Raw genomic sequence first — 69,217 nt, forward strand, 5'->3', positions numbered from 1 at the left:
GCTAAGGTCGTGGGCGCAGAGGACGGAGCTCCTGGCCCGAGGCTCGAGGCCCCAGTGCCGGCTCTCCCAGGCTGAAAGCTCCCAGGGGCAGCGCTGTGCTGAGAAGGGCCCTGAGCTCCACAGTGAGGTCCCGGGGCCTTTCCTGGAGCCCTGACAACAGGCCACTTCCTGGTCCCCGCCAGACCTTCGGGGGGCGGGCATTGCCCAACAGTAATGCCGAGTGAGGCCGGCGAGTGTTTGAGGACCCGGAGGCCAGCCTGTGAGCCCCGCACACCCGTCCCCAGCCCCACGGAGCTCCCAGGAGGACAGTGAACGCTCACTGCTGCCAAAGGAATACCAGGAGATCACAGGAGTCAAATCGCTGTTACCAGGAGCGAGGCACAGCCCCTGTTCCCTGCGTGCCAGCCGCGCTCACTGCTGACCTCTCAGGACCTCCTCCAGGCCTGACGTCTTCTCCACGGGGGCCCAGGCGCTGTTATACCGAGGGAGAAATGGAGGCTCCTGGGTGGAGGAAGGTGCCCAGGGTCAGCCTTGCCAGGTCCATGTCACTGGCAGCTTCCCCCGACGGTATGTGAGGACCCCAGGCTGAAGGATCCCTGCTCTGTCCCCAGGGGCTCAGGGCCCAGCTGAGGCTGGTGGGCTGGTGGGCTGGTGGAGGAAGATGCCCTCCTGTGGGGCTGACCCCAGCTGCAGCCATGGGTACAGCCCACGCCAGGCTCTCCCCGAAGTGAGGGGGAGCGAGCCCCTGGGTCTGCAGAGCTGCAGTCATACAGTCAGGGCCATCGTCTCTGGGCTTTGACTGTGCTGCCCACGCTGCCACTGCCAGCAGCAGATGCCCCGCCTGCCTCTGTGCCCTGCACACTCCACACAGGCTACGTGGTCGTGAGGAGCTGTAGGGGAGAAAGCCCCATTTTGCAGATGAGGAAACTGAGGCTCGGAAATGTTAGGATACCCAGATCTAGGTCCACGCGGAAGCAAGGGAGCCGGGCGCTGACATCAAGGCCTTGACAGGTCCCAAACCCTGGACGGCCCCGTTCTGTGCAGGGTCCCGCCAGCCTCTCAGGAGTTCAGGCTCTGCTCCGGGCCGGGAAAGGGGTGGGGTCATGGGACTGCGCTGGGCGGCTGCACAGCATGGTCCCTCACAGCGCCGGGAGCAGATCAGCAGGGACTGGACGCTGGAACTCCTGCCCCTGAGCTCGTCTGTGCAGTGCTGGGGCTTCCTGGAGGAGGTGACATGTGAACAGGTCTCGAAGGATGTACAGTTTAGCTGGCAGAGGAGACTGGATGGTCACCTTGGGCAAGGGACAGTGAGCCGGCAGACCCAGCCAGGAGCAGTGGCCCCGAGAAAGGTCCCTGCGGTCCTGTGGGTCTCAGCATGGGGCTCTCTGGCCCTATTCGCAGGGAACCTGGGGGGTGTTTGGGTTCCCAGCAGCGATGGAGCCCTGCGGTTGACCGGGGCTGACCTGTGTGGTCCCGCACGGCGTGGAAAGGCGAGGGGGGCATCTGCTCACTTCGGAGGCAGAACTGGAGCGTCGAGAACTCATTCGTTCACTCGCGAACTCACTCACGTGTTCTTTGTCTATTCCACCGTTCATTTGTTCCTGTGTGTTCACTCATTCACTTGCTCATTCATTTATTCATTCCCTCGTGGTGTCTCCTTCCTCACACTCCCTCCTTCATTCGTTCACTCACTCACTCTTGTCCTTGCCTTTCATTCCTGGGTTCTTTCACTGTTTGGGAGGCTTCAGCAGGTGCTGGTGTGGGGCCCACGAGGAGGGACCTTCCCACAAAGAAGGTGATCAGCAGTGGCGGCTGGCGGCTGTGAGCCCACATGAGGGTCTTAGAGCGCCCAGCGGGTGGGACCTGCCCAGAAGTGGCCAGGTGGTTCCCTGGCCCAGGGGTGGGGTTCCTGGCCCTGCACCCTCTGGATCCAGCCCCTGCTGTCCCGGGATCCCTCAGGCCTCCCAGAGCTCCCCTCCCCTTCGGGCACCCAGGACGGAAACCAGCCGGCCAATAGTCCAGCCTCAGGGAGCCTTTGTTTGGGGTTGAGCCCCTGGCTTTGGGCAGATGTGACCAGGAGAACGCAAGCTGTGGCCTGGGGTCAGCCAGCGCCATACCTAGGGGGCTCCAGGAGCCTCGAGTACAACTTCAGGGCTGGACTCGCTTTGCGGTTTTCAAATGCTTTTAGCACGAGAGCCCCTTTGTCAAACCAACCCTTTTGTGGGACCCCGACATGTAAAACCATCACAGTGGAGTGCCCTCTAAAGGGGTTCTGAGGGCCAGACCCTGTCTGAGCAGGCCCTGGTACCCGCCCTGGGCCCTAGACGGAATCAGATGTGCCCCAAAGCCCTCCCATACTCTGCACCCCGAAATGACATCTGGCTTCATGGCCTCTGGGTCAGCCATACCAGCCAGCCAGGCCCCAAGCCTCTCTCCCTCCCAGGGGCTCTGTAGCTCCTGCCGCCTGGCTGCCCCCCAGACCCCTCCCAGCGTGAGGACAGAGATGAACTCCTCTTGATCCACTGGGGCCATTGTCCTGTGTGATTTGGTTCAAAAAGTATTTGCTGAGCCCTGCTGTGTGCCAGGCTCCAGGGCATGCCAGAAAGATGCCCACCTTCTGTTCGTCTCTGGAAAGGTCTCCAGACCCTAAGGATGGGTGGATGGGTTGAGGGCACCATCAGGGTCCCCCAGCCCCAGAGCGTTCCTGGATCTGACACTCTCAGTACACTGTTCACAGGGAAGTCTTGACATTGGGCAGTGCTCAATAAATACATTCAGTGGACACCCTGAGCTCATGCTCTCTTAGCGACCTGAGCACAGCTGGGCTGGGAGGGACCAGGCCTGTGGTGGGAAGAGGGGGCGCCTCTGAGCATCCTGGTGCATCTGGCAGGCTCCTGCATCCTCTCTTTATTTTGATTTTTAATTTTTAAAATAGAGACGGGGGCCGGGCGCAGTGGCCCACGCCTGTAATCCCAGCACTTTGGGAGGCCGAAGCGGGCGGATCATGAGGTCATGAGTTCGAGACCCATCTGGCCAACATAGTAAAACTCCGTCTCTACTAAAAATACAAAAATTAGCCGGATGTGGTGGTGGGCACCTGTACCGAGACCAGCGCGGCAGTGGAGCCCCGCACCCAGGCGGCGCTGAAGGCGCTGAGAAGCAGACACCCAGATAGAGCAGCAAAGTGGGGCTGTCGGGGCCAACAGCCTTCCCAGCTGACGGCCTCAGGGGCTGACGCATTCCGGGCTGAGGGCCTCCAGCTGATTCTGACCCAGCTCATGAGTCTCACTGAACAGGTGATCATTATTAACCAACAGGTGTTCGGTGTCTTCTCACAGAACCAAGATGAACTAGGCGGGCAGCTGTCGCCCGCTTACCACTGATCACCGGCAAACCAGAAAGCATTCTCCACGAGGGAGCCACGGGGCAGGTCACATAGCCCTGCGGAAAGAATCGTTTTCACCTGCGTGTGATGTACGTACACCGTCTTGCTACTTTAGAACGCCCCCAGCTGTTTTCCACTTTGGGGGAGGCTAGGTTTTCCTTGACACGTTCTTAGCAAACAATATATTTTATCATACACTCAGTATTTCTCAACATGCCTGTAATCCCAGCTACTCAGGAGGCTGGGGCAGGAGAATCGGGTGACCCCAGGAGGTGGAAGTTACAGGGAGCTGAGACCATGCTATTGCACTCCAGCCCAGGTAACGGTGCAAGACTCCGTCTCAAAAAAAAAAAAAAAAAAAAAAAAAAATAGGGATGGGGTCTCACTGTGTTGAGACCAGGCTGGTCTCAAACTCCTGGATTCAAGGAATCCTCCTGCTTTGGCCTCCCAAGTTTCTGGGATTCTAGGCCTGAGCCACTGTGCCCAGCCAGGTTCCCGCATCCTCTGCCTGGCGTTTGGTTCTATACTTAGATATTCTTGTTTCCTGAGTGTGCAGTCTCCCTGGGCTTCCTCTGAGCTGGCGTCTTGGCATCTCATCGTTGAGCCAATATCTGGAAAATGCCCATCCACTGGTTCCACAAAAGACCGCTGTGTGCCTGCCATGCCCTGGGCTCCGTCACTGGCTACTGTGGTGACCAGCCGGCCTCCACCCCCAACCAGGGGCATACATGTCGGTCAGAACAAACCAGAGGCTTGGGGGCCGTGCTCAGTGGCCAGTGACTGAGTGGCATCTTTAGGTAGGGGCCTGGGGGTGAGGCCTGAGGATCCACGGGATGGTCACAGGGAGGTCTGTGGGGAGAAGCAGGGGCAGAAGGGCTGGGGGTGCCATGGTCCCAAGAGGGGGCTTGTTTAACAGAAGTTAGCGGACCGGGGCAGGCACAGGCCTGAGAGTGTCAGGACTAGGGCCATCCTTGGAGGTTTTGGACAGGCCGCTGGTGCAGTCTGATGTGTGTGTGACTAAGGTCACTCAAGTGGCAGCTGGAAAACCGTAGGAGGGGGGCGCAGAGTTGAAGGGACAGAAGATGGTGCTTGGGCAGAGGGGACAGGGTGGCGGGGTGCAAGTTGGGTCTTGGAAGGAGTGTTCAGGGGACAAGATTGGGGACCCATATTCTCACGGCCTCACCTGACCCACAGGCAGATGAGGGGATCCGGGGAGATTCCACAGCGAGACTGTGACCTCCTTGGAGCTCAGAGGGATCATGAGCCCTGGCAGAAGGCCTGGTGGGGCACGGGAATGGTAAGAGCCACTGGTCACTGGACGTCAGCTCTTCACCATGCCTCACTCCTGATGCCCACAGGAGCCCTTGAGCAGGGGTCACGATGACCGGAGCTGGGCTGAGGGCCAGGTGCTTTGCTGCACACAGGGGCCCCACATGTCAAAGGCGGCGCTCACCCAGGCCTGCCGCGCGCCGTCCCCCACCCGACCGGCAATCGTGCCTGCTGCGCTGTGATGCACCAGGACCTCGCTTTTCTCCCCAAACCCCAATTCCAGATGCCCAGCTGCAGTCGGCTCCGATGGACCCTCTTCTGTGCCCTGCTCCAAAGGAGCTGCCTCTGGGGTCTTCTCTGAGCCTCCCTACCCAGGTTGCCTGCAGGAGGCTGAATGGTGGCTCGCCAAGACGTCCAGCCCCTGATCCCTGGATTCTGGAGAGGTTGCCCTGCGACGCAGATAGGCTTGAGTCGAGGATTTTGAGTTGGGGGGATTATCCAGGACCATCCGGGTGCGCAATCACAGGCATCCTTTTAAGAGGGAGGCAGAGGGAGCGTCGGCCCCGAGGCCGTGGGAAGAGGACCCCAGGGAGATTTTGAAGATGCTGCCCTCTAAGACCACATGCGGCCACCGCAAGCCAAGGGCTCCTGCAGCCATCAAAGGCTAAAGGGGGCTGGGAGGGTCCTCCCCTGGAGCCTGGAGGGAGCTCAGCCCCACCCACCCTTGGATTTGGGCCTAGGGATACCGACTTCAGACTCTGGCTTCCAGAACTGTGAGACAATAAATGTTTCAAGACCCATTTATGTCACTCGTTCCAGCAGCCCCAGGAAACCGTGCCCTGGCACCCCAAGGGCCCCAGCATGGAAGCCTCTTTGCTGTCCCCACCAGCGGCTCAGCCACCCTTCCTGGGCCTCTCCAAGCCTGGGAGCTCCTGGGGCACATCTTACTTTCTTGGGGCACAGCTCAGGGGCCAAGAAGGGGCAATCAGAGCAGCACCCCCAGTAGGAGGACGCCCGCCCCCGCACGGCTCACTGAGGCCCCGCCAATGGCTGCAGGGAGTCCTGGGCAGGGAAGGGCATCCCCAGGGGAGCGGGGAGAGCTCCAGCCAACCTTAGCAGGCGGGGCATCGCTGCACAGCTCACCTGAGCGGAGGGCCGGAGCAAGGGCATGACGGTGAGGTTGCCCGGCGAGTCCAGGAAGGGCTGGGGCGCTCAGGGAGGGGCGCTCCGGGGTGGGAGGCTGTGCGGGGCGGGGCCTGTGGGGTGACTCAGCCAAGCGTGTGCTTCAGGCCCCAAACCCTCCATTCGAGCTCTTTTAAGAATAAAAACAAATATTTGTGTTGCATACGGTGCGTGTTGGGGTTGAGTTTTCTTCGTAAGGCTAAAAATAGGTGCATCTCCGCATCCCCGCAGGGATTCCTCCTGCCCCGCCCGGAGCTGCGCAAGGCCAGGTCTGCAGCGCCGGGTCTCGAGCCAAGTTTTGACTTCACCGCCAGCGACGGGTGTCGGAAAGGTGGCAGAAAACGATTATGGGATGGAGGTTGCCCATTGCAGCTGTGGAAGGCTTGGCAGGGCCGGGCGGGCCATGCCCAGGCAGGCCGCCTCAACCCTGTCCTGGAAGAAGCGTCGTGCCCGCTGAGCCCAGGAGCGTGCCCAGGTGAAGGGGCTGCATCTCCGCCTGAGGGAACTGCCAAGGCCAGGCAGGGACACTCCTGGACTGACCAGCCCCAGCTGGCTGGTGTGCAGACCGAGGGGCCTCGTGAGGGGCAGCCAGGGCCCACCGCAGGCTGGGAAGCCTGCAGGGCCTGTGCGGGGTCGGGGTGAGCGTGCAGGGTGGACGTGGGGAAACGGTGGTCAGCCACTTCACGGGATTTGGGAAGGATGGGGACGCTGCCGACCCGGGTGCCTGGATGGGCAGAACAGTGTGGGGTGGCAGCTTGGCATGAACATAGGGACCCTCCAGGAGAGGGGTCTGCAGGGTGCTGGGGGAGCCCAGGGCAAGTGGCCCCAGGTGATCGCCGGGTGAACGAGGGACAGGTGCCTCCCACCCCAGGTTCCCCAGTGAGCTTGCATCCCGGCTCCTTTCCCCACCCCTGGGAGGCCCGGTAGCAAATCCCTCCACACCCGAAGGATAGCTGGGGTGCCCAGCCGGGGCCAGGCACACCCTTGCCTCCTCTGGGCTTCCCCTCCCTGGGGTCACTGCCCAGGGCCTGCCGGACCTCTGCGCGGGGACGCCCCATCTGCCCGTGAAATGCCTCCAGAACCCCACGCTTCTCCGGTGCACCTCTTGCCCTGACCTGAAAGTGACCTCCTTGCCCCGCAGACTTTCCTCTGCACTGCAGCTTAGGGACCCTCTTAGAAATGAAGGCAGACCATGTTCTTGTCTGCCACCAGCCCTGCAGTGCCCTCATGGTGGCCCACAAGGATGCTGCCATCTGCCCAGCCACACCCCTGCACTCTTCCCACCTCACTGTCCCAGCCACCGGTCTCCGACAGCTCCTGGCCATCAGTGGCTCTCCCACCCCCAGCCGTGGCCCTGGAGCACGGTCCACACCCTCCACCCCTCACTCCCTCCGCTCCCAGGTGTCTGCACGGCCGTCTCCGCGTGGCCTGCTCTGCCTCTGGCTCTTCCTGAGCCACGATGACCTCCTTCCATGCTGAGTACTGATGATACAGCACACCTGCTCTCCCAGCCATTGGGACCCCACACCTTACCCAGTGAGGACCCCACGACTGGCCTCTGCCTGGGAGCGGCGGTGAGACCGGCCTGGTGCGGGAACCACCTGGGCCAATCAGAGGGGCAGGAGGGCCCCGGCGTGGGCAACACCAGCAGGGCAGGGCTGGCCAGGGCCGAGTACGTGGGGACCTCACTCCGTGCAGCGGTGAGCCACTGAGTGGGGACTTGAGGGGCTGGCCTGGAAGAAATGCTCCCAAAATATGAGCCTTAGAGGCGGAGCCTGGGGCTGGGGTCAGGTGGGCCTCCGGGCCAGCCAGCAGCATGGGCGAGGCCCCCAGCAGGCCCCCTGGGAGGATGGGCAGGGCAGCCCGAGGGGGCTGGGTGGGGGTTGAACCAGGGCCAAGAAATCAGTGCAGTCTGGGCGTCTCAGGGGCTTCCTCATTCCTGGGCCTGTGGGAGTAGCCGGACCCCAGGGTGCCGCTCCCACCGGCACTGCTGATTCGATTACTGTCTCACAGGAACCAGGGCCTCCTGCCAAGCTGCCCGGCCCAGGCCCCATGCACGCCAGCCCCGTGGGCCCCACCAACCACCAAGTCCTGGCCCCGGGCCACCCCCGATCTTAGATGGGGAGACTGAGGCCATACCTGCAGGAGGGTCTCCCCCAGAGGCTGCCCATGAGTCAGGAAGGAACAGGGCTGGGACGGAACCCAGTGCTTTTTTCTAGCTAATGCCCATTCTTTGCACCCCGTGGGGGGATCCATCCCCCTCGAGAAGCCCACCTGGAGGCCCCTCCACTGGGATCTGGGTCTCTGGCCAGATCCGTGGGGGCGCAGGCTGGGCACAGCAAGGATGGGGTCTGTTTGATCAGCAGTTCCACCCGATGCCAGGCTGCTGGGACAGCGGGCAGTGGCCAAACCGGCCCTGCCACATGCCTCCGGCCCTCGGGGGAGCGCTCCTCGTTGCCCTGTGCACAGCTCCCGCAGGCTGGAGGCCCTGCCGCAGGCCGGCTCTGGGGGGGAGCAGCAGAGCCTGTGGCTGTGAGCTTCAGGGGCCTGTGCTGCCTTCCCAGGCCTGGTGAGGGCATGGCAGGTCCCCGGGCCGTCGAGCCAAAATCCACCAGACCCAGCTGGATGGACCTACACAGACCCTGGGAGCCAGACCCCACCCTGGTCAGAGGGGAGCAGAGGCACAGGGGCTGGCGGGGCCTGCTGTCCCTGCTGTCCCTTCTTACAGCAGCTCTGGCCCATCCCCCAGTAACCCCTCAGGTGCCAGGCCCACAGCCCTCCTGCCTGCAGCCCCAGGCTGGTGCTATCCGGCAAGGCCTCAGGGTCTGTGCCCAGCACCCCAGTGCCCCTGGCTGGGTGAGGCCAGGCCAAAGGTGCCTGGAGGCAGGCAAGCGTGACTCGAGCTCCAGGGTGGGTTCTGGGCAAGGGTCTCCGGTGTGAGGATGGGAGGGACAGCCCACAGAGGAGGATGAGGAAGCCAGATGGCTGCGGACACATGAGGGCCTGGGGGCTCTTTCTGGGTGGGCAGAGCATGTGTGCCCCCTGGTGAGGCTCCAGCTACAGGCGGGTCACATGGGGACTCCACACACACTCACTTCTCCGATTCCAACTTTTATTGGGCTGAGCACTCCCCTCCAGAGGAGGCTGCCGTCAGAAGGGCAGGGATGCAGCACCTTGTCCACCACCACCCCTGTCTGGACCCCCCCGACGCCCATCTCACCCAGGCGAAGGGCCTGTTGCTGACAGACGCCAGGGGAGGGTACGGGCTCAGCGGGGTGCCCGGCAGCCAAGGGACAGTGCGAGTGGCTCGGTGGCATCAGGGGCCCCGAGAGTCTGTTCAAGCAGAAGGAGGAGCCTGGTTCGGAGGATGGGGCATGGGGGATTGGAGATGGGGGATGGGGGATGGGGATGAGGGTGAGGGATGGGGGATGGGGGGTGGAAGATGGGGAGTGGGGGATGGGATGGAGGATGGGATTGAGATAGGGGATGAGGAGTGGGATGGGGGATGAGGATGGGGATGGGATGTGGGTGGGGGATGGGATGGGGGATGGGATGGGGGATGGGGGCCGCAGCCATCCCCCTCTCCGGTACCCAGTGTAGGTCACAATAATTTAAAGACATTATAGACATTTCGACGCTATATAACATAAGTTAACCAGGTTCCTTGCAGAGAGTGCCGGGCCTACAGACTTGGGGGGGGGGGTGTTCTGGGACTTGGGGTAGGTGAGCGGATGGGGCCAGGCTGAGGGTGGGGCATTCACGGTGGCCCGGAGGCTTGGTTAGGGTCCAGGCGTGGTTAGGGGCACATGGGTAGGACCACAGGGCTGGGGCCCAGGAGGAAGTCACTTGCCCCAGGCTGAGTCCAGGCCGCTCGGCGTGTCAGCTGCTCAAGAACACATTTCCAAGGGCTTTCAGGAGAACCCGCCCTCAACTGGGGGCCAGGCCTCGGGCAGTGGAGGGCGCAGCAGCAGCCAGCCGCAGACCATCCTCTCTGGCCTCGGATGGGTTCCTCCCTCTGTCACTTAAGCTCCTCCGAAACATGGGTGGAAGCGTCTAGAAAGAACACGACCTTCCCTGGATCCAGATTTTCTCAGCATCAGGATCAGGGTAAAAGGACCGGGACGAGGCTATGCAAACCCTCAAAGGCACCGAGGGGAGTGCAGACCCCAGTGAGGCTGTCGGGGGCGAAGGGAGCAGCTGAGTGCCTCAAGGCATGGGAGTCACCTCCTGTCACCCTGGAGGTCCTGCTGTGCTCTCCCGGGTCAGAGCCCCGGGCTGGGCAGGAGCCAAGGTGCGAGCCTCTGCTCGAAGCTGCAGGGTCTCTGGCAGGTTCTTGTGCCACTCGGAGCCTCAGAGTCCCATCTGTCACATGGGACGCACATCCCCGACCACAGGTCCCTTGCCGGCCCACCCCGTGGCAGCACTGTCCCATGGGTCAGGCTGGCTCCAGGGGGATGGGGGGGCTCTGTAAACTGGAGGTACCAGGCTGGTAGGATGACAGGATGAGGGCAGGGTCGAGGTACTCCTGGAACCTGATGTGGGTGACATTTTGATTTGCTTGACATTATTTTCTCTCTCTCTCTCTCTTTTTTTTTTTTGCTCTGTCACCCAGGCTGGAGTGCAGTGTGGTGTGATCTTGGCTTGTTGCAACCTCTACCTCCCGGGTTCAAGCGATCTTCCTGCCTCAGCCTCCCGAGTAGCTGGGACTACAGGCATGTACCACCATGCCTGGCTAATTTTTGTATTTTCAGTAGAGACCGGGTTTCACTGTGTTGGCAAGTCTGGTCCGGAACTCCTGACCTCAGGTGATCTGCCTGCCTCGGTCTCCCAAAGTGCTGGGATGATAGGCGATCCCGGCCATCGATAGGATTTTCAAAAGAAGGGAAAACGGCCTGGAAGAGGCTGTCCATGACTGTCTTCCAAGGCCCGGTCAGGGCTGTGCGTTCCACCGAGCCCCTGCCCAGCTCACTCCTAGGACCCACAGGCACCATGTGGTCCCCACTAACCCCAGGTGGCCTCAGCTCTGCAGGGCAGAGGGCTGGCGGGCGGGGCGGCGAGGGGATGGGCTGACATGGAGGGCGGAGTTAGGATTGGCTACGAATTGGCGCTGAGAATCCTCTTCTGATACTAAGAAAACATAAATAACGCGTGTCAACATCTGTCCCCACTGCCCCCGGGCCCAGTGGCAGACCCGGCCTGCGAAATGGTCTGGAAGGGCCAGCCAGCCGTAGCTGTTCTGTGTCCGTGCCGCCAGGTGGGGCAGGGGACGCTCAGTCTCGTCGTCGTCACTTTGCTCTCTGGGATACACGTGTGTCCTGGAGGTTCACTTTCCCAGAGAGAAGGAAGGGAACCTGCTGGGCCCCGGCGGGGAGCCCCGGGACCCCCGGCCTCGCTCTCTCGGTGAGTCGCGGCGGCCGTTCTGCCGCAGGAGGTGGGAGGAGGGGGCAGGAGGGAGCCCCAGGGAGGCGGGCAGAGGACGTGGACCCTGGCCGGCGCCCTCCTGCACCTGGAGCTCCTGCTTGCACCCGCCCCTGCCTGCCGCTGGCAGCGCCAAGGCAGGGAAGGCGAGGACGCGCGCGACGCGGGGGTGGCCGGGCCGTCACTTGCAGGTGAAGACCTCGGTGCGCTCGCTGCAGCTGTTGCACTTGACGAAGCAGCACCAGTGGAACTTGCAGTTGCACTGCCACACCTTGGTGTACTGGTGGGTGTTGTAGCCGCGGCCGCAGCACATGGTGTCACAGCCGTCCGCGCCCAGCGAGGTGCGGTTGCAGACGCGGCCCTGCGTGCCCACGCTGCCCGTGGCCGCGTCCTCCTCGCAGTAGTTGGGCGACTTCTCGATGTACACCAGCTCCGTCTCCATGGGCTTCTGATAGCTGCGCAGCTGCTTGATGCGCAGGAAGGTGGGCTGCCGCAGGCGGCTGGCGCGGACCACCTCCACCTGCACCGCCGCGTTGTACTTCTCCTTCAGCAGGTGGCCCACCTCGCGGAACTTGGGCAGCGTGGTCCAGCAGGTCTTGGTGGTGCAGGAGCCGGACACGCCGTGGCACTTGCACTCCAGCTGCATCCGGTCCTCCAGGACCTGGGGGCGACAGGGAAGCTGCTCCGCACGGCCCGGCCTGAGCCGGACCCCTCCGAGTTCCCCCGCCCCCGCCTCCAGCCCCACCCGGGAGCCCGCTCCTCCGCTTCGGGCTGTGTGACCACGGGTAAGTGTCTCTCCCTCTCTGAGCCTCAGCCTCCTCGCCCATTCCATGGGGCTAACCCTAGGTCGCCACCGCATAGGAGGTCGCGAGGGTGCGGTGGGGCCACCCGGGCCGCGGCAGAGTCCGCTGGACGTTTATGGAGGCGTTCTGTTAGCCTCTCGCAGCCCTTCAAGGAGATGCTATGGCCTCGTCATGCATCGGTGAGGAACTGAGGCTTGGGGGCTGTGGGACCCGCTGCAGGTCACAGGCAGCAGGGCGGGTAGGCCCAGCAACAGTAGGTGCTTAATAAATGCGTGTTACCCACCCCTCCATCTCTCCTGCTCCCCATCCTCAGACTTGGCGTAGGGCCTGGCATGCAGCTGGTGCTGCATGTGGGAGCCTATCGTGCCCGTGGCCCTTGGCGCACGTTTTCCCGAGGCCGGGGGTGGGCAGGGGAGGTGGGTACAGGGGTCAGCGAGGCCTGGGCGTGCTGAGAAGCCGAGAAGCCGACAGCCCCGGGCCGCCCGCTGCTGTTCTTTCTCCCCAGCGCTACCAGGGCCTCCGCGGGTGCGGCCAAGGGTTTTCCTTGGGCCTCCCTCCACGGCCCCGGCAGGCTGATTCCCAGAGCCAGCCCTGACCCCAGGTACTCATTTACCCGGATCGAAAGGGCCCTGCCAGCCGGGCCTGATTGAAGATGGGGAATTATTAGCTGGCGCCCTGCGGCTGCAGACGAGCCATTTGTCAGCTGTCAGAGCTCTGCTGGCCTCCCTCGGCAGCCCAGCCCTGCCAGGGCTTGGCCGCCCTCTGTCCCCCGCACCAGAACTCACGGTCGTGGGGCACCTGCTGTCAGCCCCCAGCTCTGGCCCAGCGGAGAAGTCCCCCAGAAAATGAACAAACGAATGAGTGCCAGAAAAAGAGGGAGAGAAACAGCCCCTCCGAGGTGGCTACTGCCCCAGGCATCTTCCTTGGCCTGGCTGCATGAGGTCCTCTGGGGCTCGAGGTTCAGCATGGGAGATGGAGGGGAAGGTGCTGCAGGAGCCCAGGAGAGCCTAATCCTGCCAGTGATGGTGCTTGAGGTAGGGCTTCCTGGAGGAGGTGTGGGTATTGATGGATGAGTCGGAGCTCCTTAGACAGAGGGTAGTGACCCAGGAGGGGTTCAACATGAGCAAAGGTCTGGAGATCACTGAGCAGGAAGAAGACTGGGCCCGAAGGCTCATCAGGGGGGTGCTGGGTGGGCCCTAGGCTGGTAGCCTGGAGCTGGGGGTGTTCTCGGCTCTGCATCAATGATGCCCTCGGTCAAAGACTGAAGAGGCTGGGGAGGAGGTGGGAGAGGGAGGCTGATGCCCCTCCAAGGATGGCTGAGGGTGGGAAGAGCCCAAATGTCCTGAGAAGAGGACAGGGCAGCTCTGGGGAACTGCAGGGCTTGGAACTGCAGGGCTGGGAGGCTGAGCTGAGGTCGTGGGCCAGAGCCTGGACTGGGTGTCTGGGCGACCTGAGAGTATACTGGGAGCTCCTCCCTGCCTCCTGCTCCTCTCCCATCCTGTCCATCACCCCAGCTCCCTGTTCGTCTCTGCTGGGATCTGTACCCTCCTCGAAAAGCCCCTCCCTCCACTAACCTGCCCTTTAAGCCTGGAAGCTTCCCTGGCCCTGGCCACACAGCCTGCTGGGATGCTACCCAGGCCAGGTGCCACCCCAGGAGCTGCCCTGATGCGGCCCCTCACAGAGTTCCCAGCTGGGAGAAGTTCACCCCCGACCCCAGCTGCTCACCCTCCTCAGATGGGCCTAGATGTTTGGAAAGCTGGCAGGCCTGTCCAGATGAGAGAGTGTGCAGGCCACAGGGTCCAGCCCAAGCTGCCCTCTAGTGCCGCTGCTGTGGCCCAGGATGGCTGCTGCAACACTGTGTTCTGCATCCCTGCCCCTCCTCCCTCCCCTGCCCCTGTCTCCTGGTCTTCATCAAGGCCAGGGAGCCCAGTTGCATGCTACTGCCCGCCTGGGGACAATTGGCCCCACAGATAAAGCTGATTGAGCTGCTGTTTGCAGAGCGAGGGGCCACATCCTCGCTTGGCTGGGTCCCCTGGGCCACAGCCTCTCCCAGGAAGTGATCACAAGGTTCAAGAATGTGCCTTTTCCTTCTCCAGCGCCCTGGGCATTTGAGCGACAGCGCCGGTGGTGCCAGTGCTGAGACAGGCCCCCTGCCCCAGGAGATCACCTGGCAGGGCACAGAGTGAGCCCATCTTACTCAGAGGAGCTACAGGCGGCAGCAGGGGTCATTCCTCCAGGCCTTGGTTCCTCCTCAACCCTGGGGACTTGGTTTGGGGGGTGAACTGGGGAGCGGGGGGCGCTCCAGGAGACGGCTGATTCAATGTTCTTTCCAGAATAAAGGTGTAGCCTGAGCTCTGGAAACAGTGCTCAATTGCAGCCAAGCCGGGGAGTCCACCCACCCATCCCTCCATCCATCCAACCACTCATCCATCCATCCTTCCATCCCCCCATTCCATCCACCCATGCCTCCACTCATCCATCCACCTACCCATCCACCTGTCTTTTCACCCATCTTTCCATCCACCCATCCATGCACTCATCAATCTACTATCCACCCATCCTTCCATCAGTTCATATACTCATCCAGCCAGCCAGCCAGCCAGCCAGCCAGCCAGCCGGCCACCTACCCACCCACCCATCCTTCATCCATCCATTCCATCCACCCATGCATCCACTCATCCATCCTAAGTATTCATCCACCCATCCTTCTACCCATCTTTCCATCCAGCCATCCACTCATCCAGCCATCCCTTCATCATCTGTCCATCCACTCATCCATCCATCCACCCACTGACTCATCCTGTCATCCACCCTTCCATCCACCCATGCATCCACTCATCCATCTACCTACCCATCCTTTTACCCATCTTTTCATCCATCCATCCATCCAGGCATCCACTCAACCATCTACCCACCCATCTATCTACCCATCCATCTACCCTCCCATCCACTCATCTATCCATCCATCCACCCGCCCACCTACCCATACTTCTGTCCATCTTTCTACCCACCCACCCACCCATCCTTCCATCCATCCATCCACTCGTACATCCAGCCACCCATTCACCCATCTAGCCACTCATCCATCTACCCATCCATCTTTTTATCTACCCATGCATCCACTCAGCCATCTACCAACCCATCGATCCATCCATCCATTCACCCATTCACCCACCCCTCCACCCATCCATCAATCCTGCCATTCATCCATCCACCCATCCATTCATCCAACAATAACTTAATAATCACTTGCAAGTAACCTCCACATCTACAAGAGAAAGTCAAACCCCTGGGCTGGTGTTCAAGACCTGTTCCGTGCCAGGCCCTACCTGCTTCCCAAGCCCTGTGGCCTTCAAGGCTCCACTCTGACACTCTCCTAGACTCCCAGGCCCTCACCGTCCTGGGTGTGACCCCTGTGCCCCTCATATGGACCCAGTTCCCATAGCCAGGCCCCTGTGTGATTTCTCTCTGCCCTGTGCTCAGCCTAGCACCCGGCATAGAAAAGGGCAGTGGGTGACGGGTGGCCTCAGCTATGGTCCCTGGGGCCGAGGGATTCTTCAAGTCCTCTTTGCCTGGAAAGGCAAGTCTGTCCCACACGTGAGGAGCACCCTAGGCCCTGCTGCCCTTGGTAGAGCCCCCAGGCCTTGGAGCCAGAGTCGGTGGGGCGTTCCACTTGGCTGGCTGCCCTATCTCAGGCCATCTTGCCGCCTCCCAGCCTAGTATCTGGGGCCCTCATCTCCAGCGGGCGGGGCCCAGCTCGCTCTGACTTCTTCCCCAGTGCGTCCCTGCCTGGATTTCCTCCACTGCCACCTCCCCACACCCCGGGCCCCATGCAGGAGCTGCCTGCTCCCCCACAGTCCCCGGCTGACAGCGTCCACCTTCCTCAGGCGGCTCCTGCCTCCTGGGGGCATGTCTTCCTTGCTGAGTAAAAGCCGGCCTCTGCCAGAAAGTCCTTCCTGGTGTGCTGATGTGACCTCTGGGACCAGGAATGCCAAGGGCAGAGACATAGGCTGTGGCCTGCGACGTCCCCCCACCCGGGGTCCCCAGCTGAGCCCAGCTCACACCCTGCATGGAAACAGAGTCCCTGTCTCAGCTGGGGGCTGTGAGCATGACTTCAGCACCCAGAGCCCCGGCTCTCGCATCTCCGGATGGGACAGCCTCCTCCAGGTGTTGGGAGGCTCAGAGCCACACACGTGGAGGACCCAGACGGGCCCCGCCTGCCGCACAGGTGCCGGGACTCAACCACTTCCGCTGGAAGAGGAGCCCGAGGCTCCGAGCGGCCCGCAGGTGATGGCGGCTCCAGCCGATGCGCCCGCCGGCCGCGCCCACACCCACCTTCCTGCCCGCCTCGTTGTTGTGCAGGTTCATGAGGCGCCGCGCATTCTTCTTGATCTCCCGCGCGTCCACGAAGCGCCGGGAGAAGTCGATGCCGTAGCGCACGTCGGCCGAGCAGCCGCCCCACTTCCAGCCCTCCGCCTGGTTGTAGTAGCCCTGCTTCTCGCGGTCGCAGCCGCAGTTGCTCAGGTTGCCTTGGCTGCAGGCCGCGGTGACGGCGTGCGCCACGCCAGCCGCGGTGATGGCGTAGGTGAAGGCAGCCTCGCGGCTCCCTGCGGGGACAGGCAGGTGCAGAAGGTGAGGCCCCAGGGCCCCGGGCGGGGCGGGTTCGGGGGACGGGATGCCGGGCCTCGGTGCACCTGCTGTTGGCGGGCTGTGTGACCCTGAGCTCGTCGCTTGCCCGCTCTGAGCCTCGGACTCACCAAAGTGGGGCTGATGGGAACCACGTCTCGGGGCCGTGGCGGGGGCGGTGCACCCTGTGACCGGCCCCCCGCCCCCAGCATGCAGTGCCGCCTCCGGCTTCTCTTCCTGTTCCCAAGACTCTGGGCAGGAGAGGCCCAGTTTCTCCAGCCCTGGACCTTAGCAGTGGGGAACCGTGGAAGGGGACGGGACGCCATGGCTCTGCCCCTCCCCTCTGCCAGCCTCCCAGGAGCCCCTCCGCGTGGACGGGCATTTGCAATGACCCCCGTGGGGACCAGGTGTGCGTGGCCAATGGAAGCTGGAGCCACAGGGAGCATGGGGGTCCCCCACCCCCAGCCAGGACCCAGGCAGAAGTCACACCGCTCAGAAGCCCTTTGCTGCCATCCGCGTCTCTGTCCACCCACCTCCAGTCCATCTCCAGACCCTGGAACCCTTTTCCTCACCTCCTCCCAATACCCCTGCCTGGCCCAGGGACCCCGGCACTGCCTGGACTCGGACAGCAATCCTCCCTGCCTCCCGCATCTCCCCAGCCACCAGCGGGCTCACTCCAAGGCAGGCTGGGCAGGGCCCTTGCTGGCGCCTTCGCCGCTCCCCTCTGCCGGTAGAGCCAAGCCCACGGCTGGGCTGGGAGGGAAGGGTCCCAGGTCAACGTCTGCTGGCTGCCCCAGCCCTCTGTCCCCATCCTCTGGCCAGAACAATGATTCAGCTGGGCATGGCAGCTCACGCCTGTAGTCCCAGCACTTTGGGAAGCTGAGGCAGGCAGATGACCTGAGGTCAGGAGTTTGAGACCAGCCTGACCAACATGGTGAAACCCCATCTCTACTAAAAATACAGAAATTCCCGTGGTGTGGTGGCAGATGCCTGTAGTCCCAGTTACTTAGGAAGCTGAGGCAGGAGAATCACTTGAACCCGAAGGCAGAGGCTGCAGTGAGCTGAGATCATGCCACTGCACTCCAGCCTGGGCAACAGAGTGAGACTCTGTCTCAAGGAAAAAAAAGAGTACAGAAGGGCCCCCAGTGCAAGTGAGGGCAGCTGGTGGGGTGTTACCAGGAGGGTGGGCAGGATCAAGTGGGAGGAGTTGTCTCGGGTGGCCAGGGATGGCAGGAGGGAGGCGAGGGGCAGGTAGGAACCCGAGCCTGACACCAAGATGTCCCAGCCTTGCCCAGCCCCCACCTCCCAGGGCCAACTCGCTGTGGAACCGGGACTTGTGCTCCACGACCTGGCCAGCCCCTCACTCCTCAGGCCTCAGTGTCCCCGTTACCACGGGATGAGGCCCAGTGTCTCGGGTTCTTTAAAATCCCTCTAGCAGGGGAGTTTTTGCGTGATAGATTTGCCTAAGAATAGGTCAGAGGCGGGCTCCTGGGGCTGAGGCAGGGGAGGGAGGCAGAGTGGGGTGGGGTCCCTGAGGCCGGGACAGTGGGACACGGCTGGCTGGGGAGCCCCCGTCTGCCCCCTACCCCACCTGGTCCCCAGGCTCCTCACGGCCTAGAGCTGGATGGGGAAGTTCTGTGCCCCGTCCCCAGTTTACTGACATAGAGATGGGTGAGGCGACACCCCCGGGCCACACCCCCCGCAGCTCCTGGTGTTACCCGGCTCAGCTGGTGTGGTGTCCGGGCTGGGGGCCTTGGTCTAGACAGGCCTCGCAGTGGCCATTGGGCATGGGAGCTGGACTAGAAGCTCAGGGCCCAGGCGGGGCCCCACAGTGGTCCCCTGTGACTGTCCACACCCCAGCGTGCCCTTTGACCCCAGCCAGCACTGAGTCACGGGGGCAGCCCCCTGCCTGAGCTACACTGGCATCTGTGTCCCTGACACACACACACAGCTCAGGCTGGGGACATCGGGGTGGAGGCAGGGATCGTGGCACGGGCAGAGAGGCCTCCAGGCCACAGCTCGACCCCAGTCACTGCTTGTGCAGCTGAAGGATCAGAAGCCCAGAGCCCTAGTCTGCCTGCCCTGCTGCAGTCCTGGCCTGGACCTCTGAGGCCAAGCGGAGCTCTGCCCAGGGAGGGCTGGGCAGGCTGCCCCACACCCTGCACCTTCAACGAAGGTGATAGCAGCATGCATCTCACGGGGTCCTACGTGGGTGAGCTGAGGCAGCGGCAGGCTCAGGACCGGCAGGAACATGAAAGTGCTGGGTGCGTGTGGGCCGCTTTTATTCATGTTGCCCATCTCCCAGCAGGCCCGGTCCCTGGGCCCCACGGTCCTGGCCTGGTGCAGCCTGAGTGGGTGCTGACTGTGTGTGTGCATGTGTGTGTGCAGTGTGCATTTATGTGTGCATGTGTGCTTGTGCATGCATGCATGTGAGGGGGTGTGTGTGAGGGCATGTGTGTGTGTGTGTGTGTGCATGTGTGTGCATGTGTGAGGGCATGTGTGTGCGCATGTGTGCATGTGTGTGAGGGCATGTGTGTGAGGGCATGTGTGTGAGGGCATGTGTGTGAGGGCATGTGTGTGCATGTGTGCATGTGTGTGAGGGCATGTGTGTGAGGGTATGTGTGCATGTGTGCATGTGTGAGGGTGTGTGTGCATGTGTGTGAGGGTGTGTGTGTGCATGTGTGCGTGTGAGGGTGTGTGTGCATGTGTGTGAGGGTATGTGTGTGCGTGTGTGCATGTGTGTGAGGGTATGTGTGTGCGTGTGTGCATGTGTGTGAGGGTGTGTGTGCGTGTGTGCATGTGTGTGAGGGTATGTGTGTGCGTGTGTGCCAGGTGTACTGCCCTCTTTCTGTATCTCTCTCTACATGTCTCTGTCCTTCCCTCTCTGTTTCTCCCTCTCCCTCTGGGTCCCTCTGTCCCTCTCTGTCCCTCCGTCTCTCTCCGGCCCCGCCCGGCCCCCGCCCCGGCTTAGGCTGAGTCAGCGTCTCCACACTAAGCTCTTCCCTGCCGTTGTCATAAACAGATCACTGGAAAAAGTCACGCCAGGTCCAAACAAGCCGGCGCCCGCGCACCTCAGGCCTTTGTTCCGACCCAGCAGAGGCCCTCACACGCCAAGGGGCAGCCCCCCAGGTGGGAACAGCAGGCTCCGAGCTGACAAGACCTGGCCCTCCGGGAGCTTTCTTCCAGTCCCGAGGCATGGGGGACCCCTCCTGTGTCCAGCCCAGGGTGGCCTGCCCTTAGGAGTGCTCTGGCAAAGCCAGCACCCACCTGTGTGAGGTGGCACAGAGACCTCTTCCTCCCTGGGGCTGCCCCAGGACCTCCTGGCACCTGGATCCTGGCGGGGAGTTCCCTGAGAGCCTGTGGGCTCCTCGGGCCGTTGGGCTGCATGGCCTTGGGTGGGTCACATGGTCTCTTTGTGGGCTTAGGCTTCCCTTCTGTGATGCGTGGACCACAGGCCCCGAGGCGGCCATGTGACAGTCCCCAGCCCAGGCAGGGCCTCAGGATGGGCTCTAGCCATGAACGAAACGATCCTCCTGGAAAGGCGGCAGGAGTCAGGCTGGGTGGCGGCTGAGGGCCGGGCCAGCTGTGTCCCCATGAGGCAGAGGGAGGGGCCCTACCCACCCTGGGCTCTGTGTCCTGCCTCCATGGCCCAGGGCTCTGGAGCCTTTGAGCCTGTGGAACCCATGTGGGAAGCTCTGTGAGGACCTCCCTGTCCCCATTCTGAGGAGAGATCCAAACCCTGGCAGAGTCCCAGCCCGTCTCAGCCCCTCCTGGGGCAGGTGGGGTACCAAGACCCCCAGGGTACCCCGCTGCACCCAGGGTCACACAGTGGGACCCAGGCAGGTGAGGCCTGTGTCCTTGGCAGTGGCCTCTCTCTGGCCAGACCCCATCCCCACCCCACTCTTGTCCCGTCTGTCGGAGCCCTGCCCAGGAGGATGGAAAATTCCTAACTTGGACAAGTTCCTGGTGGCCTTAGAGGGGCCATGTGGAAGGATCTGGGACTGGAGGACCAGCCATCGCCCAGCCCACAGGGGCTCCATGCCACCCCCAGGAAGGGCCGCAGCCCCTCCGGTTCGATCCTCCCAGGCACCAGTGTGCTGCCTTCCTGGGGAGGGGCAGCCCCGGCTCACCCCACCCGAGTCAGGAGTGGGCTTAGGCAGCTTCACCACCAGGAAAGTCTTTCTGACTCTGCTCTCCAAGGCCCGCGGTGTCCCTAGAGTCCTGGATGCCTGGCCCCTGAGCCTCAGAAATGTCTGTTGTGCTGCCTTGGGCTGGGCCCCTGCGATGAGGGTGGAGGTGGGGAGTGACCGGGGTCGTCAGCCTGGGACCTGCAGACCACCGGGGTGTGACCAGCTGGAGACTGGGCCCAGCAGGCATTGCCTCCTGGCCTGGCCCCGTGGGCTTGTGCTCACTCATCCTGTCCTGGGTGCAAACGCTGGCCTGGTATACAGCAGGCACTCAATGAATGCAGGCTGAAGAACAACCAGGCCTGGTGAAGGGAACTGCCCTCCCATCACAGCTCTGGCTCTCCCCCAGAAACAGCTGGTCAGTGACCCTTGCCCTCAGACCGCCTCACCCCACGCAGGAGGAGAGTGTCCTGGGAGTGACAGTCAGATCCAGGTTCAGATGTCCCCTCTGTCCCTGACCAGATGCCTCGGGGCCACCGTCTCCTGACTCCTATGGGTGCAGCAGCACTTGATGGAGATCTCACGAGAGCCACAGATGTCAGCGGAAATCTCCTCGTAGCCGCGTTCAGAAAAGTGAAAATAACTTTAGTGACTTTTTTTTTTTTTTTTTTTTTTTTTTGAGACACTTTCACATTGCACTGCCCGGGCTGGGGTGCAGTGGCGTGATCTCGGCTCACCACAACCTCTGCCTTCCAGGTTCAAGCAATTCTCCGGCCTCAGCCTCCCCAGTAGCTGGGATGGCAGGTGTGCAACACCGCACCCAGCTGATTTTGTATTTTCAGTCGAGATGGGGTTTCACCATGTCGGTCAGGCTGGTCTTGAATTCCCGGCTTCAAGTGATCCACCCAACTTGGCCTCCCAACGTGCCGGAATTACAGGCGTGAGCCACTGCGCCCAGCTATTGAACTTAATTTTGATAGTATATTTTATTTAGCCAATATATCAAAAAATCTTACCATCTCAATATGCAATCAGTGGAAGAGTTATTCAAGAGATACTGTTCTTGCTTTTGGGGTTTGAGTCTTCAAAATCCGTGTGTATCTTACACCTAGGGCACAGCTTGGTTGGCACACACCATACTGCAAACGCTTCCCTGCCAGAGTGGCCTGGGGCCACCAGATTGAACAGCACAGCCCTCGAGGCCTTGTCCTTGCTGGGGGTCAGGGGGGTCACTGGGCCCGGACTGCAAAGCCCTGCAGGACCGCAGATGCACCTGGCCTCGGAGTCACCCTCTGTCCCCACCGCCTCTGGCCTCTCAGACACCCCAACATGGGTGCCTTGGCCCCTCAGACTGTCCAGCAGCGAACAGCCCTTGCTGAGCGCCTGCCGTGCGCAACCCAGAAGACACTCCCCATCGACAGCTGTGCTGGGGTCCCGGGCCACTCATGTGAGCATGGATTAGGGGCAGTCCCTATGCCTGGTCATGTCTGAGGCCGGCACATGATGGGCAGGACTCAGTGTTCCCTGGCAGCTTGAGGGTGGGGCTGGGGGACCTGAGATCACGCAGCCACTGCCCCAGGCACAGGCCAGTGGTCCCGGAGGACTCGGTTCCAGCGGGGGCGGGGAAGTGCTTGGATGGAAACGACCCACAGAGGGAAGGCTCTCACCTGCTCAGAACCTCCCGTGCCTCCTGGGCCCTCCAGAGCTTCACTGGTGCTCCAGCCCTGCCCCCACCCTCCAGCCTCTCCTGTTGGCCCTGGAAGTTCTTGTCATTCCTGATAAATGCTCTCGGTTTTCTGGCCCCAGGGCCTCAGCCCATGCTGTTCTATCCACCTGGCGCCCTTCCCTTTGCTCACAGCCAGGCTGGCCTGGGCCACCTCCTCTGGGAAGTCCTTGCTAACAGCCCTGATTTGATCATGGCACCTGTTAGAAACCTGGGCGCGGTGGCTCACACCCATAATCCCAGCACTTTGGGAGGCCGAGGTGGGTGGATCACAAGGTCGAGAGATCGAGACCATCCTGGTCAACATGGTGAAACCCCGTCTCTACTAAAAATACAAAAAATTAGCTGGGCATGGTGGCGTGTGCCTGTAATCCCAGCTACTCAGGAGGCTGAGGCAGGAGAACTGCCTGAACCCAGGAGGCAGAGGTTCTGGTGAGCCGAGATCGCGCCATTGCACTCCAGCCTGGGGAACAAGAGCAAAACTCCGTCTCAAAAAAAAACCTGCCTTGCGTCTGGGCGCGGTGGCTCACACCCGTAATCCCAGCACTTTGGGAGGCCGAGGCGGGCAGATCACGAAGTCAAGAGATAGAAACCAGCCTGGCCAACACGGTGAAACCCCGTCTCTACTAAAAATACAAAAATTAGCTGGATGTGGAGGCATGCACCTGTAGTCCCAGCTACTCAGGAGGTCGAGGCAGGAGAATTGCTTGAACTGAGGAGGCGGAGGTTGCAGTGAGCCGAGATCGCGCCGCTGCACTCCAGTCTAGGTGAGACTCCATCTCAAAAAAAAAAAAAAAAAAGAAAGAAAGAAACTCCCTGTCTTGCTGGGGGGCCTCAGGTTTCCAACAGACTTTCCTGGGACACGAGGTTCTCCTGACACTCACGCCATCCCTTTGTTCTTCTCCCCCCACCGTGGCAGAAGACTGCTCAGCGGGGGACAGTCACCTCTAAGCTTACTTGCAGTCAGCAGAAGAGGTAAGTTAGGGGCGTGGGTGAGCCACAAGCCTCTCTCAACACGTGAGGCTCGGGAGGCCTGCAGGCATGAGGGAGACCCCAGCAGTGGAGGGGAGCCTGGTGGGAGCCTTGGCCCTCTGAGGGGAGCGGAGCGACTGGCACCCGGGGCCCAGGGCAGAGTGGCACAGGGTCATCAGAACATGTCTAACGGGTGGAGGCGAGCACATCACCCCCGACGCACACAAGCACCCACACCAGGTGATGGAAAAGCGACTGGAATTTGCACAGGGAGTTGATTCGCCCTTTCGCGGGTACCCTTTCAGCCCTCTAGATTTAGGCACAGCCCAAGGTCAAGGCCCGAAAGGGGCTGTCCCACCCACGCCCGCCAGTTCCCCTCTCAGAGCCAATCATTAATTGGCACCGCTTGAGTGGCTGTTCCCACGGGTGTCCTGGCAGCCTGCCAGCCTGTGGCCCAGCTCCCAGCCCGTGCCAGGGCACCCAGCTGGCCTTGCACACGGCTGGTGTCCCTGATCAGGCCCTCTTCCTGTTTGTGACTCCCCACAGCTGAGCCCTGGAAGGGGAACGGGGCCTGTGCTTGGGGAGGAGGAGCCAGATACACCTGAAGCTCTGGTTTTCAGAAGGGACGCGGGGAACCAGGGTGAGCATGGGAGGCAGCCACTCACACTCCAGGCTAAGAAGTTAACATTATCCTGAGGCCATAGGGAGCTAGTGAAGGTTGTGCAGGAAGAGCTTCTGTTCAACTCAGCAACCGGGGCTGGTGTGGGCAGGAGGCAGTGACAGCTGCCAGGGGACGGCCAGAGAGGCAGGCCCTGCCGCGGCCATGGGGCAGAGGCCTGGGGTGTGCGGGGCAATGACACCAGGTTTCTGCTGAGACAACTGGCCTGGGGTGCTGGGGACGGGAGAGTCAAGTAACAGGGTGCTGAGTGTGCCAGGCCAGAGGTTTGCACAGGTCGAGGGCATGGAGGCTGCGGGCAGGAGTGAGGCCGTAGCTGAGAGGCCAGAGAGGCCAGACACCCACACCGCCAAGGAGGCCACGGGGCCGAGGTGCACCTGGAGGAGCCGGCACTGCCCAGCTGGGACCTGGCAGAGAAGGGGCAGCCAGAGGGATGGGAGGAAGCACGGGCTACAAGCCGGGGCCCAGAAGCCAGGGAAGATGGGGGACAGTCGGCACCAGGAAGGTCACGAGGGCCCAGGCCAAGAGCAGGGGAGCGATGAGGGGCGTGGGATGAGGGTGGGGGGTGTGGGTTTGCCTCCGAGACGCTCAGGAATGTAAGGGGGTGTCTTAGGCAGGCTCCATAGCAGCAGAGCCTGAGACGGGAGGTAGCGCTCCCAGGATCGAGGGACAGAACAGGACACACAGCTAAGTAGGACACCAGTCACATGGCCGCAGCCTGATCCCAGGCGAGCTCGGGGACCCCACAGAGACACCCAGGGTGGCCCCCATGTCCCTCATGTCGTGTCTCATGCTCCCAAATAAAGTCCAAGCTCCCAGCCCTCGGTGGAGGCGCAGGTGAGGCGGCGAGGAGCAGGAGCGGCCGGGGACACCTGACCTCAGTTCCACCATGACTCCCCGGGGGGCTCAGCCGGGAGGCAGGCACTCACAGCTGCCTCTGAGCCCGAGAGCTCAGTGAGGAGGGGCCGGGCAGGCAGATGGGCCCTGGCACGAGTGAGCACCCATGCCAATACCCTCCCCACCGGCTGGATGGGCAGCCCCGCCTGCCACAGCTGGCACCTGCAGGGAGCGAGCTGCACTTGGGTGGTGGGGCCCCAGGGAATGGGTGGTGCCACCCTCCTCGCTGTGCCAGGCGCCACCCACGGGCTGCTCACCACAAAGGGGCCCCCGGGGGCTTTCCCCTGTGCCACCCCCAGCCCCACGCCAGCGTTCCAAGCCCTGCAGAACCTAGCTCTGGCCCGTGTCCCAACAGCTGCGGCTCTGCTCAGCTCCGGGATCCGAAGGACAAGCTATGCCCATGGGCTGGGCACCCTGCAAGCCTGGCACTGTGCCTGACTCAGTCCCCTCCTCTGCCCCTCACCACAGCCTGGGGGCCAGGGCATATCACCAGCCCCGCTCTCATGCACACAACACAGTTTATTGAGCACGCAGGAGAGCTTCAGGGACCCAGGCGAGGGCCTGCTGGCTCAGAGCTCACGTCACCTGTGGGAGAGCTGAGGTCCTGAGCAACCCCGAGTGACGAGCTCAAGGTCACACAGCTGGATTCGAACCCAGGTCAGCCTCCAAAGATCACTTTCTCTCTTTATGAGGCAGAGTCTTGCTCTGTCACCCACGCTGGAGTGCAGTGGCGCCATCTCGGCTCACTGCCACCTCCCTCTGCCTCCCAGGTTCAAGCAGTTCTCCTGCCTCAGCTTCCCAAGTAGCTGGGATTACAGGTGCCCAGCACCATGCCCAGCTAATTTTTTGTATTTTTAATAGAGGTGATATTTCACCATGTTGGCCAGGCTGGTCTTGAACTCCTGACCTGACAGGTGATCCAACTGCCTCGGCCTCCCAAAGTGCTGGGATTACAGGTATGAGCCACCGCCCCTGGCCCTAAAATCACTTTTTCAAGCCCCTCTCTGAGTCTCAGTCTCCTCGTCTATAAAATGGGCATGATGAAGCCTTACCCCCAAGGCTGTGAGGACAGGGAGGGGTTGTGGCCTCAGGCACTGTGCACAGTCAGCAGGGATCTTGCCAGCCCACCTGGCAGGTTTTGGTGGTTGCCTGGTGTCCATTAAACCAGAGGCCCACCCCCTCCACAGCCCAGACTCCTTGTGCGCATCCCCGCCCACCTGCCCTGCCCTCCGACCTTGGATTCCGCGTGCTGTGTGTGCCGTGCATGCGGAAGCACCCTGCGCAGCTCACCTGGCGCTCTCTACCTGGAAGCCCCTCCACTCTTGGAATCCACAGCATGCATCCCACCGTTCCTGGGCCCTGACTACCTACCCCATGCAGGAAGCGTCACTATTCCCTACTCTCCAGATACAAGAACAGAGATGTCGCCAGAAGAGTCAAAGTGCCTCTCTCTACACAGCTTCTAGACAGCGGCAGAGTGGGCCCCAACCACTGCATGCCACCACCAGCACTACCACACCACCAGCCTGCGGGCCCACATCTACATCACGACAATGTCCCCCAGCCCCGAGCAAGGACCCTCATCTGCACACACAGCCTGGCTCCCATCGAGGCCTCCCCTGTCCCAGACACGGCGGTGCCCCATAGGGAAGCCAAAGAAGTTGCCAGCGGGAGGCTGGCATCAGTGGGCGGCCTGGCCCCCTGCCCTGGCCGTGATGGCTGGGCCCCTTGAGCCCAGAGGCGCCCTTACCTACTCGGAGCTCTTGCCCGAAGACGGTCTTCTCGCCAAGGGCAGAGCAGTTCCAGCGTCCGAAGCGGAACTGGTACTGGCACTCATTGATGCCCATCTGCGCCCCCTCCCCGATCACAATGATGGCATCGGGTCGGCTCTGGCAGATGGCACGCTGCCGCGGGGCGAGGCCAGGAATCTTGTTGCAGATGATGTTGGCTCCCAGGGCCACCACGGATGACAGTGCTCTGTGGAAGGGAAGAGGCAGAGGCCGTGAGGTGGTGGTGGCCCGCACCCCTCCTCGAACCCTCTCCTTTCCCAAGCCCTGCACGAGCCCCGCCCGCCAGCTCCCGAGCAGATCCCTACCCTCAGGGGCCATTTCCCATCAGCTCACCCGAGGGACCCCCGGCGACCACACATGTCACCCCAACTCACACAGGACCCCAGGCGACCACACATGTCACCCCAACTCACACGTGGGACCCCAGCCACACACGGCCCAGGCCTCCGAGCCTCAGAATGTGAGAATCACGCAATCACAAGTCCCGTGGCTCTCCAGGCGGCTGAATCAGATAGGCAGGCCCCTTCCGATTAGAGAGAACCGTGCTTGGGATGTGGCAGCCACCAACTTGGGACTGTCTGCGGCTGCCTCCAAGCAGCAGACCCCAACTCCAAGACCACCGGGGTTTCCCCCCCATTTATAGATACCCTGATGGCCCCTCCATGGCAAATGGGCCAGGCAGGCCCCTGAGCAGGTGGGCAGCCAAGCCCACCCAGTACCAACTCCAGCTCCGGCCTACCTTGAGAGCCTCAGTTTCCACACCATCCCCCCCACCAACCCACAGGCTCAGACGGCCCCAGGGAGAAAGGCTGCACCGTGAATTCTCTCCTGTCGGGGTGACTGGGTGCTCGCAGAGGAAGAAATCAGGCCTGCAAAAAATTGAGCACCTACTGTGTGCCGGGCTGGGCAGAGGTCTTATTGCAATACTGCAGCCTCGCAGTAGTCCCCTTAGGAGGCCTTTGTCACTAATCTCCTGGCAGCTCTCAGGACCTGAAGCTCTAGACAGGAAGCCACAGGCCACATTCACTCTGCTTGAAGTGTTATCAGTGGGATTGTTTTTTGTTTGTTTTTTGTTGTTTTGAGACAGTCTCGGAGACTCGCTTTGTCGCCCAGGCTGGAGTACAGTGGTGTGATCTCCGCTCCCTGCAACCCCCACATCCCGGATTCACGACATCCTCTTGCCTCAGCCTCCCCAGTAGCTGGACTACACCCGGCTAATTTTTGTATTTTTAGTAGAGACAGAGTTTCAACCATGTTGGCCAGGCTGGTCTCAAACTCCTGCCCTCAGAGGATCCGCCCGCCTTGGCCTCCCGAAGTGCTGGGATTACAGGTGTGAGCCATTGTGCCCGGCTTTATGTGTTTATTTAATGAGGTGAAATTCCCATAACATGAAATGGACCATTTTGAAGTGTAGGGTTCTGTGGCATTTAATACATTCGGTGTTGTGCAACCACCACCACCATCAGGTTCCCAGATATTTCCGCCACCCCAAGAGGAAACTGTACCCCTCATTCCCTCCCCATGCTCCCCTCCCCAACCCCGGCAACCACCAGTCTGCTTTCTGTTCCCATGGATTTTCCTATCGATGGAATCATTCGTTCTGTGACCTTTGGGGTCCGGCTCCTTTCACTTAGTGTCATGTTTTAAAGGGTCATCCACGTGGTAACATGTCAGTGCTTTATTTCTCTGTGAGGTTGAGTGATAGTCCACTGCGTGGCTAGACCACGTTTTGTGTTTTGTGTATCCATTCGTGGCCGGTGGACATGTGGGCTATTTCCGCCTCTGGACTACTGTGAGTCATGCTGCCATGAACATGCGGGTGCAGGTTTTTGTTTGAGCCTCTGTTTTCAGCCTCTGGGGCCTGGACCTAGGAGTTGCTGGGTCGGGTGGTCCCTTTCCTTTTGAGGACTTGCCGGACCGCCCTCCACCAGTCATCTGGCTTTACGCACCCACAAAGGGACAGTGAGCTGGAAGGAGGCGGGCGGCTGGTTTCAGGCTGACCTGCAGGCAACAGTTGGGTTTCAGCACAGCGCTGGGCTTCAAAACAACAGATCAGGCCTGTTTAGTGAGGGAGCAAGATGTGAGAGTTGGGGGGACCACCGAGGGCTCCCCGAAGCTGATGCCCATGGTCCTGGGCGCCTAGTGTGCCAGGGACCCTTCTTCTACCTACTGCCCGCTTGCCCTTTTCTTGAAAGAAACAAGTCAGTGATTTTCCAGGGCAGCGACACCCACAGCCAGCTGGAAAGTCCCCGGGTGGACTGAGCACGTGCTGCAGCGGGCGACACTCAATCCCTGAGACCCGCCCGGCCTGCCTACTAATCTGGCCAAGGCCTCCCTGGGTCTCCCACGGGCACAATGGGCAGAAAAGCCCCAGGCTGGCATTGAGGAAGAGCATCTGGCTGGGTGGGGCTGTGATCGGGTTGGAATCCGGGGAATTCAACCCAAAGTAATTGTAGATCCTCGGAAAACCGAGCTGGGGAAATGAGACAGATGGGAACCCTGCCAGGTGCCCGGCGTGGCGTGGGGTACAGCCTGCCTCAGTCCTGGCCTGAGGGATACTCTCCAGGCCCAAATTCTCCCAGCAGGCTCAGGGCCAAGAAGCCCCCATTACCTGGAGTAGGTGGCCTTGCTGGGGGGACCCTGATGGGACTTAGTGTGGACCCCGGGGGGCAGCAACGGATCATCGCGATGGCCAAAGCCCTGGCCTCCCGCCTCCAGGCAGCTGTCCACCACTGGCCCTGCCGGCACCCAGATCTGACCATCAATCCTCTGCTCAAAGCTTGTCCGTAGCTCCCCATTGCCCAGGGGACTATCCAAGCCCCTGTGCCTGGAACCAGAGGCCTCTTGGGATCTGGCCTCGGATGACCCCACCTCCCGGCTGTGTCTGCTGGGCCCTCTCCTGGGTGCTGTTTTTCTGTCTGACATATTCCATTTCCCTTTCAGGACCCCAGTGAAAGTCCCCTGGGCTCAAACTCCCTATTCCCTGGCACCGAGGAGCACGGTGGGCGCTGGTTTTGCTGGGTAGACTCATCCTGCGCTCTCACAGTCACTGTTCTGTGCCCGGCTTCCCCCTCAGGTGGTGACCCCTCCAGGACAGTGTCGAGTCTATGCTCGGGACTCAGGGCAGCCTGGTGTGGTCATCCTGAGTGTTTGTGGAATAGATCAATGAATACATGAACAAGTCGGCATGTAAGAACCACAGGTGAAAGAACTCAACTCAAGGAAAAGACATAGAGCCCGGTAACAAGCAAAGGGCTCTAGACACTTCTCGGAAGAAGCTCTTGAAAAGATGCTCAACCTCCGGAATCACTGGGGAAGTCCGAACCAAAACCGAAATGAGATACCGCCTCACACCCACCAGGAGGGCGAGGATGTCAGAAAAGAAGGAGTGTCACCCAGGGTGCGGAGAAACAGAAACCCTCATGCGCCGATGATAGGGGCAGAAAACGGTGCAGCCACGGGGCCCCCCAGGTTGGCAGTTCCTCAGCAAGTTAAACCTGGCGTTACCCGACGATTCCACCCCTTGGTACAGATCCACAGGAACGGAAGACAGCTGCTTAGACTAAAACGTGTACACAAATGTTCACAGCAGCACTACTCACAACAGCCAAAGGGTGAAACAGGCTCAAATGTCCAACAGCTGAGTGTCTAAAGCACGCGTGGCCCATCTATACAATGGAATATTACGTGGGCACAAAAAGGAACGAAGCAGTGAGTTATGCTGCGGTGTGAGGAACTTCAACAGCATGGTGTGAAGTGAAGGAAGCTGGACCCCAAAACCACATACTGTGTGGAGAGGAAATTTCCAGACCAGGCAAATCCATGGAGACAGAAAGTAGAAAGGTGATTGCCAGGGCTGGGAGTGGAGCGGGGAGTGGCTGATCATGGGTGTGGAATTTCCATCTGGGGTGATGGAAAGTTCTGGAACTGGGGTCGTGGTTGCATCATGTTGTGAATGGACGAAATGCCACTGAATCGTTGCCTTTAAAATAAGGTGGTAAATTGTATTTTATGTATTTTAACCACGATTTCAAAAAACTCTATCTACACACAGGACTCACGCACTCAGTGAAGATTAGGACCCAGCTGAAGGGGATGCTGGAGGCCCACCCCGAAACGCCCTGCTCGCTGTCCTGCACACTTACCCAGGTGTGTGGCTGACGGGGCGGGAACTAGAGCCCCCAGCAGCCCCCTGCGTGCCCGTGCACAGGTTAAAGAGGAAGGAAGGCATCAGGGAATAAAATATAGGCTCCTGCACTGTATTTTCTGCCAGGAGTATAAATAATCAGATGTGGTCGGTAATTCAGAAATAATTTCAAAAGTGTCTCCCTTACTCAGCGGGGCTGTTTGGTTTCCACTAATGATACCAAATGCTCCCATTCTGAGGGTCGCCGCCGCACCACCTCACCTGTGTATCATTTACCCCTCACCTTGTTAGATGAGTGATGCCGTCCCCATTCTGCAGGTGTGCACGCTGGAGCTCCCAGAGGCCAGGGAACCTGCCGGGGCTGCACAGCCAGGCTCAGAGCCCCGACTCTGAGTCCAGAACTCAGGCAGAAGGAGGAGTGCCACATGGTAAGTGTGCAACGCATGCTAGAACAGGGCCTGGGGTGGGCACTGTATTGGCTTTTTATTCTCAAAACAGCTTAAGTTCTTCCTCTGCCTAAAAGCCTTCAGGCCACGCATCCACTGACTCCAGGTGCACAGGCGGCTCCCGGGCAGCTGCAGTCCCTGCCCTCCCACTGCTGCCCCGGGCACTCTCTGCTCTGACCCCTGCCCTCCCTGAGCCAGCCTGGCCCATGCCATTCCTTCTACCTGGAGGGGAGGGGGCTGGAGATGGGAGTGACGGGGACTGGCCTTCCTTAGGGAACGGTGGGTGTGGGAAGTGGGGTAAAAATATCTCCCAGCTAAATAGCGACTTGGAGGAGGCCAGAGAGCCACACAGGCAGCGTGCTGGGGCCACGGGGGGCGCGGGCCGGCATGGGCGCCCTCAGCAAGGCCCGTGGTGGACTCAGCTTCACTCCAGGTGTGCTAACGCGCAGTGCCGTTAGCCCAGTCCTCCGCTGTTTGCCTGGGTGCCCGGGGAGGTTGGCCAGGGAGGCTCTGAGTGACAGTGAGTGCAGAGATTCTGGGAGGGGGGCGTTCACGTTTCGGTCGCTGACCTTTTCCATGGAAAATTCTGCCCCCAGCTTGTCCTCCTGCACTGAATGGGGCCTCGGGACACAGGTGAGATGGCAGGTGGGAGGGGCAGGTTGCCAGTCTGGATCGTCTCCGTGTCCCAGGCAGGGCCAGTGTGCTGCAAGGGGGGCGCTTGTGGGAGAAGAGTTTGGCCCTCCAGACCAGAAGCCTCCCCCCTCATTCCCCAGGGACTGCGGATCAGACCCTGCGGTCTCAGGCCACTGGCCAGCAGAGGCCCGGGAGCTCCCTGAGTTGCATCCTGGCTGGGCTTTGTGCTGGCCCCGTGTGCAAGGAGGGGCTGCGGCCAAGTAGTGGGACCACCTGGCTCTTCGGCAGAGCGGCCCCAAGGGAGGGGGGCCGCCTCCAGGAGGAGGTGGCTGTAGTGGGGGTGAGGGGAGCTAGACCCCCAAACCACATACCGTGTGGTTTCATGGAGATGAAGTGTCCAGACTAGGCAAATGCAGCCCCTTCAACCACTGCCCGGTGACAGATGGTGGCAGAAGCGGCCAGGAGGCAGGTCCTCGCTGCAGCGTTAGCAGGAACCTGGCCAGCCCCGCAGCCCTGGGGCACCGGAGCCTGCCTCTTCCTAGCTGTGAGGCGCAGGCAGGTTGCTTACCTGTGCCTCAGTTTCCTCCTCTGTAAAATGGAAGTGATAACAGCCCGATACATCTCAGAGCCGCCCATCACTTGGCATCCACAGCACAGGCCGCTGGGCTGCAGTGAGAGCCCTCATTATGAACCCCTGAGGCCTGAGACTGGGAGCCCACTGCTGAGCTCATTCACCGGAGGCTCAGTCTCCAACCCCCAGGATCCAGCCTCCACCTGGAGACCAGGGAGCAGCTTCATCTACAAGGCCCCAGGTCTGAGACCAGCAATTGTGAAGCCACTGGGTATCCACCTCAGCCACTGCCTGCGCCACCGATGGTCCGTTCCCGGATCAGTCCTTCCCTGTGACCCAGCAATCTCTCTCCTGTGCCCAGGATAAACCCGTGCGCTTGTGATCACCCAAGGATACGCACACGGGTCTACGGCACAAACGGGGAACGACGCAGGTGTCTGTCAACAGGCGAATGGCTAAACAAGGTGTGGCCCACGCACGCGGCGAGGAAAGCGCTGACGCTCGTCAACACGGATGGCCTCGCAGACAGCGCGGTGCGGGGAAGGAGCCAGGCAAGAGGACATGTGGGTTCCGGCACTTAGAAGAATCTCCAGGACGAGCCCACCTCATGTGGGAGACAGAAATCAGAACAGTTACCCCTGGGTGGGTGGCCCTGGCTGGGGCGGGCAGAGGGAGCCTGCCAGTATGGCAGAATGTTCTATGTCCCGAGACAGGTGGTGATTACATGGGTGCACACGTGTGTAACAGCGCATCAAGCTGCCCACTGGAGATGTCTGCATTTTACATAAGCTATATCTCAGCATAAAAGCAAAGTGTTATAATATGTGACTTTATTGAAATGGAGGAATAACAAGGCAGGAATGGAAACTCCAACCTTCTTATAATAATGAAAATACAGAAAACAGGCTCATGCCTGTAATCCCAGCTACTTGGGAGGCCCTTGTCACTTAGACTGTCACTCAGACTGTTACAGGTCAGTCGAAGCCAGCTCACACCCCGCTTCACACAGGGCTAAGAAAATGCCTGCTGTCCACGTCAGGGCCTGGCGTTTACAAGGGGGACAGGTGGTAAGGACTACGGGGGTGACACCACCCAAAGTAGCCCATGAGAGGGCACACCTCCCTGCCAGCGAAGGGCAACACGAGCTGTCTTTCCGGCGATGAAGCCTGGGAGAAATCAGGCTATGCGGTGACACGGATGTGGGCTCGTGTCCCTGGGAGCCAGGCGCCTCCACCTCAGCATCCCGTTCCTCCTCCGCGTTCCCCAAACCGACCCACAAAGCACAGCCCAGCTCCGAGAGCAGCAGAGCGTCCCACCTGGCTGGAGCCCCACTTCCCGCCTCACTGTGGACGGACACCAGCACCCAGCACGGCACCCAGGCAGTGTCAGGGTGGAAGCAGCCCCGTCCGGCCGCTGAGAGCGTTCCCAGGACCAGGGCGGCTCTCTGGGGGAGACGCAGGATCTGACTTCTTCCTGGAACCCAGCTGGAGTCTGCCTGGGCCTCAGCATCCCAGAGGCCACAGAGCCACAGGAGCCAGAAGCAGGAACCCTGGGGCCATCTGCCCTCCCCTCCCAGATAAGAGGCATCTCCCTCAAAAAGCTCATCAGAGGTCAGAAAGGCTTTCCCCGGCATGCCCCGCTGTGCCCCCAGGGCACTCACCATCCTGTCCCCCCACCATCTTGTCCCCCCACCATCCTGCCCCCGCCATCCTGTCCCCCACCATCTTGTCCCCCACCATCCTGCCCCCCGCCATCCTGCCCCCCACCATCCTGTCCCCCCGCCATCCTGTCCTCCCGCCATCCTGCCCCCCACCATCCTATCCCCCCGCCATCCTGTCCCCCACCATCCTGCCCCCACCATCCTGTCCCCCCACCATCCTGCCCCCCAACCATCCTGCCCCCGCCATCCTGTCCCCCACCATCCTGTTCCCCCGCCATCCTGTCCCCCCACCATCCTGCCCCCCACCATCCTGTCCCCCCACCATCCTGCCCCCACCATCCTGTCCCCCACCATCCTGTTCCCCACCATTCTGTCCCCCACCATCCTGCCCCCCACCATCCTACACCCCCACCATCCTGTCCCCCACCATCCTGTTCCCCCACCATCCTGCCCCCCACCATCCTACACCCCCACCATCCTGACCTCCACCATCCTGTCCCCCCACCATCCTACACCCCCACCATCCTGTCCCCCACCATCCTGTTCCCCCACCATCCTGCCCCCCACCATCCTACACCCCCACCATCCTGACCTCCACCATCCTGTCCCCCCACCATCCTACACCCCCACCATCCTGTCCCCCACCATCCTGCCCCCCACCATCCTGTCCCCCACCATCCTGTCCCCCCACCATCCTACACCCCCACCATCCTGCCCCCCACCATCCTACACCCCCACCATCCTGCCCCCCACCATCCTACACCCCCACCATCCTGCCCCCACCATCCTACACCCCCACCATCCTGTCCCCCACCATCCTGTCCCTCCACCATCCTGTCCCCCCACCATCCTGCCCCCTACCATCCTGTCTCCCCATCCTGCCCCCCACCATCCTGCCCCCCACCATCCTGCCCCCATCATCCTGTCCCCCACCATCCTGACCCCCACCATCCTGTCCCCCACCATCCTGTCCCCCACCACCCTGCCCCCCACCATCCTGTCCCCCCACCATCCTGCCCCCCACCATCCTGCCCCCCACCATCCTGCCCCTGGCATGGGCCCACCCCACCCTGACACCAGCAGGATCGTGGCCTTGGGGCCTGCCTGAGCCTCCTCCCAGCCCCAGCCCCAGCCCAGGCTGCTTCTCCTTGGCCACTTTGGCCAGGTGGTCCCAGGCCCGCCCCTTCAGCCCTCACTCTTGCCCACACCTTTTGCTGCCCTGTTCCTCCTTTGTGACATGCTGGCCCCGACCTGCTGCTCCCTCCACTGCGGAGCCCCCTCCTTGGGGAGCCATTCCCACCCACCAGCCCCTCTGGGAGCACGCAGACTGTGTCCTAAGGCCACTGCGTCAGTGGCAGACAGCCCAGGGCAGGGGTCCCCAGCATTGCCCAGCACCTGGCCGGGCCCTATGCTCACCTTGAGCCCCAGGGGGAGGAGCATGGACAGCCCCTTTCCCAGCTCTCTGGGTGGCAGGGACAAGCTGGTTCAACCTAGGCCTGGTCTCTGGCTTCCTTCCCGCCCTCGGCCCCGGCTGCCTGGCTGCCCCGGGCTCCTGCAGCCCGCACTCCTGGCCCGGGGCGCTTTGCAATGCTTCCTTCTCGGGCATCTTCTGGCAAAAATATTTGAAGAATGTTCCAATTATCTGTGATCAGCCAGGGAGGCGGGCCTGGGTCCACCTACCCAGGAAGTAACTGGGCAGATACCCGGGGGGCAGTGCCTGGCCCCCATGCCCACCCAGAGCCAAGTCCTCGCCAGCCTCTTCCTCAGGTGGGCAGGGGGCTGGCCCGGAATTTTTCATCCACACCGAGGCTCTTCTATGGCTTTGGAGCCCAGCAGGGTTCTTTGGGGCTGAGTATGGGGCGGGGGCTGGTGGTGGCCTCAGTGTTCCTGCCTGTCAAATGGGGATAAGAATGTCGCCAGGTTGGGGTCATTCAGCAGACCCCGTGAACCGCAGGCTGCCGACTGGCCAGACACCCCACTCATCCAGAACAGAGCTCCACCCGCACCTGCCTCATAACGCCCTGCCCTCAGAGGAGGCTGGAGGGGACAAGTTGCAGCCCAGAGCTGGGCGCACCAGGGGGGAGGGAACCAGAGAATGAATAGGACAGGTCTGCACTCAACAGCTGGCGCCACACGGTGGTGGCACTCAGGCCGCCTGTCCTTCCTCAGGGCCCAGCTCCACGGAGGCAGGCGGGACGGGGCTTGGGCCAGGGGCTTTGCCCAGCCACTCCAAGGTTGCTCGGAGTCAGCGTTCTCATCGGAGAGCCGCGACAATCAGCCCTCCTTCGGAAAGTGTCCCTCGTCCCTGTGGGGGAGGGACAGGCCCGAAGCACTCCCCTTCCCAAGGAGGGTTCACGGTGTGTGGGGCCCTAGGGCCATTTCCCTCCTTGTCCCACCCCTTCCCCACTCTGGCTCCCCCGGGTGGTCCTTGCCAGCCTGACCTCACAGATGAGGAAACTGAGGCTGAGAGAGAACAGCCAGAGGAGAAGAGTGTGGGTAGGAGCCAGGGTAGAGCATCCCCAGAGGAGCGGTTGGGGGGGGGCAGGGGGCTGACACCCCCAGGGCCCAGCTTTCTGCCCCTCCCTGCCCCTCCTGGCCTCAGTTTCCCCTCTGTGTAGTGAGGGACTGAGGTGACAACCTGGGTACCTGCAGCTGTGTCCTAAAGAGGTCCGCTCGCTCGCTCGGGTTGGGGTCCTGTGTTTGAGTTCTGCTCAGCCGCTGACTCTCACTGGCCTCCCTGAGCCTCAGTTTGCCGGTCTGTCCAATGGGGAGAACTGCCCTGCTGGTGAGCAGGACATCCTGCAGGCTGCCCCCCACCACGGTCCCGCCCGCCACTCTTTCCACGCCGCTGCTCCGCTCAGCTCTCAGCCCGCAGTGTCCCCAGGGAAGGGAGCAGACTGTCTGCGTGCTCCCTCGCACCTCCGGCGGGCGGCTGCCCGTCCGCCCTCCCTACATAGCTGGCATTCCTGGCCTGGCAGCCTGGGACCCCACCCTGGAGAAGAACCAGACTGCCTGGGAAAAAGCTGACGAAGAGCTGGGGGCCCCAGGCAGGGCTGAGGTCACTGCAGGTGGCTGAGCCACAGCCAGGGGGTCCACTGCACCCCTGGACGGCACAAGGAGCGCACAGCTAATGAGGTCAAAGGCAGACACTCCCAGTTACCGTACCTGCTAAATCCGTGAAATAAGAGCCTCACCCACCCACTACGACCCCCAAACCACAGGACACTGACCTCTGACTTTAGAACCTTCCAGATCTCTACCAGCACGCGGGGCTCGTCAGGATGCACCAGGTCACACACACTGGACTAGATCCTCCCGCTCCAGGGGCAGACATCCTGCCGCCTCCAGCAGCTATGCAAGATTCCGGACCCAGCCTAGTGCCGCCTCCTCCAAGAAGCCCACCAGAGTCTCAGTTCTCCCCTCTCCACTCCCTGCAGGGTCACATCTGTGCTAGGCTCCTGAGGAAGCCGTTGGGGCTGAGATTCAGCTATGCCCTTTCCTAGGTCTAACCCCTGGCCCACATTGCAGATGGAGACAGCAACACCCAGAGATGCCACAGTACCTGAGACCCCAGCAAGGATGGCACTCTCAGTCCGAGCCCTGGCCCTGATGCCACAGATGTGCTGGATGCATCGGCGCCTTGCAGACCTGGGTGACCAGGATGCCAAGCCGAAACCTCAGGACAGGTGGGCGAGTGGACGGACAGGTGGGACAGGTGGGAGGGAGCTGGCAGGCCCTGTTGGCCCATGGCCAGGAAGAGTCTGGACATTTCATGGTTGTGTCACCGCCTCGGCCTTCCTGTCTGCCGTGGACTTGGCTGAATGGCAGGTCTGGGGGCCGAGCCATCACCTCTCTGCAGACTGCGAGGCAGGGCTGAGCTCCTGGGCCTGGGACTCAGCCTCAGGCCACAGCCCTGAAGGGTCCTCCTTCCAGGAACAGACGGGAGCCAGGCCCAGGCCAGGCCTGAGCCACAGAGTTCTCAGACAGAGCCGGAGCCGGAGCCAGGCCAGCCCCACAAGGCAGTCTCTGCCATCAGCATTCTCCAAAGCTGGGGGCCCAGACTGGGCCAGAACCCCCCGTGCTCCTGTGAAATGAGAGCCTCACGCACTCACTGCCACCCCCAAACCACAGGACACTGACCTGTACTTCAGAGCCTTCAGAGCCCCTGTGCCTAATCCCACATGCCCTCACCTTCCAAGCAGCCCGCTCCTCTGGAATGTCCCTCCAGGAATTCCCCGGCCGCCACAGCCTAGTAGCCAACTGCTCAGCTTGGATGCCTGCAGCCCAGGGTGCCCACTTGCCCGGGAGCAGCCTCCTCCACCTCTCACCAGCCTGGCTGAGTGAGCGCTTCTGGAGCCAGCCCCCCAGAACTCCAGGGGCCTTGACTGAAGTGGCCAGAGGTCCTGAGTGCTGTCCCTGCCTTTCCCACGGTGAGCCCCCAGTTGGAGCTCATCATTCCCATTTGACAGACGCGGCTCAGCCAGGAGCAGCATCCCATGCCGGGCCACACAGCAACGTGGCAGCGATTTGGTATCAGAGACAAGAGCAGGGCCTGACCCGGTGGCTTTTGCCCACCTCTGGGCTCTGCCTCTCCCACGCTCCCACCCTCCCTGCTGCAGGAATCCCCGTCATGGGAGGCAGTGAGGCTGGGCTCTGGGCTCACAGTCCAAGCTGACTGCAAAGCCTGGCTTCTCCCAGCCTCCCGTCCAAGGCTGCTCCGAGGCAGGGGCTTGACCATAGGGGGACTCCCCCACCAGAGGGAGGCATCGAACACCTGCCTGGCTCCTAAAGATTCGGGAAGGAGACCCCGCACCTCCAGGAGCTACAGCCTGGGGGGAGCCCCAGGCCACACGCTGGTGAGGCAGGTTCTGAGACAGAATGGGGGGGCTGTGTGCAGTCTGCAGCCCTTGGCCCAGCGCCCTTCCCCGGGCAGCAGCCCACAGCAGCCCAGCCTGGCCATTTCCGGCTGTGTGCTCCGGACTACTGCAGACATGGAGGAAATGGAGCCTGGGGCTCCTGACTCCCTCTCCAGTGCTCTCTCTGCAGCTCCAGCCTGCCTGGCTTCCAGGGATGCTGGGCCAGCCACACCTCCAGCAACACTCCCTGCACACCCTGAGGCTCAAGACGGTGTGCCTGACATGCGACTCCTCCCCCAGAGCAGTGCCACCAAGGGGGGGTGACAGCCCTGCTGGGGCAGTGATAAGGCTAAGTGAGTACTCCAGCCCACAGGCGTGTGGGCCCCGGAGGCCAGCTCTCCCCAGGCTGAGGGGGGGCACGGGGCACACAGGAGGAGCCCTGGGAGATGGGTACGGCAGAGCGGTGGAGCTGCCTTCCTGGGGGTGGGGTGGTCAGCCACACCTGGAAATTCCCAACACTGCCCGCCAGTGCCAGCAGTGAAGTCACCCTGGGAAGACCTGAGTCAGGGGAGCCGGGAAGTCATCCAGTCCCCAGCCACCCACTCCTCCTTCCCACCTGTTCCACTAGGGGCCAAGCACACCTGGGGCCACCACAGTCCCCGCCACCCCTGGGCAAAGGGCCCTGAGCTGGGAGCTCGCTGGGCCCCAGACCCACAGGTGGCTATCACACCCTCTGACAGATTTGCTGGGCACTGGCTGAGTGAGTGCCTGGTACTGCCCTGAGCACTGGGGAGGGGGCAGGCAACCCTGTACCCCCAGACCTGACCAAGCACACTCCATTGGCACCCCGCCACCAGACAGTCCTGCAGCCTCGGCCATCCCCTCTCCTCAGCCCCGGGGTAGCCGGGCCCTTTGTCTGCTGCCGGCGGGCAGGACCAGCCTCCTACCTGCTTCCCCATCCTCCACCTCGTTGCCCAGAGGGATTTTTCTAAAGCTCTGCCAAAGCCACTCTTCCCTGCCCTGGGCTCCCCAGACCTGAGATCACTGCCCCTGGGGCCGCCCCCACCTCACCTTCCCTGCCGCAGCCCCTCAAACCTGCTGCTCCCACTCCTTATGCCCAGCTGCCACGCCCTCTTCACACCTCCAGGCCTTTGCCCACGTCTGTCCCTTCCCCGGAAACCCACCTTCCTTCCCTCCAGCGTGTCCTTTAGGGCCAGGTCAGAGGCTGCCTTCCCTGACAGGGCTTCCCTGGGCCACCCTCTTCACAGCCGGTTTAGGACTCCTGCTGTGGCTCTCACGGGGCTTCGGGTAAACGACAGTGGAAGGGGGGCAGGCGGGGACTTTCCTTCCCAGCCACACCTGCACCCCTGGCCAGCCTTGATCGCTGGGCTGTGGGGGCTGCCATCCAGCTGTGGCATAAAGGGGAAGTTCAGGGTGGTGGTGGGGCCCGCAGGAAGGGCGGGAGGGAGGGGGAGGACCTGGGGAGCATCCAGATGGGGAAACTGAGGCCCAGAGAAGGGAGGGATGCTCTCAAGGTTGCCACCAACCCGCAGCTGGACCACACGCAGGCTAGGCCGGTCTCAGAGCTCCTGAAACAGGACAAGGCCCAGAACAGGAGGCCTCTGGGCTTCCCGTGCCCACGGAAGAGCTGCGCCTCTGGTCCCAAAGCCAATCTTGGAGGCAGCCCCTGCCGCCTTGAGACCCTCGCTCAGGGCCCAGGGACTCTTGGTCAACACACATCTAAGCAGCTGGAGGCACTGGTTTCTGCCTGGAGAGGAAAGGCAGGAAATGGGGCGGGCAACAGAGCTCGCCTGAGGCTGGAAACCACCTCGGTAAGACCCGGGGACAAGTGGCATGGACCCGACAGCCAGGAGGCCCCGGGCTCAAATCTGGGCTCAGCAGCCTGACCCACCTTCCTCACTCCACCACCTACCCTGGCAGACAGGCCTCTCCTCCCGCGCCTTCTCTGGCAGCCAGTGGGGATGCAGATTCCAAAGCAGACCCCAGGCGCCGGGCACACCAGTCCTGCCAGGGCCTTCTGGGGGAACCTGAGTCCTCCAGAAGTGGGAATGCCTCCTCCTCTGCCCCCAGGCAGGGGTCTGCAGGGCAGGCAGTGTATTCTGGAGGACTTCCCACTGGAAGGGGTTTTGCCATCTGTCTCACCATCAGGACCGCGCAGGCCTGAGTCTCAGCTCTGGAGGCCTCTGCACCCTGGCCACGCCAATGCCCGCTACTCAGAGGCCAGCTGGGACACCACCCATCCTTGTGCCCCGCTCCCTCCCTCCAGGGGGCCTGGCCCATTCAAAGCTCCAACTGGGCTCAGAAGGGTTGGAGCAGGGATCACAGTGCGGAGGGGGGGTCCAGAAAGCGACAGAGGCCTGCAGATGTCATGGGAAGGGACTTGAGGGGATGCTCACTCCGGCTCTTCCTCACTGCTGCACCCAGCGAGCTGCTCATCAGGTGGGTGGCTTCCTCCCAGGCCCAGCTCTGGGCACCTACAGGCTTCATGCTCTAAAGCTGCAAAGGCCCCTTGGGGTTGCATGACGTCAGTGTCTTCTGTACATAGCCTCAGACCCAACCTTGTGGCAGCCCCAGCACCTGAGCTGCCACCTGCTCCAGCCTGGGGACGGAGGAAGTGTTGATGGCCCCGTGCCAAGCCTCACCTGCCACTCCACCGCTGAGACTGTGGATGGCCTCGGTGGAAAGGTCAACCACTCCACCCGCTGCCCGCACAGGGAACCTGTGAGCGCTGCTTCTCTGCCCAGGCAGGGCCCCTCCCCAGCATCCCCAGCCCTCACTCCTCCTGCATCTGCTTGTATGCCTCCGGGGCTGGAGCGCTCACTGCCTCTCTGCCAACAGCTGAGCTGACCCAAGCCTCAGGACCCACACTCAGAGGATGAGAACGCCCTGTGGGAGGGGCAGGCGTGGGGGAGGGGCCCGGGAAGGCTGAGCAGGAAGACAAGGAAGGGGGAGGGAGCGCACCTGTATCCACCCCCACCCTGCCAGCCAGCCCGAGGTGAGGCCCCCAGCCCCGCGCCAGGGAGGGAGGACAAACGGTGGTTTTGTCCTTGGCCAGCGGGCGGCCTGCGCCACACAATGACCCTTTCATCAGGCTGAAGGAGCCCTGGGCCGGGGTTTCATCTGACAAGGGAGGGCGCCCGGCCTCCTGTCCCTTTGGGAGGGGAGGTGAGCCCCATCTGAGCCGGACCCAGGGCCGTGCAGGGTGGCAGCCTTAGGAGCCTGCTGTGGCCCCTCCATCTGCCTGGGAGGGCGGAGAGCGGCGTGAGTGTGACAGCCTGGGCTTCGGCTGGGCGTGGGCCCTGGTTCTGGGGGCTCTGCACCCTGGTCCTAGGCCGATGGCCTGGATACCCGCAACCGAACCCTCTGCCTCACCCCACACCGCCATGCCACACCTCAGGGCCTGCCAGGGTGCCCTGAGAACAGAGCCTCAGTCCACACCCAAGCAGGGTTCCCGGGCTCCCCACAGGCACCCACCTGCCCTGCAAGGCTCACTCGAGGCTCTGGGGGGTGTGGTGGGGGGTGGGGGGAGGGGAAGGGGCAGGACTGTGACTTGCTGGGCTGTGATCACGGTGTCCGCAGAGGAGCCCAGGAGAGCGTGTGAATGAGGAAACGCCTCAAAAATCACCTCCTTCAGCGTCACCAGCTCGCCTCCCATCAGCACCTCCAGCAGCTGGCTGGAGCCTGAGGCCCTGAGAGACCCCAATTCCTCTCGCTGTGGGACTGGAGCAGGCGAGGAGCCTGGACCTAGGAGAGCCGAACCCCTGGGCTCTGAGCAACCCTGGGAAACAGCCCCTTGTTGGGATCTTGGTGTGCCATCGGCCACCTCAGCAAGAGGCTCTGAGGCTCCCTGGAGGGGAACGCTTGGTGAATGCGTCTGACAGTATCGTTCCCTCTTCCAGGGGTCTCTTTCACGTGCCTCTTTAGTCTGGCCAACTCCTATCCATCCTTCAAAACCCTGTCTGAGAGTTATTTCCTCTGGGAAACCTTCTGAGACACCCTAGAGAGTCCGTCACTCCTTCCTGAATGAACACAGCTGCTGGGCCTCCCTTTGTGCTGCCTGTGGCCAGCCTCCCTGTTCCTGATAGCTGAGAATCGCCGGTCTCCTGAGCGCTGACTACACCAGGCATCACGTGAGAGCTTCCCACGGCCACCCGGTAAGGTTTGTGCCCCCATGATCCGCACTGGAGAGGGAAGAGCTGAGCCTGGGGACACAGCCAGGCAGTGAGGGGCCTGTGGAGTCGGGATGAGGACCCAGATCTGAGTCATTATCATGCCCCTTGGCCTCACAAAGACTCAAGGGAAACCGTGGTAGAAAACGGCGCATTATCCTGCAGGTCTCAGCACACAGCTGTGCAGCCAGCACCACCCCGGGACCTCCAGGCCTCCCACCGCACCCAGGTGGTCCCGGATGCACATTCTCCCCTTTAGCCAATGGTGGGTGAGTCTCGGCCACATGGCGATGAGTTTTGGGGAGTTTCCTGTGATTAGAGAGGCTCCATTTGTCCCCCTCCAGTGGAGGTCCCCAGTTGAGATCTCATCAGATTGCCCAGCTCTGACCCCACGTGCACACCCTCTATGAAATTGTTCTGCACTTTCAAGCTCCAACTACACGTGGCCTGGTCTGAGCCTTGGGGTGGGAATCACCATCCCAAGTGACCCTTGAGGAGACTGAGGCCCAGAGAGGCCCATGGACCGGCTGAGGGCACACAGCAGAGCCCCTCCCAGACCTGGATGGACGCGGACCCTCCAGGCTGGGAGCTGCCCCTCCCCAAGGGCCACCTGAACACGCCTGAGCCATGGGGCAGTCCTGTCCCCACACGGGCCACGGTGCCACGGGAGCGGGCCTGGTTCAGCTCCTCCCCCCCAAGGGTCATGGCCACAGCGCTTCTGGGACTGTGGCTGGCATCACCGACAAAGCCACAGCGGGAGAGCCGGGAAGAGGCCTGGCCTGGCAGGGCAGTGGTAAGCGCCCCCCCCCCAACCCTGCCACAGCCAGGTGGTCGGTGAGTAACCGCCCCGTCACCCATGACTCACTTGGCTCCCTGGAGCGGGCAGTCACCATGAGAGGCTCCTACCGGAAGACCTGGGGGGGTCGTCAGAGCCAACCCCCGCATCTGGGAGAGGAAGGCTGCGACGGGAAGAGACCTGCCTGGGACAGCTCAGCCTGGTCCTAGTCAAGGCCTCAGCCAGGCCCCCATTCCAGCTGACCCAGCACCGCAAACCTTCCTCTTGGCCTGTGGTCCCCCACCTGCCCTCCCTTGGGCGCTGACTAACCACCCACCCCCCGGCCCCACCTCCCAGCCCTGGGAGCTCCTGCCCTGACAGCAGAGCTCTGCCCAGAGTGCGGGCCAGAGCCGCCTAGCACGGCTGCAAGTCAGCATGTAGCGGGTCGCAGGGCGCTTCCAGGCCAACACACCCGTCCAACCCGATCAGCCGCAGGGGCCCAGGCATGCGTCTGGGATTCGGTGTGCACGGACCACAGGGAGCTAAGGGAGCAGCTCAGATGAAAGGGGCAGGATCAGCTGTCGGCCAGTGTCTGGGATCCCAGCAATGGGACATGGAAAGTTCCTGAAAGTTCTCTGGAGCAGAATGAAGCCCCCACCCAGCGCCCCCTCCTAGCTCAAAAATCTTCATATCCCAAAGGCCCATCCTACGCCCACCTATGGTCAGCCTTGCACCCACCCAAACAGGACAGGGGAAACCCAAGACCCGCCCCCCTCCCTCCGGGGAACGTGTCTTGGTTCGTCTCTGCTTGGGCAAGGCTGGCGTCAGCGTTTTCCTCCCCGGGGGGCAGGAGCTGCTGACGGCAAGGCAGGGATGCAGTCTGCCTTCCTGTCCCCCACGACCCAGGCCGGACCCCAGCACTGGCCCAGGGATGTCTGGAAAAGCTGCTTCCTTCGGAGAATTTCTGCCAACACAGCTGGCGGGGCACACTCCAGGAGCGAGCCTGGCGGGTGTAGTTACTGCAGGCCCACATGAGGGGCCAGCCCCAAGCCCCGAGGTAAACCTGGGGTCTTCAGAGGTACACTGGGCACCGCCTTGCCCCGGAGGCCCCTCACTGCTGCCTTGGCATCGACTCCCACCGGTCTCCCGCGGCCCCTGCGCACCTCTGTCTCTCCGACCCTTACCCCAACCCGCACTTCCCTCCACCGCGGGACTCCTGGTTTCCTACCCCAGACACCTCTCCCCGAACACCGAACCTCAGCCAGCCGGCTCCAAAAAAGATTTCCCAAGCGTCCGAGCTGCCAATTCTCTAGCAAGGCTTAAGGCTGAATTGCCAGGATTCTGGGTATGGGGAGGCTTTCTGGCCTGCAACCGCCAGAGGCGGAAATTCGAAGGCCCCCTGGTTGATCCAGTTCCTTGGAAGGACACCAGAAACAGGACCCTCTGGCCTGGCACTTTGTTAGCCTGGGTACCCACTGAGCAGGCGGTCCCCACCCGCATGCGCCCTGCTACCCCGCCCCCCTCAGGCGATGCCTCCGCAGCCGGGGCTGCCCGCCGGGCCTGGAGCGCTCTCTGCGCCCGGACCTTGTAATTATGTCCCACAGCCCGGGAAACCGCGGGCCTCGCAGCATCTGGCTGCGGTTGCGAACTTTTGTTTCAAGATGCGCGACTATTTATAGAAGGAAAACTGGTAGGATAGTAATTTCCTAGGAGCTAGAGAAGAAATTGGCTGCGTCTTTATTAAATGGGGGTGGGGGCGCGGCGATTTATTAGGACTGCGAGCGCACGGTGGGGAGGGGGTGGTGCTGGGAGCGGGAAGGCGGCGGCTGCCCCCTCTGGCCTCGTCAGGCGACCCCGGACGTGGCCCGCGTGTAAAGGAGTGGGAGGGGGAAGGGAAGAGACGGAGAGGGAGAGCAGGCTCTGAGGTTTAATCAGTAGCATCCAGCTTAAATTCCCCCAAACGGCGGTTCCATAAATCAAACTTCTTTTTAAGTCAGAGGCCAGAGCATATGCGTCCCATTAGGAATTGGGCGAAGCCACCGCTGCGCGCCCCCTGGGCTCACTGCTCACTGGGCCGGCCTCGGCCCTGCCCGGAGCTTCTCCGAGCCCAGTGGGCTCTGCCCTGCCAGAGGCACACTCGCGCGCCCACGCTCCGCGCTCTCCCTGGGTCCAGACACCTGGGCAAATGCGACCGCCCTTGCACAATGTGCGTCCTCTTCGCTCCCAGGTGAGGACTCTGCAGGGGCAGGGATCAGGCCACCCAGCGTGGCGAGAAGCCGCAGCGACTTAGGGGTACAGTCCGGGCGCTGTCCGGTGGAACGCAGCGTGCACGTGCGTGCCAGTGTTTGACGAGGGAGCGGGTGTGTCGTTGGCTCTCCCAAATGTGCCGTGTTCTTGCGTGCCGCGTGGGTTAATATGGGGAGGGGTCCCCCGGGGGTCCGGGACTCCATTGGGATGCGCAGGGAATCTCGGCGCCACCCGCATGCCCCCGGGCCCTAGCGCTGGGCGTGCACAGCCTGCTCTATTCCAGCAGGCGAGCCGCTCTCGGACCATCCATTCTCTGACCCCAAAGCCAGGACTTCTCACCGCCGTGGCTGCCCGCCAAGTGCTCTACCTCGGCGGCTTAGGCTGGCGTGGCGACCTAAAGTCCCCCGGCTTCCGCGCGCGACGGTGACCCGGTGCCCCGCCGAAGGGCCTCGCTGCCCCGTTCCCTGCCCGCCCTGTTCCAGCGCGGGAGACCCGGGGGGAGCCCACCCGGCCACCCCGCCCGTCGCCCGCGGCACTCACAGGTAGCTGCCGCTGGACAGGAGGAGAAAGATCTGCGGGCAATAGACGGAGACGAGCGCGCTGCTCGGCGACAGTAGGAGCATGGTGGGCCGAGGCGGCTGGCGGGGCTAGGCAGGCTCCGCGGGCAGGGCGCCTGGGCCAGCTGAGGCCGGGGCCCCCGCGGAGCTCCCCGATGCAGGTCGGCAGCGCTAGGCGCTAGGGGCCGGGTCTCGCGGGCCTGGGCGCAGTTGTCGCCCGCGCCCCGCCGCCAGGGCCGCGCATGGCGCTAGGTCTAGGGCAGCGGCGGGAGCTGGGGCTGGAGTGCGGGGCGGGGACCCTGCCGGGGGCAGCGGGCGCGCCTTGGCGGTGGTCTGGACCTCCGTCCGTCTGTAGGTGCGAACCGACTCTGTCGCTCGCTCTGGCTCACGTCTCCAAGTCTCCCGAGGCGCGCAGCTGCCATTGGATGGGCCGCCCCTACATCCGCCTCCTCCCCCCGGCGGGTTTTTTTAAAGGGAGGCTGACCAGAGCGTGCGGTGGGAGCTGCCTCCGGGGCCTGCCCAAGTTGCCTTGGCCGGGACACGCACACCCCCACCTTTAGGGCGCCCCACCGCTCTGGCCTCGTTCGGGAAGGTGCACCTGGAGACGGCTCCGCGGGGGAGCTGCGCGGGAGCTCTGCTCCTCTTGGGGGCCGTGCTCCGCAACGTTTGCGCGTGTGTGCATGCACGTGCCTGTGTGTGCCTGCGGGATCGTGGGAGGCCTGCGAGGGCAGGTGTGTGTGCACAGACGCACCGAGTGTGCTGAGCCTCTGCCCCCGTGCGCCCTGGGTTTAGTGAGGCCGGCTGCGGGTCGCACTTGTGCCCAGCTGTGCGCTGGTGCTGACCCTGTACGACCTGCCTGGGCACCTCTTTGGAGAGGCCGCCAGTGGGAAGGCGTTGCCGGCAGGTGCTGGTGCCGCGCTCGCACAGAGGCTTCCCCACCCCGCTGCTCCTGCTCTCCTTTGAGGGCTTGGTGGAGATGGGTTTGGAGAGGAGTAGACCTGCAAGGACGTCCTCCCTCTTCCAGTTAGTTTTATTTTTATTTTTTATTTTTTTAGCTCAGAAACATAGGTCTAGTGTCCCACCTCCTGTTGTTAGCCAGTCCTGGCGCCACAGGACCATCCCCCCACATCTGAGCCACGGCACAAAGGAAGATGGCAAGGAAGGGGAGGGCTGGACCGTCTGGCCCGTCGCCCTGAGGAAGAGGATTTTTCTAACTCCAGTCCTGGTGTGGAGGCTCCTCACCCAGGAGGAAGCAGCCCCGTCCATCCCTCCACTTCTGTCCCTCCACCCCGTCCTCCCACCTCCATCCCTCCACCGCCCTCTACCCCCGTCCCCCTACCCCCGTCCCCCCACCTCCATCCCTCCACCTCCATCCCTCCACCTCCATCCCTCCACGCCTGTCCCCCTACCCCGTCCTCCCACCTCCATCCCTCCACCCCTGTCCCCCCACCTCTGTCCCCTCACCCCTGTCCCCCCACCTCCATCCCCCACCTCCATCCCTCTACCCCCATCCCCCACCCCCATTCCCCCACCTCCATCCCTCCACCCCATCCCCTCACCTCCGTCCCTTAACCTCCATCTCTCCACCCCCGTCCCCCCACCTCCAACCCCCCACCTCCATCCCTCCACCCCCCATCTCCATCCCTCCCAGTCCAGGGCTCTCTGCTTTTGGCCCCAAAGGCAGGGACAGGCTTTCGACAGGGCTGGTCCTGGAGCTTCAGGTCCTGGAGCTTCAGTGACTCCAGTTCCAGTGAGCAGAGGGTGTCCAAACTCCAGACAGGCTCCTCCGAGTTCTGCTTTGGCCTTCTCCAGGGTTGGAGCTGAGGACCGCTCAGTCCAGAAAGGGCCCTGGGTGAGGAACTGTGACTTCCTGAAGTCATCAGGATTTCAAATTGCTCAAAATCCCAGGCGCATCTGCTCCTGGGCTCTGACGCCGAGGGGATTGTGGAGGCTGCATTCCGATTTCTGATGGTGCTGGAGTCCAGGGCTTGCAAATGTGAGTTGCACCAGGTTTAGGGGCACATGTGCCCAGGTGGCTCCCCTGCATACACTGAACACATGCAGCATGAAGGGGAGTGACCACGGAATCTCCCACCAATGCATGCAACCTCTGATCTGTGGTCGGATCTTTATGACTCTTAAAATCCCAAATCCTGGGATGTAGAGGCCCCAGAACACACTATCTGGAGGAGTCACGGGGTGTCAGTGACATCATAGTCATTAACAATCAGAAAGCCTCTCCTGGTGTCTCCAGGTGCTCATTGGCACACATCTCCACTGCCCCCAGGGCAAAGGCCCCAGCACTAACATGGGCAGCATGCAGTGAAGGGGATGTTGTGACCCCATTTTTTGGATGAGAAAGGGAGGCTGAGAGGTTAAAAATCTCACTCAAGGCCACAGGCTAGGCGTGAGGAGGACAGAGCCGACGGCCCATGATCCCAGACTCGCAAACCTCCTGCTTAACGCAGTGGGCTTCCAGGTCACTTAACCTCTTCAGACACACCTGGGCCCAGCTTTCCCCTTCTACCACTGTGTGTAGCCAACATGGTTTTCAAAGAAAGCAGGGCCCTTCTCTCCAGTCCTGGCAGAAACGGGTGAACCTCGAGGGAGGGGTTGGCTCTCCTTCCCTCAGCAGACCCCCGGGGAGATCTTCGGCTTTCCTGGTCGTCATTCCACAGGGTGTTGTTGCCAGACCGAATTTTGGAAATCCAGGAGGTGGGGTGTGTGTGTTTAAATTGGCACACCAGGGAAGAAGTCTCCCCTCCGGGGGTGCTGGATGGAGCCTGAGGGCAGAGCCAGGGCCACACAGAAGGAAACTCAGCCACTGCCTCGCTCTTACCCGCTCCCAGCGGAAGGCTGACACAGGGGCCCGGGGCTCAGACTGGGCTCACAGGGAGACCCGGTGGGGTCTCGCTCACTCAGACCTCTCTCAGACACTGTCCACCATCCTGTTCAGGATGGCCAGAGCTGCAATCCCATTTACAGAAGGGACCAGGAGACTTGGGAAGGGCATGCAGCCCCAGGAGCTGGGCTGGACAAGTCAGCTCCCTCTGCTACCTTCGGGGTTCCCAGAGCTCTTCCCACCCATGCGCTGGAAGAGGAGGAGGCGGCGGCGCTGGTTTCTGATGACTGCTAGAGAAGAATGGACACTAGGAAGAGAGGCCCACGGTGGGGGGACCACAGCCAACTGAAGCCCAGCTCTGTCACTGAATCTTGAAACCGGTAGCGTAAAAGCTCCTAACTCTAGAGGTGCTGGGGTGGGGGGAAGGCCTCAGCTCTGAGAATCAGGCTGCAGGAACAGAGCCTCATTAAGGGTTGCCATCACATTGGGGGGCCCAGCGGGAGTCGCTGCAGGACTGCTGGACCGGCAGGAAAACAGCAGCCTGTCCACTCCACCCCCAGCCCAGCAGTCTCAAGTCCCGCACCCCCCACCTCCGTAAACAAACACCGGGGGACACAGCCTACCCACAGACCTAGGATAAACAGGGACACCGGCAGACACGCCCGCCCAGACCTGCAGGGCTGAGGCTAGGATGGGGGCTTCCAGTCCTGCCTCTGAAGCCACCGGTTTTAGTCTCTGCAGGCCCTGGGCCTCAGTTTCTCCATCTGTAAAATGGAGGAGTAGAGAAGGGATGGAGGGTGATGGAGAGACCATCCCCAGCGCCTGCTTCCACCTCTCCGCCGGGGAAGCTGCGTCTCCCGCCAGTGGTGCCGGGACCAGCCCCTCCCACGGCTCTGTTCACCGCCTTCCCCATCCCCTGCAGCAGGCGGCGCACAGTAGGCGCGCAGGGCACGGCCAGGCGCGGGCCCCCGCAGGTTCGAGGATCGCAGGGCCGGCCCCGGGCCGTGGACGCCCCCGGCGAGGTGCACCGCACCCCCTCTCCCTCCCGCCGCTTCTCCACCCCCACTTCGAGCGAGACTGAGACAGATTCTGTCTAAAGGAGATCTCGGCTCAACAGGTAAGGACTCGGCTGGGTTCAGGAATGTGGAAATACGACTCGGAGCAGCTACCGCAGAGAGCAGCTAGCGAGGCTCGCCGGGCGCCCGCCCGCCGGGCCGCGCCAGGGGGAGCGCGGCGAGAGGGGGCCGGGCCCAGGGCCCAGGGCCCAGGGCGGGCGGGGCGCGGGCCCCGGACCGAGCCCGAGGCGGCCCGGCCGGCCCCGCGGCCCATCCCGAGCCAGCCGGACGAGTTGTCAAGGCAATTTCAACACGTCTGGGTGATGGATAGAGACGAAGGGCCGCGGCGGGTGCCCCGGCCTGCGCGCTCGCGGCCGGGTGCGCCTCCCCCGCCCTCCCCCGGCCCCCCCAGGCGCTGGACGCCCCCCGACCCCGCCCCGGCGCACCCTCCAGGCGGCGAGCGCTCGGCCCGGGCTCGGCGCCCAGCGCAGCCCGGGGGAGGGAAGGCGCGTCCCACCCCCGGGGCCTGGAGCCCAAACAGGTGAAAGTACGCGCCGGGCACGCTCGCCGCTACCCGAACCCGGCCGGGCCGCCCGCGCGCCCAGCTCTCTCTCCTCCCACCCTGGGCTCGGCGCCCCTCGGGAACTCAGGGGGTCCGGCTGTGTCTCTGCTGGCTTGGGGCGAGGGTCTGACACACGGGCCAGCCCCGGAGCCCCGAGAGCTGCCGTGGCCCCCTCCGGTCCCCGCGTCCCCGGGGACGCCCTGGAGGCAGCTCCTTCGTGCGGTCTTGGCCCCTGGCTGCCGTCCCCGCCCACGAGATACTCACCCGAGCTTCACGTAGAGGACGCCAAAGCAGAGAAACACGTAGAAAATCCACTTGCGAAAGTTTCTGTGCATGATCCAGGGAGGGGGGCTGCGCCATAGACAGCGGCGGCCGGAGGGGACGCGCGGGCCCGGCAGGGGCCAGGGGGCTGCGGGCAGATCGCGCTCAACCGGCGCTGCGGCTCGGGCGGCCGGCTACGCGCGGGCACTCGGCGCGCGCTGCCACCATGGTGAGCCCGGGATGCCGCCGCCGCCGCCGCCGCCGCCGAAGCCGCCGCGTGCGCCCGGGGAAGTGACCCAGGCTGGGTGCCGCAACCTCGAAGCCGGGTTGAGCGACCGTGGGCCCCTGCAAGCGCGGGCCAGGGGCCGGGGCGCGGCTGGCGGGCGGGTGCAGCCTCCACTGGGCGCAGCCGCCTGAGGCCGTGCGCGCCTCGCCGAGCGCCGCGGCGGCCAATGTGTCCGCACTTGTCGGCCTCCCCAGGTGACTCGCGGCCCCGGCAAGCGAGCCGCGAGCGAGCGAGCGCGCCCCAGGTAGGAGGATCCGCCTCCCGCCCGCCCTCCTCGCTCGCCCCGCGCTCTCTCCCTCTCTCCCTGGCTCTCCCCTCCCTTTTCTCCTCCCTCCCCCGTGACACACAAACGAATCTACCCCTGGGGGGGCCCCCCTCCCGAGGCCAGCTCCCTTCCGATTGCCCTCTGGGGACTGGTTGGGGGGGAGGGGAGAGGGCTTGGGTGACGGTGGGGGGGAGGTGCGGGGAGGGTGCGGCTCAGGAGAGACACCTGCGCTCCTCTGCGCACGCGGGGGTAGGGGTGGGGGTACAGGTCGGGGTGGGAAAAGACCGGTACGCGTCGCAGTGGCCACTTGGCTTCTAGTTTCTGCTGGGGGAGGGAGAGACTACCCACTGCCATCGCCTCTCCGAGTGCACTTCCCCGCCCCGCAAAAATTATCCGCATGAGGTACTCTGGGGCCATCCTCTTAGTCCAGGCTTCGCTGCCACTCCAGTAAAACTCGATGGGAGATTCCCACAACCCCAGATCCCAGCACTGCTGCCACCTGCGCTAGCCCAGCTTTGGGACCTAAAAGATGACAGACAGACTAGCCTAGTCACATGCAGGGAGATGGCTTGTGTGGCCTCCTGGAGAACCCAGTGGCCAAGCACCGTGATGGAGGCCTGTGGAAGGAGATCGAGGGGCTTCCCGGACACTGGGGGAGGCTCCCTGCCCCGCACCCCGGTTTTTGTGGCCTCCTCTGCAGCGCCCAGCCGTGTTCAGGTTCCCCGAGGAGAGCTTGAAGTCAGATTGACTCGGCGCCTCGCACGCCCAGAGCACATCTAGCCTGATTCAGCCCCGGGCGAGTGAGCACCAGGGTCCCGCAGACCCTGCTGCGCCAAGCCTTGCCTGTCCCCAGGGGCATGGACCCGTACCCACGGTCAGAGCGGTCAGATCCCTGTCCAGGCAAGGCTCCCCACCTGCTCTGTGCTTTCTCAGCCCTGGATGGCTCTGGTGCTGCAGGAGAACGGGGCAGGGAAGATCTCAGTCCTCGAGGAGCAGCAGGAACTGCAGCCATCAGGACGACAGACTGTGTGTGTCAGGGTTGCATGCGGCCGCCCTCTCCCACCTGTCCAGGCCTGGGGAGAGACCTCGAGTTCAGAGCCTGCCTCCCCTCCACCCGAAGTCCCGCCCGACCCTTTGCCCCTGATCTCTTCTTAATCCCTCCAAATCCCTGAACCTTCTCAACAACCCCGGTGCAGGCCGTTCCTGGGCCCCTCGATCTGAGGCCTCCGGTGCAGCCGAGCCCTGTGTCCGGATGGGGAGGGTTCCCAGATAAAAGGGACGTTGGAGATCAGCACAGACGGGGGAACCGAGGCACAGGAAGAAGTGAAATGGCAACAATAACTCCGCCCCTGGGTGGCCCCGGCGCCCCAGAGCCCCGCTCCAGGGCAGCCAGCCCCATTTCACGGCCTGGAAGCTGGGCGCGGGGAACAGAAGGGTCTGGCCGGGTCCTCGCAGCCGGTGGCAGGCGCGGGCGCAGCTCGGGCGCGGGCGGATGCTGCCACCCGGCGGCGGCACTGAGGGCGCTCGGACGCGGGCTGGAGGTGGCAGGCGGCGGGGTCGTGCCGGGCCCCGGGGCCGCGCGGCGGGCAGGGACCCCCGTCCCCACTGCCGCCAGCCTCGGTCTCGGCGCCCGTTACTAGGGCGGACCGCCGGGAGCTGTCGGACTGCGGCGCAGCGGGCACCCCGAGGATGGCACCGGAGGCCTCCCCGCCGCGGGTCTGGGCGCTCGACCCTCACCCTGTCTGCTTCCCGCCCGCGGTGGGATCAGCTCTGGGGCCGGCCGGGCGGGGTTCATCCGGGAGAGGAGGGGGTGACGGTCGGCGGGCGGGACGCCCGGGTTCGTTTGCCGCCCGGGCTGCATCTTAGTGCCTCGGTTTCCCCGGGAGAGCGGGAGGCGGGGCCGCGCCTCGGAGCGCAGAGGGATCGCGGCGCGGTGCTGCCCCCTGCCGGCCGCGGGGAGAGGCGGCACGCGGAGAAGGGCGGGGCTGAGCGGGTCCGGGCTGCCGGGGACCCACGAGGGGCTCCCACCCGGGGTCGCTTTCACCGTCCTTGTCTTAGAGGGTTCTTGAATGGCTCCAGGGTTGGGGAAATGTGGGGTGGGAGGAGCTCACGGCCCACGCGTGCACAGCACAGACACACCACACACACCACACCACACTACACACACACACAACACAATACATGCCCAACACACCCCACACACCAACACACACCCCACACAAACACAACACAAACAACACACAACACATAAAACACAAAGCACACAGACACCACACAACACACACAACACAAAAAGCACATACAACATAGTACACAAAACCCCCACCATGTACAAACACACACACGACATACACATCACATACTACCCACACACAGCACACACAACACATGCCACAAACACACACAAAACACAACTCACACGCAATACACATAACACATCACACACCACACATAACACATAAACACACCACACACAACACAAACACACAAGATACACATGACACCACACACATAAAACACGAACACACACACGACACCACACACACATGCCACATTCATACACTGTGCACACACACCACACCACACACAGGCAGCAGGAGTTGCCCAGGGCAACAGGGCGGCTGTTCCTGACCTTCCACACACCCAGGGCTCCCGGGGCTGGCCCCAGGCCTCTGAGGTCTGTGTGATCACAGACCTCCCCCCACGTGGGATCATGGCTCTGATTATCTTGAACGTGAGGGCGGCCAGGATCTGGGCCCAAGGGTCCCACGCCTGTTGTGGGTAGTGGCTGATTGAGTCGGGGGAGGTGGAGCCTGTGCTGCTGCTGGGAGCGGAAGCCTCTCTGGTTCCCAGTCAGCATGGAGACATGGCAAGTGTCAGGACACCCTGGGGCCCAGATGGTCACCTTTGGGCCCCATGGAGCTCAGCTGCTTCTCACCTGTGTGACTGCAGGTAGAGCTGTCAGTGTGCCCAGCCCTGGCATAGCAATCATGAGCCCACACCCCACGGGGTTCTTCTGAAAGGGGAATGTGCTAACTCAAAACGGATTCACCTGGCAGTTGCTCACGCCTGTAATCCCAGCACTTGGGGAGGCTGAGGCAGGTGGATCACCCGAGGTTGGGAGGTCATGAGCAGCCTAACCAACATGGAGAAACTCCATCCCTACTAAAAATACAAAATTAGCCAGACGTGGTGGTGCATGCTGTAATCTCAGGTACTCGGGAGGCTGGGGCACAAGAATCGCTTGAACCCAGAAGGCAGAGGTTGTGGTGAGCGGAGATCGTGCCATTGCACTCCAGCCTGGGCAACAGGAGTGAAACTCCGTCTTAAAAAAAAAAAAGGATTGCCGGGCACGGTGGCTCAAGCCTGTAATCCCAGCACTTTGGGAGGTCGAGGTGGGTGGATCACGAGGTCAAGAGATCGAGACCATCCTGGTCAACATGGTGAAACCCCATCTCTACTAAAAATACAAAAAATTAGCTGGGCATGGTGGTGCGTGCCTGTAATCCCAGCTACTCAGGAGGCAGAGGCAGGAGAACTGCCTGAACCCAGGAGGCAGAGGTTGCGGTGAGCCGAGATCGCGCCATTGCACTCCAGCCTGGGTAACAAGAGCGAAACTCCGTCTCAAATAAATAAATAAATAAATAAATAAATAAATAAATAAAAAGGATTAACCTAAAAATGAGTACAGTGCCCAGCGCACACAGGCATTCAGTCAATGCAGGTTCATGTCCTGACCCCACAGGCCTGTGCCGGGCAGAGCTTAGGGCATGGCCCAGCAGGACAAGCCAGGTGCCTGATCCCCTGCCAGACCACACTCCCCCGCCCCCCCGCCAGCCCCACAGTGCCCAGAGAGGGCTGAGCGGAGCTGACTGTGGGTGGCCATAAGCAGGACCAGTCCCGAATTGCTCAGGGGGTTGGGGCAGGCATGTGCCCTGCCCAGGTGTCCTTGAAGTACAGAAGTGTAAGGGAGAAACCCACCACACCTCCCTCCGCCAGGCCCGTGGTGGACCCATGGGCACCCTGGAGCCCTTTTCCCTTCTCTGGGCAACAAGGACTCTGAGCTCTCTTTTTAAGCTGCTGGCTCTGTTGGATTTTCCTTGTCTAAACATGGAGGGTTTCTGGGGGTGACCTGCAAGCAGCTGAGATCTGGAAGAGCATGGCCCCTGTGGGGAGACACATGTTCTGTATGGCTGGAGTGGAGACAGAGCCTTGATTCCCCCCCCCAAGGATCCTGGACTTGACCTTGAGGACAGTGGGAGCCATGAACTGACTTCATACAGAGGAGCAACAGGGTTGGGTTTCCAATTTAGACAGCCCATGTGCCCATGACACCACACTGGCCCTTGGCCAGGGTGGACACGGATACGCGTAACACTGGGTGGATGGATGGATGGATGGATGGATGGATGGATGGATGGATGGATGTTTAATACAGGATGGATGGATGGGTTTGCTGTGGGTGGAGACAGCATGTCCCCCGTACCCTCACCCTGCTCTTTGTGGACCAGTATGGGCTGTAATAATGGAATCAGATCTAGGTGTGGTTTGCCTGAGATGTTCCCAGTTTTAGCACTGGAAGTTCCACATCTCAGGAACCCGTCAGTCCCGGGCGAAAAGGGATGGTCGGTCACCCCAGATCTAAGATTATAAAAGGAAAGATGACTTCACTGTTTCCCTGGGGACAGACCGTTTCCCTGAGCCCTGGCAAGGGGCTTCTGGGAGTGTGTTTTGTGTGGGGATGGGATATGTTTTGTGTGGAATGGGACTGCAAAAGGGATTTAAATAGTGATAACAGCTCCTGTTTACTGAACAGCTGCTGTGCCAGGCCTGTCCCAGCTACTGGATCCTCCTGAGTCCCCGTGAGCCTGTAAAGCGGGGCCCGTTTGCCCCCTCGTGCTCTGGGTTCATTTGTCCCCACACTGGACAGGCATCCTGAGCGCCCGTCACGTTCCAGTCTGGAGTGAGGTGCTGGGATGCAGAGAGAACAGACGTGTCCCCACCTCTGGAGGCTGGACGGGGTGGTGAGGACACGGAGGTCATAAGACACAGGCCTGGGACCCGCGGACCTGAGTGCACCTGTAACCCCGCCTCCTCCCCGGGGCTGCCTGCAGGGCGTGTTGCGTCACTGTCACGTGAGTAGGAAGTTTGATTCCCCCACTCCAAAGCCTCATCCCAGTTTCTCAAGATGGAATCTGGGGAGCTATGCTCACTTCTTCATCCTTTCTGCTTCCCGCACCGAAGCCACCCACAAGGCCTTTGGCCCTCATTCCAAAACAGATCCTGCTCCTACCCTCCCACCTCTGCCACTGCTACCTACTGGTCCGAGCCCACCCAGAAGATGAAAGAGGCCGCCATGCTCCTCTGCTTCCTCTCCTGACCTTACGCACTGTGACCTCCAGGCAGCAGCCAGGGCAGTCTTCGATAAATGCAAACCAAATCAGGCCACTTCTCCTGTTTAAACCTTCTATGGCTCCCCATTGCTCTCTGAGATATTTCAGAGAAGTGGGGCCTGAGGTGATCCTAAGAATCCTAAGACCTCACAATGTAAACTAAAACCCGATTGGCCGATAACTTACGACTTTTCTAAACAGGTAAAAGCAGTGGAGAGCTGGGACATACCTGTGAGCACGTCCAGCACAGAGATCTTGGGTAACGTACAAGGACACAGAATGTGCCACGTGCCTGTAAGCGAGGTATGTCTAACAGCTACGGAGGATAGAGTTTAACAAAGTTATTAGCACACATTCTTTAACAAGAAAGGAAACTTTACAAAGAACTTTTCTACCTCCCGCAGTCAGGGTTCTCACAGAACTAATAGGATGGATGTCCACGTGAAAGGCGGTTTATGGAGGAGAACTGACGCACATGATCACAGGTGAAGCCCATCGTAGACCATCTGCAAGCTGAGGAGGAAGGAAGCTGGCGGTGGCTCAGTCCGAGTCTCAAAACCTCAAAAGTAGGAAAGTGAACAGCGCGGCCTTCAGTCTCCAGCCCAAGAGCCCCTGGCAAGCTGCTGGTGGAAGTCCAGGGGTCCAAAAGCCGAAGAACTTGGAGTCTGATGTTCAAGGGCAGGAAGCCTCCAGCATGGGAGATAGACGAAGGCCAGAAGACTCAGCAAGTCAGCTTCCTCCACCTTCTTCTACCTGCTTTCTCCAGCTGCACTGGCAGCCCACTGGATGGTGGGTCCATCTGCACCTTGGCCAAGACTCCAGCCGCCTGAGCCTGGCAGTGGGCTGAGAGCGGAGGTGAAGAGGGCCAGGTGTGCTGAGGCTGACGCAGAGGCGAGCCCCCGTCTCTCCAGACAAGAATCTGGAGCCCAGGCGAGGCCTGGTCTGTGCTTGTCCGTGAACCCCTTCCTCAGTAAGAGAGCCAAGGACCTGAGTCGGGAGGGGAGCTCCTGGCCCCCCGTGACCCCAACATACAATCACTCCTCGCATATGGCGACCAGCACCACACTGATGGGGCAGCTCCAGGACCCTGGCTAAGCTGCGTTTGCTTGTGGGAAGTCCTTTAGCTCTTCCTTCCGCAAGGGTCACCTTGACCCTGCCCCTCCCAACCCTCCACCCTGCACTGGTGGCTGCTGATGGAAGATCCAGGTTGGAGCTTTGAGGCAGGAGGAGGGAGGGCCCTTCCCAGCGCCTCCCACAGCAGATGCAGGGCTCTTTGATTTCCTGCTGGAGTCTGTCATGGGGAGAAGAGATGGAGCCCAGGCTGAATCCAAGACTTCCAGAGTTCCCTGCATAAAGCCCACCTTCCACAAGGGCCACGACCCAGTGGGACTAACTCAGCACATGATGCCAGAGTGCCCAGCACCCAGGGCTGAGGCTGGGTTAGGCCACAAAGGCCACCAAAAGCCAGGCCACCACTGGGACCTCATCGCTCTAGGCAAGGGCCTGACGCCGCGCTAGGCTGCCTGTCAGCTGGGGCTTCTTGTAGCCATGCCACAGGCATTCAGGCCTGGATCGTTCTCTGGTGGGGGCTGTCCTGTGCCAGGTGGGACGCTCAGCAGTGTCTCTGGCCTCTGCCCACTAGCTGCTTGTAGCACACAGCGCCGGCGCCCCCGAGGTGTGGCGGCCAAAAGTGGGCCCAGACGTTGCCAAACGTCATTTGGACTCGGGTATGGAGGACCCAGATTCTATTCATCCTGTTTCGTGGATGCCCCAGGACAGGGCCCAGGTGGCCAGGCTTATGCTGAGCCACAGGCACACCTGAGCATCAGAACAGCCCAAATGAACGACTGCCTTTTAGGCAAACTGGCAGCCATGATCCTGGGCCTGCTCACCTGACACCACGCAGGACCCAGGAAGGACAAGAACCACTGGTCTGGTCTGAACCTCTTGCTTTAAGGGTGGGAAGGCCGAGGCCCAGGGAGGCTGCCAGCATCACACGGTTGCCAAGCAGGGGTTTGAACCCCAGCATGCTGGCCCCAGCAGCTAAGGACACCAGTGCTGACAGTGGGGTCCCCCAGGGCTATTGCGCCACCTCCTACTGGGTGACCACAGCTGGCAGATCTGACATCAGACCCACGGCCTGGGGTCCCTGGCTGGGCCACACCATCTTGCTTCCCTGCAGGGTCCTGGGGAGGTGAGTACACAGACCTGGACTTCTTAGACCCCCTCCACAGGGGTCCCCAGGTCAGCCTGAGAATGTGCACATGCCACCAGCAGTCAGTGGCCAGGGCATGAGGGTGGGCTCCAACCCGGGCTCTGAAAATGCCTTCATAGCTCTAAGGCTGTAAAGCTGTGTAAGGCTTCCGGCAACGGCTCAGACTGAGTCCAGTTTGAACCCGGTCCTCTGTGTACGCTCTGTGGGATCCAGGCAAGCCATTCCTCTCCAGGACACCTCATCCAAAGGGGCGAATGTCCACATCACCAGGAGGCTTAAGGAGGCGACACCGTCTACCCAGCAGGGTGCTGGGGGTCTCCTCGGGAGCTGTCACAGACAATCCTGGGTTCACGGTGAACAGAAAATGGGCACTGGGGACAGAGTCTGGAGACCGGGACGGTGGGGCACCGGACTCTGTGACCCCGGGCCTCAGCTTCCCCCTCTGTGAAAGGGCACCTGGCACCTTGATCATTAGGTACATGACGCCTTAAGTGAGGGCCTGGCCCATGCTAAGTGTTCAGCTAAACCAGCGAGTGACACTAACTGCTGAGACCAGGGCATGGCCAGGGCGGTTGGAGTTTGGAGGCCGCACTGACAGTGATCCCACCTGGACTGGGGCTGACTGCTCTTCAGAGTTGCTACGCCCAAGGGAGGGAGCAGATGGCAGGTGCAGGAGGCAGCCCAGCCGTCACCCTCAGGTGGGCAGCCAGGGTCCCTGGGGGAGGCAGTGGGTGGAGGGCATAGGTGAACAACCCTGTGGAAGCAGGCAGTGAGCAAGTCCAGGCCAAGGCCAGGGACAGGGCCTAGCCTCTGGGAAGGTGGGTCCCACCCACGTGCCCGACTTCCTGGCCCCCTGAGACCACAGAGAGCTGCGCTCTGAACATTCCCCACTTTTAATGCACTCCTAGCTGCATTTCACGTCACCCTGAGCACTTGAGGTGCCTTTGCCCTCCCTGCCTGGTGGGAAATGGGTACATATAAGTCCCTGACAAAAGGAGGGTTTGGGGCTTTTATAACGCTCTTTTCAGGAACTGGAGCCGAGATGGCAAAGATTTTGCAGGATGGAATCACGATACAAATCAGCATGCCTCAGACATACACATCAAACTGATTTCCTCACCGGTGAAAGTGAGGAAAAATGTGGTCTTCTCATTCAGCCAGGCCAGGAGGAAATGGATGTGGATCCCAGGAGATTAAAGCACGTACAAGTCAAACCGAAAGCTCACAGGGCGCTGCCTGCGCGCTGTGTTGAAACATGTTGCCCACACCTGGCGCTGTAGTCATCGGGCACTGCGGGCCACTGAGATGTGAAAACATACATTACTGCACAGGATCCATCCAGCAGGACTGTTTCTGGTGGTGGAACCTTTTTTTCTTTTTCTTTTTTTGAGACTGGGTCTCACTCTGCTGCCTAGACTGGAGTGCAGTGGTGTGATCTTGGCTCACGGCAACCTCCACCTTCCGGGTTCAAGTGATTCCCGTGCCTCAGCCTCCCAACTAGCTGGGACTACAGGCGTGAGCCACCACAACTGGGTAATTTTGTATTTTTAGTAGAGATGGTGTTTCATCATGTTGGTCAGGCTGGTCTCGAACCCCTGACCTCAGGTGATCCACCCACCTCAGCCTCCTCAAGTGCTGGGATTATAGGCCTGAGCCACAGTACCCAGCTCTGGTGGAACTTTTTAAAGCCCAGAGAAAGGCCAGGTGTGGTGGTTCACGCCTGTAATCCCAACACTTTGGGAAGCCAAAGCGGGTAGATCACTTGAGGTCAGGAATTCAAGACCAGCCTGGCCAACATGGTGAAACTCCGTTTCTACGAAAAATACAAAAATTAGCTGGGCGTGATGGTGAACGCCTGTAGTCCCAGCTACTCAGGAGGCTGAGGCAGGAGAATCGCTTGAACCTGGGAGGCAGAGGTTGCCATGAGCTGAGATTGTGCCACTGCACTCCACCCTGGATGACAGAGTTAGATTACGTCTCTAAAAAATCAGATAAAAGCCCAGAGAAAGAGCCACAGACTTTCTGAGATCTGAGATTTCCTCCACTCCCACGAGGACCAATAGAACAGGCCAGGTGGGCGTGGAAAAGTCCAGAGGAGGGACACACAGAGGGGCCTGCAGTTATATCCCAGCAAAGAAAGCATGGGCAAGCTTCCCGCCTCACCCATTTGGGCTGGGGACTCATTCGCCAGGACTGGTGGCAGCAGGAGAGGGAGGGGTGGCATCAACTGTGTTTGATGGCCAGGCCATGCTTGCCAGGCTCCAGGGTCTTGGGGAGAAATCAGAGGTGGCTCTGCCTTTGAAGGAAGATGCCACAGAAACTAACAAGAACCCAGTGCCATGAGCGCCTCAAAAAAACATGCACCAGGCAGGGGTGTTCGGGGAAGGCTTCCCGGAGGACAGCCATTGCTGAGCCCTGAAGGGTGAGCCAGGCAGACAGTCCAAGACACCATCTCCCCGGCCGAGGGACAGCACCCAGGTGAACAGGAGCAAAGCCTGCAGAGCTGCGCATGGGGACACACGGGCACTGGCTTCACATCAGCACTGGGTGAGCGGACTTCTCCCAGGAGTTTCCGTCTTTTGCTCTAAAATGGGGTGGTAGGGCCTGCCCTGTCCCCACAGGACCCCTGCAGGCACTTCCCTGGGGCTCCCAGGAGCACACCCACTCTCAAACCCACCTGCACTGAGCTCCAGCCCTGCTTACCATCACCCTTTCTCCCTAAAGACCCCTCATGCTCTCTTTGAGGCACATTGCCTAGAGCACCCTCCTACACAACTTTCTCACCAGGAGACTCCTCTTCAGCTTACTGAGGTGGCTGGCACCTCCTCCAGGGAGCCCTCCTGGTTGTCCAATGTAACCTTAGATGCTCCCTTCCCTTGCCTGCACACACCCTCTGCCTTCCCATCTCAGCCTGGACCCCACTGCACGGTGTCTGTCTGTCTCTTCAGGTGCAGCTTCCAGGAAGGTCTTGGGCCAGGGCTGTCTGCACTCTGCCTTCCCCCAGCACCTCCAGTGCAGAGCGGTGCCTGAGGTACGTGTGGGGGACACACAAGCATGGCCGCGGCTGCCGTGGGCTTCCCAGTGGTGACCAATGAGAGGGCTTCTTTGGCAAACGTTCTTCTCTTGGCAATGATGATGACGGCAGTGGTGGTGGTGATGGTGGTGGTGATGGTGATGATGGTGGTGGGGGTGGTGATGATGGCGGTGGAGGTGCTCATGACGGTGGTGGAGGTGGTGATGGTGGTGGTGACGGTGATGACGGTGGTGGAGGTGGTAATGACAGTGTTGGGGGTGGTGATGATGGCGGTGGAGGTGGTGGTTATGATTGCGATGGAGGTGGTGACGGAGGTAAGGGGGTTAGTGGTGACGGAGGTTGGGGTTGATGGTGGAGGAAGTGGTGGTAATGGCGGTGTTTTTTTGGTCGTGGTGCTGCTTTAGAGAATCCAAAAGAGGAAGATCTCTTCAACCACTGGGTCCAGGTTGGGACCTGGACGGGCCCTCATCATGTTCTGGGCCCTGGACGGGACCCGCCCTCTTGGCTCTGTTCTCCACGGAAGCGATGGGGGGAGGGGTGTGGTGCTAGGTGACCTCAGCCCTGGAGTCACCTCTTTTCTGTGGGAGGGGAGGGGCCCGTCTCTCCTTAGTGGGTAGAGGCAGGACCAGGACTGAGGGTGGGCAGCTGGGCAGCAGCGGTGAGCGAGGCCAGCCTGTGCTCTCATGGCTGCCCGAGCCTGCAAGCCAGCAAGTGGCCTGTCCCAGGCTGGAGTCCACAACGTCCCCTGCAAAGGATGATCTGGATTCCCGGGAGACGAGGACCCAGGGGCAGTTCTGAGGTGAGGCTGCTGATATCCAGGGCCTCGGGGCCCTGAAAGAGCCTTCCTGGGACCCCACTGACTGCATTTCCACCTCATGACCAGACCCTGAACACGGAGCCTGAATGCGGGGCTCCCGTCCCGGCCTCACGGTCCCAGGCTCCGTCGGCACAATGGTGCAGTGACACCGGTGCCTCCCGAGAAACCGAGAAACCGGAGGTCTTTCCCCCAGGCCCCAGGATTCACCCACAGCCAGTCCCTGGCTCCTCCGCCCCCTCTCTGACAATGCCCAGCAGGCCCACCAGAGGGCACTCCAGGGCAGGGGAAAACCTGGTGGGCGCCAGGCCCAGGCGCGGGAGCTGGGACTCCCAGGAGGAGGGGGGTCTGTCCCGCCCTTAGGACACAGGGCGCGAGAGTGCAGGGTCTGGATTCCCAGAGACCTGGCTTCCAGGCTGCTGGGCTGTGTGACGCTGGTAAGTCCCTCGTCCCTGTGCAGTACTGCCTGCCTGGGGGGGCTTCAAAGAGGACCCTGTAGGACCGGGGGACACTTGGCCACGCCCCTATCCCATGTCCCCACGGAGGCCAGGTGGGATCATGGCGCTTGGGGTCTTTGCTATTCCCATGAGGAGAAGCGGGATGAGCGTTTGAAGCTACAGTCGCCAGGGGCTGAGGGGTCTGCAGGCCCCAGAAGCACCTGCTTGGCCACCCAGGACCAGGGTGGCGAGAGGGGAGGTGTGGACAGGACCGTTCTGTTCCTCCACCCCTGGGTGCAGCGGGGCTGGGACCCCTCGGCTTCCGTGAGCGGGGCGGGCGTGAACCTCCACGCCGAAGGGTCCGGTGCGTCCCTGCCGCCGCGTCTCCCGGACTGACGCGCAGGAGGGGCCTGCGGTGTGCCACGGTGGCCGAGCTCTGCCGGTGGCGTCCACGGAGGCCGCGCCGTTCACCTGCCCCGCAGCCCGCGCGTGCGTGGGCTCCACTCTCTCCACGATCCTTCCCTGCGGTCGCTGTCACGGCATCGAGGACAGTGAACGGGAGCCACACTGTGTGCCGTTCCTGCTCACGGCGGAATCCCACCTGCGCTCCTCCCTGGGACCTCGGGTCAGGAGGGACGGGACCCCTGAAGCCAGCCCCACACGGTGAGTGGCCAGGGCGAGGAGGGGGCGGTGGGCGGGCAGGCAGGGGCGAGCTCGGTGCATCTAGGAAGGTTCCAGAGCTCACTCCTTCCTCGATTGTCAACCAACAAGCACCTCCAGGTGGGCCTCATGTGCCCGGCCTGCGCTGAGAGGCCCTGAAAATACCAAAATCAGCTCCAAAGTATAGCAGTCCCCTTCAGCCCAGGAACTGCTAAATCAAGCTCAGAGTCTAGCAGGACAGACAGATGGGTTGGCCAGATACACAGACAGACAGACAGACAGACCGCGGGCTTCGGAGCTGGATGAGGCCGGATGTAACAGGGAGAGCCGAAGGCAGATCAGGGAGGGCTTCCCTTAGGCGGTGCCACTTGGCTGAGTCTGAGAGGCAAGGAGGGGGTAGCTGGGCCCTGGGAGCCACCTGCAGGAACAGGTTAAGTTCCATGTAAGGCCCCGGGGGTGACACTCGGGTCAAAAGGAGGCAGGGCTGGGCCTGCGGCCAAGGACAGAGCTGAGTCCTGGCCAGGGCAGGCACCAGGACCTCCGGGGTGCCCCGGTCCAGAGAGGGGACTTCCAGGCCATCCCAGCCCAGGGAGGGGTCCTCCAGGTCATCAGGGTCCAGGGAGGGGAGCTCCCCCGTCCAGGGAGGGCTGCTTGACTCTGCACTCTGTTCCCTGCACTGACTCAGAGGGCCAGAGCCTCTCTGAGGAGCTTGGTGGCGCCACCCTCCCGGTCCACAGCCTGGTTGCCGGCTGTGGTCTGTGCCGAGGAACCACACTGCCTGTCCAGGACCCCTCCGCAGAGCCTGCCCCTTCCCTTGGCCCAGGCGTGGCATCAGGGGTGACTCCTGCCATGACCCCACCCATCCAGGGTGTTTCCAGGGCCAGGAAAACTGGCCAGGAAACACAGGTGCATTGTGATGTGGTGTGCAGGCGGTGGAGGGGCACACGCCATTCAGGTGGGCAGGGGCTGGGGGCAGCGGTGCCCAGGGACTACAGGAGCGGAGCCCCGAGGGTTCAGGGGAGAGTGGGCAGGAAAGGCAGAGCAGGAGTGACTAAGGGGACCTGGGGACACAGGCAGGAGGTCACAGCACAGTTCAGGGCCTGTGTCAGGGGAGAGGGGACAGGAAGGGTTTTAAGACAAGGATGGAGAGGCAGGCAGGCCCCGGGGAGCCCCTGGACTGAGACCCCGATGCAGCTGAGGGACCCAGAGAGAGGGCTCTGCAGGTGGAGGGGGGCGGGGGCGGGGGAGGGCTGCAGGAGAGGGGCAGACGAGGCAGCGACTTTCCCAGGCCCGGTGTCCCAACTCGCCCCTCCCCCACAGGGTCCCCGGGCCCTGCCATTTTAAGGCTGAAAAGAAACCAGTTTGAGTCAAACTGGAAGGGCCTCCTCTGGGAATCCAAAGCCCTAAATCACAGCGCCTGGGCAGCGGGTTCACTCCAGGACACACTGGTCTTCTGACTTCGGTCTTCCTGTGTAGCTGGGGGGATGGAAGGCCCGGCCCCCGGCCCCCACCGCTCCCCGCCAAAGCATTGTCTGCCAGGCCAGTGGCGGAAGCAGAGGCTGCTGGGGCAGGCGGGGCCTGCAGGAGGAAGCCTGGGCCCCCACCCCGCCCCCAGCCCTCCGCTCAGCCGCCACTTGACTCTGGAAGCGGGGGGGCAGAGGCTGGACGTGGAGACCCGCCCTGCCTCCACCAAGGGCCCCTCAACCCCAGCCGGGACCCTCCCTGTCCGCCCACCCAGCCAACTCAGCCCAGCCCCCTGCGGATTCTCAGGACAGTCTGGGTGTCCAGCCTATGGGTGATTGACCCACAGTTGCCCTGACTGAGGATGTCGGCCACCTCTCCACCCAGAGGGAGGGGAAGGGAGGCCAAGGCCTAGTTTACCAGGGAAATGACTCCAGGCCTGGCTGCTTCCTCCTCCCTAAAGAAAGAATTGAGCCCTCGGCCCTTCGGCAATCCGGACCCAGGACAGAGGCCTGAGGTGCCATCCAGGGGCATTCTCCAATGAGAGGGGACAGCTCAGAGGCGGGGGGATGTTCCGTATGCACCTCCTGCCTGCTGAGCTCAGGAGCCGGGGGGCCAGGCGGCTGGAGACACAGACCAGCAAATCGGCAGCAGAAAATAGAAATGACGTTGACAGCTACCACCTGGCACCTGCCTTAGAAAATGCACTGAGCACAAAGGACACAGATGTGGGAGCGGCCAGGCGGCACTGCCACTGCGTGGATAGGGGCAGGGATTCAGAGCCCAGGCTCGGGTGGGTGCGTCCCAGGCAGCTGCTGCCACGCTTCCCAGAGGGTGGAATTCTCCACTGTGGGGTGGGGGCATCTCAAGGGTGGTAGAAACCAAGGAGCTTGAAGCGAGGAGCCAGGGATCAGCTTGTCCAGAAGGGCTTTGGGGCTGCAACCAAGTTGCCACAGAACATGTATTTAAAAGTAAAGGTGAAAAACGAAGGGAAGGCGGAGAGAAGATGGGTCTAAGTGGAGCCAGAGATGAGCCCCCAGCTTTGGCTCCAGGCTTCCCAGCAGCAAAGGCAAAAAGGGAAAGGGGCAGTTTATACACATTACTAGTCTACGCGTCCTACTCCTGAAGCCTCCCTCCCATGGCGGACTGGGGATGCCGGAGGAAAAGAGCATGTGGAATTCTTCCCGATCGGTACACAGAGCAGTGCGCTGTCCTGGGCTCCAGGGCTTCCAGGTGAAACAGCCCCCACTCGCCAGGCCCTTAGCCCGTGCCTAGTGCCGCCCCCTGCCTCCTCCTCACACAGCCGGGGCACTTGAGGTCGGGGTCTCAGCTGTCACTCTTCCAACCCTATACGTGAGGGGATGGAAGGAGGGAAGCCAGCGCTTGGCGCGGACGTGGTGGTCCGTCTGCCCCTGCAATGCGGACGCTGGCTCTGTGCAGGGACCCCATTCCACAGCCCCACGTGTGTGCGCCTCTTTGGGGAGACCTGTCCTCCCATCCAGGTGCCTCCCAGATGTGGGGCCTGCGCTGGGGGACTGGGGTTTCTGTCCGGTGGCCGTTCCTAGCACCCTCAGCTCTGCCCTCCCCACCCCTGGCCAACTGGGCTCCTCCCTGCAGGCCGGGCAGCTGCGGGGGGAGCACGGTGCTGAGCGTTCGGTCTGGCCGCCCCCGGCCCAGTGGCTCGGAGGTGCCTGGAGAAGCGGTGGCTGAGCAGTCCAGGCCTGTCACATGTCTGTTCTGCAAAAGAGAAAGCTCCTCGCCCCCCACCCCACCGCTGGACGTCCCCTGCCCCTTCTGCCCTGGGCAGGTGATGGCTCCATACGGGCCAAGCCTGGATGCAAGTGATCGAGGCCGAGGACACGAGGGTCCCCTGGAGTGCGCGCAGACTGTGGCATCCGACTGACCCGCTGTGGCCTCGAGAGCCCCGAGCCCTTGTGGGCCAGAAGGTGCAAGAGTGTCCAGGAGCCCAGAGAGGCCTGGGGCTTGCTCCCGTTACCCCCAAACGCGCATGCTGGCAAGAGCCCCTTTCTTGTGCTCCACGGTCATAGTGGGGGCACCTGGCTTCTGCTCCCCGTGGGGCTGGGGAAGAATCAAAGTCTTTCCTCTCTCGGTACCAGCTGGGCTCCACCAGCCGGTGCCCCTGGAGAGCCAGGCAGAAGTGAAGGCTTTCCGGCCGGCCCAGGGCTCACAGGATACCTCCACCACCTCCTCACAGGGCGGTCGCCGGCCCCGCAGACCCAGAGGAGGAGGATGAGCGCTGCCCTGGACGGGGCGCGGTGAGGTTCTAGGAGATCGCTGGATGGGAGGCCCAGCGGTGGCGGCATCCTCCACTCCTTCTGTAACAGGAAATCCGCCCTCCGTCCCGGCCGCCGGGCCTGGCCCTCCCTGGAGCACACTCCAGCCACCAGGCTTGCATTTCCGAGCCCTGCTGTTGCTTTTCTCTCTGCTGTCCCCGTCCCTCGCTCTGCCTGCTGCAGCCGGCCCTGGAGGCCAACCCAGTGGGCACGTTCGCTGGCTCCCTGTGCTGGGACCCGCCTGTGGCCTCTGCTGCTTCGAGGCGCCCGGCAGGAGGCCTGCGGGTCCCCATCACCAGCGGCTGCCGCTCCCTCCCCACTTGGCCACCGGCCCCAGAGAGCGGCTCCTTCCCTCCTGGCTTTTCCTGAGCTGGGCCGAGGCCTTTGTCCTGCTACTAAACGCTCCTCAAGTGGCCCACACGGAGGGGCCACGCTCTCTGCTTCCCCCAGGAAGCCAAGAGGGCCGCCAGCTGTCACCCGCGGGTCTCCGGCCAAGGCGCCGGCCCCTTCAGACTTCCACAGCGAAGGGCTGCTTTGAGACGGTCACTGCCCTCGCACTGGCTCAGTGGGCACAGGGCTTGCAGGCTGCAGCTCCAGAAAGACTGGCCCCAGCAGGGGAGCCAGCGCCAACCAGGCAGCCGAATCCACAGCCACCGTGCGGGTCCAGGCCCCCTACAGCCTGGCTGCC

At 62.1% G+C, this 69,217-nt stretch overlaps 1 protein-coding gene across 2 annotated transcripts; it reads right to left on the reverse strand.

The window, feature by feature from the left end:
• Positions 1 to 8,927: 8,927 nt before the first annotated feature.
• WNT7B (Wnt family member 7B) lies at positions 8,928 to 52,238 on the reverse strand. 2 transcript variants are annotated; one of them, XM_039463183.2, is made up of 4 exons: positions 51,674 to 52,238; positions 26,829 to 27,055; positions 16,393 to 16,664; positions 8,928 to 11,915 (listed from the first exon to the last, which is right to left on the reverse strand). In XM_039463183.2, the coding sequence occupies exons 1-4, from the start codon at positions 51,742 to 51,744 to the stop codon at positions 11,436 to 11,438; spliced, it is 1,050 nt and encodes a 349-aa protein (XP_039319117.1). In that variant the 5' UTR covers positions 51,745 to 52,238; the 3' UTR covers positions 8,928 to 11,435. The 2 variants fall into 2 exon arrangements, with proteins under 2 accessions (XP_039319117.1, XP_039319116.1); XM_039463182.2 differs by lacking the exon at positions 51,674 to 52,238 and adding an exon at positions 46,934 to 47,352.
• Positions 52,239 to 69,217: the final 16,979 nt, after the last annotated feature.

The sequence above is a fragment of the Saimiri boliviensis genome, chromosome 21, assembly GCF_048565385.1.
Source record: "Saimiri boliviensis isolate mSaiBol1 chromosome 21, mSaiBol1.pri, whole genome shotgun sequence".
NCBI lineage: Eukaryota > Metazoa > Chordata > Mammalia > Primates > Cebidae > Saimiri > Saimiri boliviensis.

Coding starts and splice junctions, on each gene's coding strand:
- WNT7B (XM_039463182.2), bottom strand. CDS start 47,016: ATGCTCCTACTGTCGCCGAGCAGCGCGCTCGTCTCCGTCTATTGCCCG. Junction 27,056..46,933: donor CTGTCCAGCGGCAGCTACCT/GTGAGTGCCGCG, acceptor TCCCTTCCACAG/AGCACTGTCATCCGTGGTGG. Junction 16,665..26,828: donor CGGGCAAGAGCTCCGAGTAG/GTAAGGGCGCCT, acceptor CTGTCCCCGCAG/GGAGCCGCGAGGCTGCCTTC.